The sequence below is a fragment of the Notechis scutatus genome, unplaced genomic scaffold (assembly GCF_049901735.1).
Source record: "Notechis scutatus isolate UNSWTSFEM ecotype Mainland unplaced genomic scaffold, rNotScu1.2 NSCUSCF19, whole genome shotgun sequence".
Lineage (NCBI taxonomy): Eukaryota > Metazoa > Chordata > Lepidosauria > Squamata > Elapidae > Notechis > Notechis scutatus.
In genome coordinates this window covers 546990-615980 of record NW_028263146.1, presented here as the reverse complement: position 1 = coordinate 615980, position 68991 = coordinate 546990, and the positions used below count along the sequence as shown (strand labels likewise).

The window sequence follows — 68991 nt, the reverse complement described above, 5'->3', positions numbered from 1 at the left end:
TCCTTCCTCTCCTTCCTTTCCTCCCTTCCCTCCCTTTTCCTTCCTCTCTCCTTCTCTCCTCCCTTCCTTCCCTCCTCCCTTTTCATTCTCTCCTTCTTCCCTTCCCTCCTCCTTTCCTCCCTTTTCTTTCCTTCCTCTCCTTCTCTCCTTCCTTTCCTCCCTTCCCTCCCTCCTCCCTTTTTCTTCCTTCCTCTCCTTCTCTCCTTCCTTTCCTCCCTTCCCTCCCTCCTCCTTCCTTTTCCTCCCTTCCCTCCCTTCCTTTTCCTCCCTTTGTTCCCCTTTCCTTGCTTCCCCTCTCCTTCCTCCCCTTGGCTCCTCGTTTTACCCAAGGGTGGAAGGCCGAGGCGACCTGGAGCCCGTGGAGGTTCAAAGGAAGGGAGGGAGGCCTGGATGGACGGACGGCCCGGGCGGGAGGGGAGCGGCGCTCCTGGGAGAGAAGCGCGTGCCGGGCCGATTGCATCAGGCGGGAGCGAGGCCCTCCCCCCGTCCTCCCCCGCCTCGGTCCGGCTTTCGAAGGGTCGTCCGCCTCCCCCTCCTCTTCCTCCCCCCTCGAATAGCAGAGAAGGAAGGAGACCATCCCCCGAGGCCATTCCTCCACCCAATCAATCCGAATAGAGCCAGAAGGGACCCTAGAGGTCTTCTAGTCCAGCCTCCTTGCTCAGGCAGGAGACCCGAGACCATTTCAGACAAGGGCCTGTCCAGTCTCTTCTGCTTAAACCCCTCCAGTGACGGAGCAGCCACAACGTCTGGTGGCCAGCAGTTCCCCTGCTTCATTGTCTTCACTGTCAGCAAATTCCTCCTCCATTCCTGCCCTCCGGTGATCGCTTGACCCCCCTCCTCTTCTTTGGGGCAGCCCCTCAAATACCGGAATATCTGCTGTCACCTCTCTCTCCCCTCATCCTTCTCTCCTCCAGACTGGCCAAGCCCAGTTCCTGCAACCATTCTTCATATGTTTTACTCTCCAGCCCCTTCCTCACCTTACTTTGCACTTTTTCCAAAGTCTCAATGTCTGTTTTGTAACGTGGTGACCAAACTGGACGCAGAGTATTCCAGGTGTAGCCTTACTAAGGCTTTACAAAGTGGTACTAATAATACTCCACCTGATTTTGATGCCGTGCCTGTTTTTACAACCCAGGATTAGGATCCTGTGAGTGGATCCCTCCCCCCACCCCCCAGGGAAGGGAAGGCTGGCATGGGTTGGGTGGCCAGTGGGCAAAAGGGGGGGGGGGCAGTGGCAGAAGGACAAAACCACCCCCCTCCCCATCTTTTTGGCTTTCTGCCACCATGTAGACCCCCTCCTTCCCACCCAACACACTTTCCAGGTAAGAACTGAAGGGTCAACAATACATGGATTTTTACTTGCACAACATTGGAAGAGTGAAGAGATACCTAAAGAGGGGAATGTGATTTGGAAAATTACTAGAATGTCCAGAAAAGAACAGATTAACATTGGCAATTAAGGAGAAAGAGCAAACTGAATATTATATGACATTATTTTATCGATGGTTAGAGATGAAAAAGGGAAATTAGAAATGGGGAAATAAAATAAAGATGATGTGTTAAAAGGGATCAGTTAATACGATGATGAACAGGTTGAATATTATGACGTTGATATTGTATAATCAATCAGTATAATCAATAGGTGGTAATTACTATGTTAAATATTGCAAATTAATATGTAATGAAGGATGTTGTAACTTTGACGATTGTTTAACAAAGATGTTTGTACCCAGACAACACACTGTTCAACTGTACCTGTTTCAACTCCTTCCCTCAAAACAACCATATAGAGCCCTGCACACCAGAACAACTAGACACAAGGAGTTTTTCCCCAAACGCCATCACTCTGCTAAACAAATAATTCCCTCCACACTGTCAACTTATTTACTAAGACTGTATTACTATTATTCCTCTACTACTAGATTATAATAACACTTCCTAGTACCTGTCTCTTCCCACTTATGACTGTAACTGTGTTGCTTGTATCTTTACCATTTATATTGTTTTATTTGTTTCCTAGTATGATTTGATTGCTTATTGGTAACCTAGGACTATCACTAAGGGTTGATAATCTTATGATTCTTGAGGAATGTGTTTTTTCCTTTATGCACACTGAGAGCATTTGCGCCAAAGACAAATTCCTTGTGTGTCCAATCACACTTGGCCAATAAAGAGATTCTGTTCTGTTCTGTTCTGTTCTATTGATGTACGGATGGACTGACTGATTGATTGACAGCTTCTGACATTTCTAAACTGAAAAGGTAAGTTATAGAAAGGGAAGTTTGGAGAAGGTCTCCTGATAAGAGAAAGCTCATTAGTGCTAGTTGGCCTCTCTTTTGTCCCTTCCAGAACTCCAAACCAGCCTTTTCCTCATTACCACCTTACATTTTGTGCCCCCTTCTGTGGTCAGACCTCATTTAAGTGGACATGCATGTAACATATTTGACGTGTAGCTGGTATCCTATCTGTGCAACCTCTGTCCTGCCCAGTCACCTTTTCCCTTGCATTTTCTTGGATGCCTTAACTATAAAGGGAATGTCAGGTGCCCCCTTTGAAGAAGAGGAATATCAGAATATTCTGAATAAATTGGAAACACCCGCCTCGTTGGGAAATATTCACGCCAAGGCAGCTTAGAAAGCGCAACTCCCAGAATTTGGCAGCCTGCCTTGCAAGTCGACCCACTTTAAAGTGAGACCTGGGTTGAGGAATGCGGCTTTGGAGTACCACTCCCAGTGAAGATTTCAAATAATCCCATGTCCTCGTTAGGTCACCCTCTTGACTTAAAGGATCTCTCTCAGGTCGGTGGATTGGGCTCCGCCCTAAAAAAACCCCATTTTATCAATGAATATATTTGTAGCTCAAGGTTAATCGGTGGGGCCGTGGGGGCTGGGTGCGTTTGTTGCAGATGTTTCATGACCCAACTAGGTAATGTCATCAGTACTAGGAGGAGGAGGAGGAGGAAAGTGGAGTCCTGAGTGATCAATGAGCTTGGTGGGTTTGTTGCAGATGTTTCATGACCCAACTAGGTAATGTCATCAGTACTAGGAGGAGGAGGAGGAGGAAAGTGGAGTCCTGAGTGATCAATGAGCTTGGTGGGTTTGTTGCAGATGTTTCATGACCCAACTAGGTAACATCATCAGTACTAGAAGGGAGGAGGGATTGGCAGAGAGGCTCTGTCTGTCTGTCTGTCTGTCTTCCCTACCTCAAAATCCTGGACGCCAATTCAGCTGCTGGGTTCTCCTGTGCCTGTGTATACATATAAAAGTTTTAATAAAAAAGAAAGAAAAGAAATTATAAGCAGACAAAAGAGAAGCCGTGACGGATTAGGAGCTAATCATGGCAAGTAAATCTGATGAAATTCAGATTGAGAACAGCTGTTGGATTTCCCCACCAGAAAATACCACTGTGAGCGCCAAGGAAGACGTCAACAGGACAGGGCTAAATTCACCTTTTCGTCTTCCTGCTCACGTAGGAAAACCTTATTTGTCGATCTGTTTTCTTACAAGCGCACAGGACCTGCTCCCATATAAGAGAATAAACACAGGAAAAACCTGCCTTTATGGGAGCCACGTGATCCTTTACAACAGCCTTAAAAACCCGATTGTTTCCCCAAGCCTCGGGGCTGATATTAAAATAGATTTTATTAGTTTTAGTTAATAAATAAACCCTCAGGGGCTACGGACGGGGAGCCGTTACTCTGTTTTTAATTGACGTCCTCTTGACCGGTTCTGAGAGTCGCATTGTTCAATCTGGGCAACCGTATGGATCGTTTCAAGTAAATGAAATCAATGCAAATAAAAATAAAGTAAAAAAAGAAAAAAGAAACACCAACAACTTCTCAACGCTTGGGTTTTTAAAAAAACCATTTTATTTATACATGGAATCTTTCCTTGATCATCAGCTTCCATCCGCTCTTCCTTGCCTGGGGGGCTTCGGGGGCTTTGGAGAAGAGGCTGAATCTAAATAAGAAAATATATATATATATATATATATATATATATATATATATATATATATATATATATATATATATATATATATATACTTTTAAAAAAGAAACACCATTATATATATATATATATATATATGTTTTCTGAGGTTCTGGGGTATTTGTATGTGGATCTTTGGTTATTCGGGTTTTCTCCGCGTAAGATTCAAAGTATCTAGGCAACGTTTCGATGAAGTCTCATTCATCATCTTCAGGCTTCTGTCTTCAGCTCTGTGCTTCTCAGTGATGTGATACTTTGAGTGATTAGATACTTTGAATCTTACGCGGGAGAAAACCCGAATAACAAAAGATCCATATATATATATATATATATATATATATATATATATATATATATATATATATATATATATATATATATATATATATATATTTAAAAGTCTGACTCACAGACGAACACAATACAGAAGCCTGATGATGGCAGATGAGATTCTGCTGAAACGTTGCTACAACTTTAAAAGCACAACTATAATGACGTGGGAAAATACCCGAACAAACTTAAGAATATATATATACACACACACACACACACACACACACACAAGAAGCAGGCACGGAGACCGGGGGAGGGGAATCCTCGTCTGATAAGAACGGCTGGCAGCTGCTCCAGGAAAACGGGCAGGTCAACTCTCCAAGCCCTGCAACGTGTTGGGAGCCTCTCCCCCTGGGGGGCACCTTGAATTCCCCCCCCCCAGAAGCAAACTGGCAGTCAGTGAGGCTTGTGGAGCTTGAGCCCATCGCTGCCCACCTGGCTGTGTTCTGGAGCAGCTGGAGCCTTTGAGGGCAGCCCCACGCTGACCAGATTGCAGTAGTCAAGCAGAGGTGACCTCCTCCCTTCTCCTCTGCCTTCCTTCCTTCCTTTCTTCTTTCCCAGTCTTCCCTCCCTCCCCTTCCTTCTTTCCTTTTCCTTCTTCCTCTATTTCTCCTTCTCACTCCTCCCTCCCACTGTCCTTTTCTCCCCTTCCTTCCTTCCTCCTCGCTTTTTCTGCCTTTTTCCCTTCTTCCTCTTTCTTTCCTCCTCTCCTTCTCACTCCCTCCCTCTCCTTCCCCTCTTCCTTTATTCCTATTTCTCCTCCCCCCTTCTCCCTCCCTTTCATTCCTTCTTTCCTGCCTTCCCTTCCCCTCCAACCATTCCCTCTCCCTTTTCTTCCCCCTTCCCTCTCCTTCCTTCCTCCGTTCCCAGTCTTCCCTCCCTCCCCTTCCTTCTTTCCTTTTCCCTCTTCCTCTATTTCTCCTTCTCACTCCTCCCTCCCACTGTCCTTTCCTCCCCTTCCTTCCTCGCTTTTTCTGCCTTTTTCCCTTCTTCCTTTCTTTCCTCCTCTCCTTCTCACTCCCTCCTTTCCTCCCTCCCTCTCCTTCCCCTCTTCCTTTATTCCTATTTCTCCTCCCCCTTCTCCCTCCCCTTCATTCCTTCTTTCCTGCCTTCCCTTCCCCTCCACCCATTCCCTCTCCCCCTTTTCTTCCCCCTCCCCTCCTCCCCACTTTCCTTCCCTCCTCCTTTCCCTTCTCCCTCCTTTCTGTCCTTCCCTCCCTCTCTCATCCTCCTACCCCCTCCCTCCCGGCACAGAGGGGCCCATGGGGCCCAGCAGGCTCCCTCCCCCCGCCTTCCTCCATGCCACCTGAGCATGGAGCCCCTGAGACGGACGTGCCACCAGGTCTCCTCCTGCTGCAGCCAAAGCTGCCTGGCATGGCCCGTCTGGGCAGAGCCTGACCGTCCACTGCCCTCCACAGGCAGCGCCTTGGGCCCTGGAAGAGCAGCTGTGAGGGAGACTTTGGAGCTGGGCCTCCCCACATGGAGGACAGGAGCCCCAAAGTGCCCCGGGGGTGTGTGCGTGAAAAAGAGCCCTGGGAGTTAAGATGGAGACCCCTCCCTCCCTCTCACCTGCCCCGCTCTTAGGGAAAAGACCCATCCCTCCCTTCCAGGTGGGCAAGGGAGGCCTCACCTCTTGGGCTCTCTTCTTATTAACCCTACAGGGAATGGGGGAGGGGAAGACCCAGAGGAGCCCCTCCCAAATGTCCACACCTGACAGGCAAGTTTGCAGAACAAGCCCCGTCTGGATGCAAAAGCCCCCAAAAAGAGAGAGAACGAACAAAAGACATCAACCCCGTCCGATTGCGACTTTCACCTTTTATTTCAGGTTTCTCTCTCTTTTTTTTTAAAATCTTTTTTTCCTATAAAACTCCTCCATAAATTTCCACAAATGTAACAAAAAAGCTTAAAAGTCAGGAACCCCCCCTGCCCCCCCCCAAAATAATGACCACAACCCCATAACTTATTACAAACGTTTCCCTCCCAACCCCTGACTTTTTTTTTTTTCCTTTTTCTCTCTCCAAAAGGTCTCTTTCGGATTCTCACGGCTGGACAGGTGAGTCCCCAACACGTGACCGACCCCCCACCCCTTGCCTTAAAACAAATTTTTAACACGCCTGGGGTGGATTTAATACCTTTGCTCCGGAGGGAGAGAGAGAGAGACCGAAGCTTTCCAATACTTTTGCCCTTGAAGGACTTGTTCGCTTTGAAGGGTGCAAAATCCTCCCAGCCCCAACCCTTTTTGTTCTCACCCCCAGGTGGGACAGGTGAGGGTATGGATGCCCTTGGCCAGGAAAAGGGAAAAGAAAACAATAATAATGGGAGGCTTAATTGTGGTTACCTACCATTGTGGTGCATCTGGGTCAAAGCAAGGAGCGGGGGGAGAAAGGCCCAAGGGACTCCGGATCTCACCTGGCTGGGAGGTTAGGAATCACCTTAACCCCTCCCCACAAAAAGGACCCCCAAGGAAGCAAACTGCAAAAACTGCCTGGGAACGGTCGGTTCTGGGAGACTGTTCTCCAAAATACTTATTATTATTATTTTACACTTTTAAAATACCGAAGAACGGATGCGAAGGAGAGGAAAAATCCCTGAAATTGGCACCTCTTGACCCCCAAAATGGGAAAACGAAGGACGATCTTTTCGACCTACTGCAGGGGTGTCCAACTTTGGCCGCCTGAAGATCTGTGGACTTCAACTCCCAGAATTCAGCCTGGCTGGTTGGGGGGAATTCTGGGAGTGAGAAGTCCACAGGTTTTAAAGTTGGGAGAAGTTGGACACGTCTGACTTTTAACACTTCCTGCTCTGCGAAAATAGGCTGCGAAAGGGAGGGACAGGCGGGGAAGGACCCTCGTGTTTGGGGAGAGAGTTTGGGGGTGTGTGTCAAATAATGGGGAGGGGGGAAAATAAGGGGGTGGGGCTTTGGAGACAAGCCCCTTCCATGGAGGGGGTCCCACAAGAACTGCCCGTGGGCAAAATAAGACCCCTTTCTTTTCCCCAAGGTGAAACGGCTCTGAATTGGGGAAACCTTCACTCGTGAGCGCAAACGGCAGCCGTTTCTGGAGACAGCGTGTGTGTGGGTGTGTGTCTCTCTCTCTCTCTTTGTGTGTGTGTGTATGTGTGTGTTTCTACCTGCAAAAAAAACCCCCAAAAACAAAAACCAGGGACTGAAAGGGAAACGGAGGAAGAAAAGCCCAGCACTCTTTGCAAAACACTGTGTTCTGGCACATCGACAAGCTTCTAAGCGGCCGTCAGAAAGAGAGACGCTCAGCTAAAAAAATAAAAATAATAGAGGTTTGTGCCCCAGGTCAAGTTGTCCGTGGAAATCAGCGAGCCTGTCAATTATTTATTTCGGCCGCGGGCCAAAAAAAAAGAAGAAGAAGAAGAGACGAAGGCCGGCCAAGCCCACGTTCGTAAAGCCGATCGCCGAGGTCGGCCGAGCCAAAGCAGAGAAGCCCACCTGCCCCCCCCCCCAATGAAATATGCCCCCGATGTGTTCGGGGGATGGCCCACCCCTCGCACTAAGTCCCTGGAAGCACTGAGAAGTCCCCCTCCCCCTCCCCCCCCAGATTCTGGCATGGCTTCGCTTAATGGCCTCCAGACCAGCCAAAAAAAGGCAGGGGAAGTGAACGGCCTGGGTCAGGGATGCCCCGGACACGGCAAACTTTTAAGGCAGGTGAACTTCCAACTCCCCCCGATTCCCCAGCCAGTACGGGAGTTGGAAGTCCCACCCGCCTTAAAAGTCAAAATTAAAAAGGTTGGGAAGGTGGCTGGTTGCCCCGCTCTCCACGCTCAACCCAACCGGGAAGGAATATCTGAAATTTCCTTCTGAAAACAAAAAACGAGGAAAGCCAAACGGGAACCAGAGGGGAGGGAGGAAAAATAAAATAAAAATAACACAGCGGTTGTTTTTTTCCAAAACTTTCGCGCCTTACTCGGAGGCCGCCTCCTTCCCAGAAACTGTCCAAGATCTCACCAAAATTGTCACCTTTGGGGGAGGACTGGACAAACTTCCCTTCCACGCCTTTCCATGGTTTCGTTTTCTTTTTATCCTTCCAGAAGCTAAACTAACCTCCTGTAAACCCGAACTCTCTCGAATTTTCGAATTTTCCCACGCCCGAGCGTCGGACACACGGGAGGAAGCTGGTGCTAAAAGCAGGGCAAAGCCCCCAAAAGGGGGCAGAGGAGACGATGCACGAGACAATCACATCACACCCCACAAACACAGCCCTGCCCAAGGAGAGAATCACCTCCTAACGGGGGGATGAGGGGGAGAGGAAGGAAGAGACGGTCCTCTGGCCAGCCAGCCAGCCAATCTTGGGGGCAGCGAAGTGGTGGGATAGAGAGACTAATTTGGGGAGCGGAAGGACACTCCCTACAAATACCAACGCTGCCCCCTCCCCGAGGCCTTTGGGGAGGTGGGCGTCTTCTCCAAAGGGGTCCCTTCCAGTGGAAGAGACCCCCTCCCCCTTCACAGCAGGGAGGTCAAGAGCATTAATTCAAGAGGGCCCCCTCCCTCTTCCCCCACCCCAGCCAAGGGCCTCTGGAAGCCCAGGGAGTCCTTTCCAAGCAGCTTCAAAGCCACAAGGGGGATCGTGACCCATTGGCAAGGAGGGGTGGGTGGGTGAAATCAGCCCTTGCTTTGGGGAGGGGCCCGTTTTTACAGGGGGCATGCGCAGATCTGCCCAGGGAGGAGGCTTGCTCAGACAAGCAGAGCGTAGCAACCGCATGGGATGCCCCGAGAAAGCGGTGTGGGGCCTCTGCTTGGGTTTGGTTTCTTTGCCGTTTGGCCCGGCAGCATTTGTACCCCTGGCCAACGATTGGGAAACAAAACCCCCCACGGGGCTTCAGGCATTGCCAAAAGTCAGGGCGCCTCCTCCCGCAACCTGACATCTCGAAAGCATTTGCAAACAGCGGATGTGTGTACACAGAAGGACGGCCAAACAAAATAAACCCCATACACGCAGGCACAAACACAAAAAGGGGTCACCTCGGAACGGGGTTCAGGGTCAACATGACCTCACTCGGATCGGGTTATTGCCACGTCAAAAGACTTTTGGGGGAAGCGACGGGAGAAAGGGCGAAATATAAAATATTAGCCTCGTTTTCCTGCCCTGGGGCCCAGGCAGGTAGCCTTTGGCAGAAGGTGGGCGTTCCTGCACCCCCTGCCCCCCCCTCCGGGGTCCCCAACAGCTGACTCAGGAGGGAAAAAGGGGAGGGGGCTTAATTCCCACCAGGCAGGTACAGGATCACACAAAACGTCCCGGCATCTCTAATGCTAAATAGGGGAGAGGAGGAGGGACCCCTGTCTCTCTCTCTCTTTCTATATATATATATATTCATGATTTAAGGGCATGCCTTGCCTGAAAACGCTCCGTATGTCCCGCCGAGGCTAGCCGAGCGAGGAATATTTACAAATATTCCCAAAGGTAGTCCAAGAAGACCAGAGTCCGTTTTCACAAACTTTCGGGAATCGCAAAAGGAGCTCTTTCAAAAGGAAGGAAGGGAAAGGGAGAAAGAAATATACGTTTCCACAACCGGCCGCCTCTTTCGCTCCAAACTGGTCGCGCAAACCCGGAGCAGACGAGGTTCCTCTCAACCAACACGCGCAGGGCAGGAGGGCAAGTTTGGCCAAAAATAATAATAATAATAATAATAAATTCCGTTCCTTGAACACTGATGGCGAATGGAAAAACGAACAAACCAACAAACACAGCGCGGAGCGGGAGTCTGTTGCTCAGCACAAAATGGCCGCCGCAGGCACCCTTGGCCCAAACTCCCCCCCCGCTTCTACAACGCTAAAAGTATCGCCCCCTTTCGAACAAACCGACGGATCGCACAAAACCCTATTTTCACCTTTTCCTCTTTTTTTTCTCATTTTTTTTAAAAAAAGAAATCTTAAAAAAGCCTTAAACGTGCCCCCCAAAAAACCCTCTTTTGAGACCTTAAAGGCCCGATGAGGCCCTCCTCCCGCCCTTATTTTTTTACACCGTAAATACATATAGGTACATACGCACAGATAGCGACCATGTTATCTGTAGGTATGTGTGGAAAACAAGACAGCATACGATGAAGGTCAGTCCTTGTGGTCCGAGCCGATCGGAAAAATGGAACGGGCCTGGAATCAAGAACCGCGGCGCCCCAAAGACTTCCGAGGGAAGCGTCTTCGGCCACCCAAGGGCCGGGAATCTTTTGCCGGAGAGCCTCAGTACGCCAGACTGTGCCTGGTCCGAGCACACCGCACTGGACACATCCAGCGGAGTCGCCAGCCTGCAGCACCAAGCTGCCCTCATGACCCACAGCCAGCTGGCAGGGCGGAAGTCTCCGGCCGCCGAGAACGGAGGAAGGCTGGGGGTGGCCGTGGAGGGCAGGTGCCGTCCCAGTCTCAGACCCACACCCACAAATCCACACACAACCCCCCTTGGGGGAAGTGGCTGCAGGTCCAACGGAAATAAGAGCTGCGTCCATTCCAGGCCAAAGGGGATGACCCCCCAAGTGTGTGTGTGTGTATATGTATATATATATATTTATATATCTATCTATCTATCTATATATATATATATCTTAAAATGACACACCCCACCCCAAAGTGTCTTGCTCTAAAATGGCCAGGCTGGAACTTGAAGACGACAGAGACCAATTGGGATCAAATCCAAGATGACGGAGACCAGCTGGGATCAAATCCTGCTTCCGCTCGAAATGGTTCCATGCAGGCATTGGAGCAAAGCGGGTGGGGGTGGGAGGTGTGGGGGGCTGGCCGAGGCAAGAGGAGGGTGGCCAGAGGCAGACGCTCAGCTGAAGCCCGAAAGGGGAAGCGGCAGGGCCTTCCTAGTGCGTGGCTGATCCCTAAGGCAGTGCTTCGGGTGGGGGGAGAAAGGAGAGAGTAAGGCAGCGGCCGTAGTCCGGGGAGGGGGGTCCCCTTTTCCTCATCCCAGAGAGACCGAAGAGAAGCGGGTGGGTCCGGCTCCCGAGGCCGAGGGTCACGTGGCTACCGCCTCCAGGTAGCTCTGCAGCTTGCGGACGGTGGTCTCGTCCAAGGAGAAGAGGTCGAAGTCGAAGGTGGTGTTTGTGACGTTGAAGTGGCCCGTCTCTTCAATGAGGTTCACGATCTGGGAGGGAGGAAGGAGGAGGGCACCGCGTGTTAAGACTCTCTCCCCTCCCCCCCCCTCACGGACACATCCAGAGGTGGCCCTGGCTTGGCCCCACCTGTTCGTTTAGCGACCGTCCCAAGTGATATAAAGCTGACTCGAGAAGGATTTGTCCGCGCTTAAGGAGGATGGGGAGGGATGCTCGGCGCTCTCGGAGCTTGGCGGTTTTCTTGCCAACGTTTCGTGACCCGACTAGGGAACATCATTACGGAGCCCCTGTGGCGCAGGGCTTAAGAGTGCAGTCCTGCAGGCTACTTCTGCTGCAGCCAGCTGCCTACAATTTGGCAGTTCAAATCCCACCAGGCTCCGGGTGGACTCAGCCTTCCCTCCTTCCGAGGTGGGTAAAATGAGGACCCAAATTGTTGGGGGGCAAGAGGCTGACTCTAATCAACTGCTTAGAGAGGGCTGGAAAGCACCGTGAAGCGGTATATAAGTCTAAGGGCTAAGAAGGGAGGGAGGGAGGGAGGAAGGGGCAAGAGGCTGACTCCGTAAACTGCTTAGACAGGATTGTAAAGGACTATAAAGCAGTATACAAGTCTAAGGGCTATTGCTATCATCAGTACTGGGAGGGAGCGGGGTTTGGAGGGTGGTGGTGGTGGTGGTGGAGGACTATGGGGTCCTTGGTGATCTCTTGAGCTCGGTGATTTTCTTGCAGACATTTTATGACCTGACTAGTAACATCATCAGTAGTATGAGGGAGCATGATTTGGGAGGAAGAGGAGGAGGACTGTAGGGCCTATGATGCTTGTTGAGCTGGCTTGTTTTCCTGCAGACGTTTCATGACCCAACTAGGGAATATCATCAGTACTAGGAGGGAGCAGGGTTTGAGGAGGAGAACTGAGGGCTCCTCTATGAGCTTGGCTGTTCTCTTTCAGACGTTTCATGACCCAACTAGGGAACGTCATCCCTGCTAGAAGAGAACAGGGTCTGTGGAGAGGAGGAGGGAGGGCGGGATCATCATCATTAGCACCGATGAGGTTCCCTACCTAGTCAGGTCATGAAATGTCTGCAGGAAAACAAGCAAGCTCAGAGCGCAACCAGGGCCCCCACTGTGTCCTCCTCCTCCTCCTCTCCACAAACCCCCCTCCCTTCTAGCACTGATGATGTTCCCTAGTTTGAGTCATGAGATGTCTGCAGGAGAACAGCCCAGCTCAACCCTGAGCTACAAATAATCTCCTTATATTTGTATTTAGGATTGCCGCAGCATCCCCCGTTCTGATCACGCGATCCAAATTCGGGCGCTTTTCGGCAACTGGCGGATATTTATGACGGTCGCGGCGTGGGGGCCCCAGCCTGCAACCCCTGGGCCAGGCAACCCTTTCCAATGTAGTTTCCCCCCGCCATCCCTCTGATTGACAGGGCTGGCTCACATCCAGACCGCCAGTTTGGCGAGAAAAGGCTTCCTGCCTTCCTCATGTTGGCCGCAAACCCTGCTCACCTGCTGCAGCACGTTGCGCTCTCGTAACGCCATCAGCCGCCGATGGAGCTCCACCAACTCGTCCGTGTAGGCCTGGGCGGGCGGGGAGGAGGAGGGGGGGGGCAAAGAAGACCAGGTTACCGTGTTTCTCCAACAATACGGCCTCCATCAATAGGAAGCCCCAGCATGATTTATTCCCATAAAATCAAATTAAGCCCCTCCCCCCAAATTAAGGCCCATATTAAACATGCGAAATGGGGGAAATGGCGAGGGGGGCTTGCCGTTAGGAAGTACTTTGTTGCATGCCCGGATATGGTGCTGCCTGCGTTGGTGGAGCACTTCATATCGGGAGACCTTCCGCCACCGTTGCTTTCCCTTCTCCCTTGCTCCCAACCGTAGCCCTGCCGGGGCTTTTCCTTGCTTGAGAATTACTCCGTCATCCCATCAGGGTCGCTGCTGAGCCGTGGCGAGCTGGGCAGAGCCGGGAAAGCAAGCCGCGGGTGTTTCCTGAGCTCTGCCCAGCCCGCACGGCTCTGCCGCCCTGGCGGGATGAGCGGAGGTTTTTAAAATAATTCACTTTACCTTCAAAGGCAAAGGGAAGGCGCCGACAGGCTCTTTCTCAGCCGAGGCTGACATCTGACTGAATCTCTATCCCGCCTTTATCCTCACGACGGGTCGGCAGCGATGCTCTCCTGGTGCGGCCACCTCAGCTTGGCAGCCTTGCCCCGCTATGAGACGACATTGTGACAGCTGCTGCTGCCGCACTCCTTCTTCTTCCTCGCTCCTCCCTTTGCCGGCAGGAGGTGTGCGCCTGCTGCCACTGCCGCCGCTCCTGAGGCCGCCTGGGGCGGGCAGGTGGAAAGGGCAAGGTGGCTGCACTGTCTCTTTTCCTCAGCGAAGCAGCCGGCTTAAGCTGTCGGGCGCCACAGCCACCTGCCATGGGCGAGGAGGCGGCGGAGGCACCCAAATGTCACCAGCGGCAGCGAGTGCCTCCCAGCCGGGCCCCTCCGCTCATCCCGCCAGGGCTGTGGCAGAGCCGTGCGGGCTGGGCAGAACCAGGAAACACCGCATGGGCTTGCTTTCCCGGCTCTGCCCAGCCTGCACGGCTCTGCCACGGCCCTGAGGCACTTCCTGTCAGCCTCGCTGAGAAAGAGCCAGCCTCGCACGCGCGCTCTCTCTCTCTCTCTCTCTATGTATGAAAGAGCTCGCCGCCGGAGCGTTTGGCGAAGCACACGAGTTTCGCAGTCGGAGAGGAGGCGGCGGCGAAAAGCAGGATGCTGCAAGTCAGGACCTTGCATTGAAGCAGCCCGGGGGCACGTAGCCACCTCCTCCAGCCCACCTTGAGGATTTGCCTTTTGTTGTTGGTATACTTGCAGGCTCAGGCGCCTTCCCTTTGCCTTCGAACGTAAAGTGAATTATTTAAAACCTCCGCTCATCCCGCCAGGGCCGCAGAGCCGTACGGGCTGGGCAGAACCAGGAAACACCCGCGGCTTGCTTTCCTGGCTCTGCCCAGCTCGCACGGCTCCAGCGCGGCCCTGATGGGATGAGCGGAGGTTTTTAAAATAATTCGCTTACTTCGAAGGCAAAGGGAAGGCGGCTACAGGAGCGCCTGAAGCTGGTGTCTCCTCAGGGCTCCGGTTGCAGGAGGAGCCCTGACTTGGCTGCACGTGGCTGCGCCAAACGCTGCGGCGTTACTGTAACACCACGGCAGCAAGGGAGAAGGAAAAGCAACGGTGGCGGAAGGTCTCCCGAACATCCAAGCTGTCGCCGCCCGCCCACCCGAGGATGCAAGGGGGGATTAGTCACCCCGAAAAGACGGCCTAGCCGGTTTTTCGGGGTCAAAAAAAAAATAAGGCCCGGCCTTATTATGTGAGAAACACGGTAGTTAGGAAAGGGAATTATGACCAGGCCTCTCATTTACGACCACTGCAGGACTTCCTGAGGTCATGGGATCAAAATTCGGGCCCCGGCAACCAGCATGCACTTAAGATGGATGCAGTGGGGTGTGTGTGTGTGTGTGTGTTTGTGTGCATGTGTGTGTGCTTGTGTGTGTGACACAATGGCCATGTACATTCGACAAGCAAAATGAATATTGGGGGGTGGAGGGGGGGAGAGTCATATTCATTTAACGACTGCACGGTTCGCTTAATGACTGCACGGTTCGCTTAACGACCGTGCCGTTTGCTGAACCGCCGTGAGGGATTTGAAGGTTGGGAAATCGGGCCCCGGCTCACCCAATGATTGCACCCGCTTAGCAACGCTGTCGTTAAGCCGAGGACCGCCCTGTTATTGCTTTGGCTCACCCCACCCGGTTTCCCTGTCAACTCGTAAGATATTCCTCTGGTCCTTTTAGAGTTGCCAACAGAAAGGGAGGGGGGAGCAGTGCGGCAGTTTGGAAATCAAAAGTGCATTCCATACGTTTCCAAAGATAGTAACTGGGTGACCGAAGTTTCTGCCACTGAAAAATTCTAATTGGAGAGCCTGATGGATGACTCTGGGCTATGGAGGTGTCCCATTGGAGAATATGAATTATGAGACATGTTAGGAATATAAGTCACCTAACAGGTATTTGGGTTGGACAATATATAAACCAGGATAAACATTTTAATACTGTATCTTTAAGAGCATGCTAAAAACTGCAATTGGGTGTGGTTTCTCAAACGGCCATAAGATGGAGCCAGAAACCTGGGTTGTTTAGTTTTAGTCTTAGTCTCAGAAGAGAGTGTGAGTCAGTCTCTGTTTCCTTCTGTTGGAGAATATTGCCGTTCCTCATAATTGACTGGTATTCATGGATTTGGTGTAAGTCTGATACTGAACTGTTTTGGACACTGGACTTTGTTATTGGATTATCCCTGGATTGAAAACTGACTGATTTACCTGTGAATGATTTTGGACTGTATTTGAACTTTGCTTAAACCTTTCTGGAAGTAAAACCCTACATTTACTGTACAGTGTATCTGTGTACAGTGTGTGTATTATTCAAACGCTACTCTCAAATACGTCTCCCTGTATGCGCTCATTCTCCTAACGGGGAATTACCTCAACAATACACCCAGGGAGTGCGGGGGGAAAACCAGGACAAGGGTGACAGGGAATGAAGTTTCAGAGTCGGCCACACCCAGGCAGTGCCGGACATGTTAACTCCCAAGAAATCTTTTTTTAAGTTTTGGAAGTTTGTCTCGAGATTTAAATGGGGGGGAACTGCCGGAATCCTGACATTCCCCTTTTCCCACAGGCTGCATCGGGCTGCTTCTGCGTTGCGGCGAAAGGGGGAGACACCCCACCCTCAGGTCGGACACCCCGCCAACCCTGCTTTGCTTGGAGATTGACTGGCATGGTCATCAGCCAATCAGCAACAAGCAGGTAGGACCGCCTCCGGGAAGAAGCTGCCAGGGTGAAGAGCCCCCCCCCCCGTGCCCAGAGCGGCCCGTCCAAGACAGGTGAGCCGCAAAGGAGACCACCTGTCTCTGATCCCCCTCCTTGACTCCACAGAAACCCCGCCCTCCCCAACCCATCAGAGGGATGTACCTTGTCGTAAGTCCCTTTCTTCAAGATCTTCTCAGGTTTATTGCAGGATTCTGGACTTTTTCTGCCAGATACCTGAGTAGGAAAGCGGAAAAGGAGCAGGTGAAGAATTGGGAAAAAAATTATAATATTATCTATCTATCTATCTATCTATCTATCTATCTATCTATCTATCTATCTATCTTTGGTTATTCAGGTTCTCCAGAAGATTGGAAGTATTTAGGCACGTTTGATGAAGTCTCATTCATCATCTTCAGGCTTGTGTCTTCTGCTCTGTGCTTCTCAGTAAGCACAGAGCAGAAGACACAAGCCTGAAGATGATGAATGAGACTTCATCAAAACATTGCCTAGATACTTCCAATCTTACGCGGGAGAAAACCCAATAACCAAAGATCCACATACAAATACCCAACGAGAACCTCAGAAAACACACACACACACACACACACACAGAGAGAGAGAGAGAGAGAGAGAGAGATAGAGAGAGATGATAGAGATATAGATATAAATTATATGACAAGGGAGGAACCAACAACAAGAGATAAGCCTCCTTTGACTAACCTGACTGAAGCAAAAAAGTTAAATACAGGTGGGAGGCATTTGGAAGGACCTATTAAGTGTGCAAGGGCTAAATTGATTAATGATATATAAAGGCAGAGATCTCTGTAATGGTAGCTTAATACTCTGAGGATGTCAGCAGAGGCTGACGAAAGCTTAGTCAGTACAATAAATATAATTTTGAGTTCCAGAGATCGCAGGATGTCTGTTTCTTCTTCTACATACATGTGTGTGTGTGTGTATGAATATAAAATAAGATTCACATATTTAATCATACTTACAATAACTGCAGCTAGGATCTTATATGCACAAAACTGTAAAAGTGAAAGGACTCCAACGGAGGAGGAGGAGGTAATAAAAAAAAACAACCACATTCGAATGTGCCGAACTGGACAGACCTACAATGGAGCCCAAGGACCAAGTGGAATCAAGGGGGCTACCTAACATGGGACATATTGGATAATTGGATAAATAACAGATGCAGAGATCGGGGTTGCACAATGAAAGAAGATCAACGAAATAAAAATAAATACCGAGATAGGGAAGTACGTCAGGATAAACAACGTTAAGAAATATTATGATTGAATTGCACGTGAACGTAGTGCGAAATGAGATGAGAACTGTTTAACGGAATGTATTATGGTAGAATTAAGCAAAAGGAGCCGTTATATAATCCGGATGCCTAACACGATGTAGCCAAAAGAGATGGGACTGTATGACAGTTGTAACTAGGATGTATAATAGGATCGGGGAGAAAAAAGGGGATTTTTTTTTTTTTATAACCAGTACACAAGGACGTTGTATAATTAGAACTGTTATGCCTATCAAGGACAAATGTACAAAATAAATATATAAAAAAATAGAATCGGAGAAAAAAAAAGAAAAAGGAAAGTTTGGTCCCCCAACCGCCGTGCACCAAACGCAGCGAGGTCCTCGCGTTAGTGACTGCCTGAAGTGGCCACGGCGTTGGGGAAAAAAAAAAAGGGACTTGTGACCGCTAATCACCCTTATGACCGCAGTTGTGGCATTCCCGGGGTGTGTGTGTGTGTGTGTGTGTCACGTGATCATATTTCAACTGGCTTGTGTTTCGGACGGTTGCAGAGTTGTGTGTGTGTGTGTGTATGTGTGTGAGAGGGAGAGAGATGATTCCCTTTTGCAAACTTCTGATGGGGGAAGAAGCCACATTCACTTAACAACCAGACTTAATGGATCAACTGCGGCAATTCGCTTAGCAACCACAGCATAAGAACGGTCGTAAAACGAGGCAAAGCTCGCTCAGCAACTGTTTGGCTTGGCAGCGGAAATTTTGGGGCTTCATTCTGGTCGTTAAGTCGAGGACTACCACCTGTACAGGTAAGTCCTCGGCTGAATGACCGCAACGGAGTCCAGAGTTTCTACCGCTAAGCCGAGGACGTTTTGCTACACGAGTCCTCTCCCGTTTTACGACCTTCTTTGGTGGCGGTGAGGCGAATCCCTGAGGGGTGAGGGTGGGAGGGCGTTTAAGGGAATCCGGCTTCCCATTGGCTAGGCTCATCGGGGGTTGCAAAAGGGGGGGTCACACGGCAGCCATCGTAAACGCGAACCCCTTGCCAAGCGATCCGATTTCAATCATGTGGCCGTGTGGGGGTCGTAAGTGTGAAAACCGCTCATAAGTCACTTGTGACGTCAAGCGGTCGTTAAACAAGCAGTTGTAATTCAAGGCCTGAAAGCCAACCACGTCCAGCTGTTCCGCTCCCCTGGCAAAGGGGGGGGGAATTGGGGAAAAAAATAATTGGAATCAAGACCCCCCCCCTCAGCCCATAAAAACTGCTGCAGGAAGTCCTCGACTTACGACGGCTCATTTAGTGACTGTTCAAAGTTACAACGGGCACTGGGAAAAGGGGACCGAGGACCGTTTTTCACACTTATGACCGTTGTTGCAGCATCCCCGTGGCTGTCCAATCAACATTCAGATGCTTGGGAACTGACCCGTATTTATGACGGCTGTGATTCACGTCCATCTGACGAGCCAAATCAATGGGGAAGGCGGATTCGCCTCACAACCGTGTTGCTAAGTTAACCACGGCAAAGATCCGCTTAACAACCGTGACGAGATGGAGGTTGTAAGATGGGGCAAAAAACCCATCGAGCGAATTTCTCACTTGGCGAGGTAAATCCTGGGGTCCCTTGGGGTCGTTATGTCGAGGACTACCCCGCACGGCGGAAAGCCGAGGCAGGGTCCTCTCCTGGGAGGCTGCCCACCCTCCTTGAATTTTGCTGCGGCCAATCCTTCGTCCTTGGGCACAGCCGTAGCCCTGGCCCGTTCCACGGGGGGTCTGCAAAGCTGACCCCTTTTGCGGGGCCTCCAGGGGGTCAAGGACAACTCACTGTGGGCAACCTGGCAGGACAACCCACCTGAGACAACTCAGCCCCATAAATGTTCCCCTGCCCCCACCTGAGCTTCATTTTTTACCTGTGCACTCTGGAGTGGGTGGGATCTTAATTAGGGGGGTAGGGCTTGCATCCTTACGATTTATACGGACTGTTTCCTAGGATGAGTTGACGGCTTCTTGTACCCTCTGACTATCGTTAAGTGTTGGACCTGATGATTCTTGACTCTTGAATCTTTTCTTTTATGTACACTGAGACAATTTGCACCAAGACAAATTCCTTGTGGGTCCAATCATACTTGGCCAAGAAAGAATTCCATTCTATTCTGTTCTATTCTATACTCTGAAATTCTATTCTATTCTAATTTCTATTCTATTCTATTGTTCATTCCAATATTCTACTCTATTCTATTCTATCTATTCTATTCCATTCCTTATTCTATTCTATATTCTGTTCTATTCTCCATCATTCTATTCTATTCTATTCTATTCTATTCTATTCTATTCTAGTCATTCTACTCTACTCTTCTAAATTCTGTTCTGTTCTTTCTATTCCATTCCTTATTCTATTCTATTCTATTCTATTCTATTCTATTCTATTCCTTATTCTATTCTATATTCTATATTCTGTTCTATTCTATTCTATTCTATTCTATTGTCATTCTTTTGTCTATTGTCACTCTACTCTTCTAAATTCTGTTCTGTTCTTTCTATTCCATTCCTTATTCTATTCTATTTTCTATATTCTATTCTGTAATTCTATTCTATTCTATTCTTATTCTATTCTAGTCATTCTACTCTACTCTTCTAAATTCTATTCTTTCTATTCCATTCCTTATTCTATTCTATTTTCTATTCTATATTCTATTCTATATTCTGTAATTCTATTCTATTCCTTATTCTGTTCCATTCCTTATTCTCTTCTCTTCTCCATTCTACTTTTCTCTTCTCTTCTCTTCTAAATTCTGTTCTGTTCTATTCTATTCCTATTTTTATTCTATTGGGTGCACATTCTATTGGACTTTCTCTCAGGGTAGGTTGCATTTTCGGGTAATCTGCCACCATCTCTGGATGCTTTTTTTTTTTTTTTTTTTAAAGAGGCAACTGGACTTTTTCCTTTGAAGAGGTTTCGCTTCTCATCCAAGGAGCTTCTTTGGCTCTGACTGGATGGTGGGGAAGGGAAGGTGCCAACCCCTGAAGCCATTTTGGAGCATCTTCAGGGCTGCCACAGCAGAGCTGGTTGGAGCTGTGGGAGCGGGAAGGGGGAGATAGCTGGGGATGGGTAGCCAAAATAATATCCTTTCTCCTGGGAACCAAGGACGTTCTCACCAGGTGCCAGGGAGGCCTGGACTGAAACCAACCGGAGTGTGGATGGAGACCGGGTTGGACCACGTGACAGACATGTGGACTGGGGGAAGAACTGTGACTTTTAATTTGGGTGGGGAAAACAGAGTCAGGTTTTCACGAGACGTGCCAATGTGATGTGCCTAATAAATTTGGACTTTGAGGAACAGCTTGGCCAGAGTTCTGCGTGCGTTGGGTCTGTTACTTGGAACCATGACAGAAGGATTTATACCCCTTGTAGAATAAAGCTGGTCGTTTGCATCCTTTGAGAGTGGTTGAGGCCACTTGGAGGTTTTTCCCGTGTCCTCGGGGTCACCTGAGCGGTGCAATTGGGGGGTGGAGCCTTCTAGGAACTGTTGATGACATCACCTGTCTCCGGTCTACAACACGGTTTGTTCAGCAGTTCCCCCAAAGCACCACCATTAGCACCAATCAGGTGACCCTGAGGACACCGATAAACCTCCAGGTGGCCTCAACGACCCGCTACAAAGGATGCAAATGACCAGCTTCCTTCAAGGAATATAAAGTCAGAGTTGAAGAAGCAGCTTCTTGGAGAAGCGAAACGTCTTCAAAGAAAAAAAAACTAGACAGTCCAGCGGCCTCTTGGGGAAAAAAAAGGCTTGGGTGATCATCTGCCACTGTTCCTTTGACCTTATTTCCATTTTAGTCAACGGGAATCATATGTGAAAGAAAACAGGGACAGGTAGCATTTATCGCGTTGAGTTCTCCCATGTCTGGAGTGGTCCAGCGGCGAGTCGACCACAGCCAAGATGGCCACGGCGAGATGGACGGACCGGGTTAGCCACGGCAAGATGGCCACGGCGAGTTGGCTGCGGTGAGTTGTCCAATTCCATTTCTCGCTGGGGAAGAGCCCCCCAAATCTTTGGGCTGGATAGCTTTTCTCTGACCCGGGTTCCAGGGAGTAACAGAGTGGATTCCAACACCCACTCTTCCCAAATTAATTCAGTTCTGGAAACGTGTGTGTGTGTGTGTGTGTGTGCGCGCCCTCCACCCCCTCCCTGTGGCTCCAGCAGAGGGGCCCAGTACGGCTGAGCTGGTTCACGGGGCTGGAGGCTGACGGTCTCTGTAGCGGAAGGATGCTGACCTTATTGTTAGCGGAGGGCCCTTTCTGCCTGGGTGGCGTATCTCGACTCGGCAGGCAGGAGTCAGCGCTGTTGTCCGTGTCGCTGTCGCTGTGGCTGAGCCTGAAAAAGGGACGGTTGGGAATTAGAGGAGAAGGTGGGGTAGAGGTGGGGGGGAGGTAGGGCCCCGTACCAAGTAGGAGAGAAAGGCAGAGGCAGAGGTCGTCTCTCTAATATAGGCTCTCCTGCTTGAGCAGAGGGCTGGACTAGAAGACCTCTAAGGTCCCATTCTATTTCTGTTCGGTTTTTGTATTTTATTCTGTCCTGTCCCATTTTCGAATTTTGATTTGATTCCATATTCTATTCTATTCTGCATTCTATTCTATATTCCAATATTCTATTCTATTTTCTATTCTATTCTAATTTTCTATTCTACTTTCTATTCTATATTTCTCTTCTATTCTATTTCTATATTCTATTCTATTTTTGTATTCTATATTTCTATATTATTCTCTTCTATATTTCTCTTCTCTTCTCTCCTCTTCTAATTTCCTGTTCTATTCTGTTCTGCCCTGTTCTTATTATTTCTGTTTTATTCTTTTCTTCATTCCAGTATTATATAATTTCTACTCTATTCTGTCCTGCTCTGTTCTATTCTTCTATTCTATTCTATATTTCCATTCTATTCTATTCCTTATTCTATTCTATTCCTTATTCTATTCTATTCTATCCTATCCTATCCTATCCTATCCTATCCTATCCTATCCTATTCCTTATTTTGTTCTATTCTATTCCATCCCATTTCCCATTTCCCACTTTCCCTTCCACCTTCCCCACTCTCACCTGGCCTCTCTGCCGATGGGGGTGGACTTCACCGCCACCTCTTCCCCGGAGGAGCTGTCGTCGTCATCCGATTCTTCCGACTGCAGGTCCTCCACCATGGAACGCAGCGGCCCTGTGAGGAGAAAGCCCAGACGTTGGGGGGAAAAAAGCAAAGGGGGGAGAAGGAGCAGGGGGCTTGGGGGCTGGGAGGAAACCAAGGCAGGCCCAGGGTAGCCCGAGTGGGGTCCTTTCCAGGGCTTGGGCGCAGGTGTCCCGGCTGCCTTTGCGTCCTCACGCCCGCTGGCGAGGCGGCCTGGCGCAATGCTCCACCTGGGCCCACCCTTGAAGCCTGTTCGGAACCACAGCGCGGCCTCCTCTTTGGGGAGGGGGCCCTGGGGGTGGGGGTTAAACACCCCTACGCTGCCACTGTGCACCAGTCCGCTTCCGAGGGCGGTCCGAGCAACTGATTCACACGTTTGGCAACCGACTCGCCTTTATGACGTTTGCAGTGTCCCGGGGCTCACGACCTTCTGACGACCGGGACAGGCAGATTCGCTAAACGACTGTGTGACCGACTGAACAACGGCTGCGATTTCTCTCTTAACAACTAATGGCAAGGAGGGTGGTAAAACCAGGGAGGAAAGCCCTTAACCAACGTCTCCGTTTAGCGAAAGACATTTTGGGCTCCATGGCGGCCGTAAGTTGAGGGCGGCCTGGGTATTATTGGAAGGCTGGGCCCTTTTGCCCTGGCATCTGGGGGAAAGCCTGCCAAGGATGATCAAGTCAGTGCTGTGAAGTCTCCCCCTTTGCCAGGTTTACCGATCCCCCCGGTTGGGTATGGCAAAGATTTGGCAAACCTGCCTCTTCCACCCGGCATGGAAAAGCCACCCCGCTTGTTAGCCTTCTCTGCAAATCTTTTTCCTGGGGAGAAAAATTCTGGTATTCTCGGTCTCTGGAGGCAGCAAAGATCCAACCCTCTGCAGGTTTCTTTCTTTCTTTCTTTCTTTCTTTCTTTCTTTCTTTCTTTCTTTCTTTCTTTCTTTCTTTTCTTTCTTTCTTCTTTCTTTCTTTCTTTCTTTCTTTTTCTTCCTTTCCTTTCTCCTCTTCTTTTCCTTTTTCCGTCTTCTGATCCTTCTCCACCTCATCCTATTCTTTTTATTTTTATTTTCTTTCTCTCTTTTCCTCCTCCTTCCACTTCTTCTCCTGCTGTATATATCATCGGATGTTGGCAATCATGTTGGCGATTCTATTTTCATCAACAGTCGCACACACACACAAAAAAGGGGCTGCTGAGTTTTGTCTACACCAGACAAAAATTAGATTTTGAAGCCGTGATATTCTTCTTCTGCTTGGAGCTTGTTTGCCTTCACTTTTTCCCTGGAGGAGGAAGTGAAGGGTGCCGTATTTTTTCCAGGGGTCGCATCCCATGTCTGAAATATTCTAACTTTTCGCTTTTTGGTGGTTTTGATGATTTTCCCTTGGCTTTCCCAGGCGGCTCATCACCTCCTCGTTTCTTGCTTTTGCCAACCCAACTTATACGTAGCACCCGCCTGTCCATCCACATTTAAAAATGCTTGTAGTCTCTTCCAGTGGCTTTCTCTCAAAGAGTCCCACTCTCTGCTCCGTAGAGCATCTGTAGATCATCTGTAGAGATCCGTAGAGCATCTGGCAAGCCTGGGTTTCAATCTTAGGCTTATGGCGTGACTGCAGGAGGCCCTTTTTCATTCTGAAGAACGCCGTTCGGGCTTCCCCTATCCTTGCCTTTACTTCAGGGGTCATGTCCCAGTTGGCTTTGGAAAAAAAAGCACCTTTGGAACCCAGGCCTGCCAAAACAACTGGTGCTCCTTAACATCAAACTCCTTTGTGATTTCCTAAATCCTTTGGGACATCCTAACTCCCGGGCTGCAGCTTGGTGCTGGGCTACGGCCCGTCAGGAACCAGGCTGCGGAAGTGGTGGGTGGGCGGGCGAGCACGAAGCTGCACCTGTGAAAGTGATGTGCCCGCACGAAACTGTTCCCTCTCGCTGCTCCTGCCATCTCCCCCCCCCCCCCATCCCACTGCTCTAGAGCACAGGTCTCCAACCTTGGCCACTTTTAAGACTTGTGGACTTCAACTCCCAGAATTCTCCAAGTTTGGGGACCCCTGCTCCAGAGCAAGGTCTGCCCCCCAGCCTCCTATTGTAGAACACAGAATAACAAGACTTGGAAGGGACCTTGGAGGTCTTCTAGTCCAGCCCTGCTCCTCAGGCAGGAGACCCTATACCGTTTCAGACAAATGTCTTCTTAGAAAACTCCCAACGTTGGAGCATTCAGAACTTCTGGAGTCGTCCCGCTGGTTCATTGTTCTCACTGTCAGCCATCCCAAAGGGACGAGAAGGGAAACGTCTTCGAAAGAAAAAAAACAGAAGGTCCAGTTGCTTCTTGAAAAAAAAAAAGCATCTTTGGGACAAGTGACTTTAGCAAATGAATGAATGAATGAATGAATGAATGAATGAAAGAATGCCCCTTTGCAGGAAATCACAGAAGACTTTGACATTAAGGAGCGCTGGCACTTTTGGCAGAACTGGATTCCAATGGGGCCTGGCTCACAAAGAGAAATTAACCTCCCAAAGGCCCCTTTTCCTTGGAAGACCTGAACAAATCCAGCAAAACGTTTACTGCCTCTCACAGCAGAGCATTAAGACTCCTTTTCACAAGGACAGAAACAAAGTGAAGTCCCAAAGGGGCTGCTTTTTTTAAAAAAACAAACAAACAAGAGGCAACTGGACTTTCTTTGTTTTTGCTTGATGATATTTCTCTTCTCATCCAAGAAGCTTCTTCGGTTCTGACTGGATGGTGGGGAAGGGAAGGGGATATATACTCCTTGCAGACACAGCTGGTCATTTGCATCCTGTTTTGGAGAGCCGTTGGGTTTTTCACCTGCGTCCTCGGGGTCACCGGAGTGGTGCAAATGGGGGCGGGGCCTTCTTGCAACTGCTGAAGGGGCGGTGGAGTTGTCTGGAGGTGGGCGGTGCTGCATTCCCTCCCCTTCTGTTCATTCTTAAAGTAGACGGACTCTTTGAACCCTCTTTGAACCCCACAAGAAACAACTGCGCAGGGCTGATCATTGTTACTTCTGGAGGCCACGAATGACAGAAATTTTCTCCCCGGCACAGATCTGTAGAGAAGGCCAACAAGAGGGTGGCTTTCTTGAAGCTGGGGCAAACTCTGGCCAGAATCCTGGGAGCTGAAGTCCACTGACCTAAGAGATCCGGGTGCCGAATCGCCCTGCGGGAGGACCAGGCTCTCAGGGGCCAGACAGGGGCTGTGACGCCCCCACCCCCACTGGACAAGGCAGGGGCTTTAAGGGCCCCTTTCAGCATTCAGAGCCGGCCGGGCTGTGGGGGGAGGAAGGCTGCTTCAGCTGACAGAGGCCTGCCACTCAGGCTTCATCCAAGGCTGGAGTCGGGGGAAGGAGCAAGCGACCAAAGGCCACGCACCTTGAGTGTGGTTCTGAGAGGGCTCGAAGTCCGAGTCGGAGCTGGAGTCGGAGCTGGAACTGGAGTTGGAAGGACTGGATGCGGCAGACTTTGCCGCCCCCAGAAAAGGGAGAAGGAGAGAGAAGAATGTCAATAAAACAGAGAGCGCCCTGCCTCTTCCCTTCCTTCTCAGATCATCCACTCATCCACCCATCCATCCATCCACTCATCCATCCATCCACTCATCCATCCATCCATCCATCCATCCATCCATCCATCCATCCATCCATCCATCCATCCATCCATTCACTCATCCATCCATCCATCCATCCATCCACTCATCCATCCATCCATCCATTCATTCACTCATCCATCCATCCATCATCCATCCATTCACTCATCCATCCATCCATCCATCCATCACTCATCCATCCATCCATCCACTCATCCATCCATTCACTCATCCATCCATCCATCCATCCATCCATCCACTCATCCATCCATCAACTCATCCATCCATCCATCCATTCACTCATCCATCCATTCACTCATCCATCCATCCATCCATCCATCCATCCATCCATCCATCCATCCATCCATCCATCCATCCATCCATCCATCCATCCATCCATCCATCCATCCATCCATCCATCCATTCACTCACATCCATCACTCATCCATCCATCCATTCACTCATCCATCCATCCACCCACTCATCCATCCATTCACTCATCCATCCATCCATCCACTCATCCATCCATCCATCCACTCATCCATCCATTCACTCATCCATCCATTCACTCATCCATCCATTCACTTATCCATCCATCCAATCAACCACTCATCCACCCACCCACCCATCCATTCACTCATCTATCCATCCATCCATCTACTCATCCATCCATCCACTCATCCATCCATCCATTCACTCATCCATCCATCCATTCACTCATCCACCATCCATCCATCCATCCATCCATCCATCCATTCACTCATCCATCCATCCATCCATCCATTCACTCATCCATCCATCCATCCATCCATCCACTCATCCATCCATCCATCCACTCATCCATCCATCCATTCACTCATCCATCCATCCATCCATCATCACCAAACCATCCATCCATTCACCATCCATCCATTCATCCATTCAAACCATCCATCCATTCACTAAACCATCCATCCATTCACTCCATCCATCCATTCACTCCATCCATCCATCCACCACCCATCCATCCATTCACTCCATCCATCCATTCACTCAACCATCCATCCATCATCATCCATCCATTCACTAACCATCCATCCATTCATCCATCCATCCATTCACTCATCCATCCATTCACTCCATCCATCCATCCATCCATTCACCCATCCATCCATCCATCCATCCATCCATCCATCATCCATCCATCCACTCATCCATCCATCCATTCACTCATCCATCCATCCATCCATCCACTCATCCATCCATCCATCCATCCATCCATCCATCCATCCATCCATCCATCCATCCATCCATCCATCCATCCACCCATCATCCATCCATCCATCATCCATCCATCCATCCATCCATCATCCATCCATCCATCCACTCATCCATCCATTCACTAAACCATCCATCCATCCATCCATCCATCCATCCATTCATCCATCCATCCATCCATCCATCCATCCATCCATTCACTAATCCATCCATCCATCCATTCACTCATCCATCCATTCACTAAACCATCCATCCATTCACTCATCCATCCATCCATTCACTCATCCATCCATTCACTAAACCATCCATCCATTCACTAAACCATCCATCCATTCATCCATCCATCCATTCACTCATCCATCCATTCACTAAACCATCCATCCATTCACTAAACCATCCATCCATTCACTCATCCATCCATCTACTCATCCATCCATCCGTTCACTCATCATCCAAGTCCCGCTCACTCATCCAGTCAATTTCTATCGCCGACCATCTCGGTCAGGGACTCTGGGCAGCATACACTTCAAAACATATATTACAGGTAGTCCTCGACTTACAGCCAGAACCAAGCCCCAAATTTATGTCGCTAAGTGCATCTGGCCCCAGGTTTACGGAACTTCCCTCACCGCCTTTGTTCTGAGGGTCCCTGGAATTGCAGGGGAAGGGAAGGGAAGCTGGCTCCCCCTCCCCCTCATGGACTTTGCTGGCCAGGAGGTGGCCGAACAGCCCCGGGGGACACCGGCCACCGTCCTAAACGTGGGTCTGCGGATGCTGCAAACAGTCGCTAAGTATGAAAAATGAAACCACTGCTCTCAGCCCCGCTGCTGTCCTTTCGGTCACTAAAGGAACTGTTGTTAAGTCGAGAACTACCTGTACGCCCCGGGCAAACCCCTCCCCCCCAAATGAATGGCCAGGAGGGGGGGGGGCTTTCCTGGCCAGAGGAGGGAGCGGGCAGCCGGGGCCGTCCCTCACCTCGGACTTGAGCGAGGCCTCATCCTCCGAGTTGGATTCCTCGGCCAGGGCCACCTCCACGGGCTTCTTGGCGGCCTTGGCTTCGCTCTCCGGCTTGGGCTTCTCGGCTTTGGCGCTGGGCCCCTTCTCCTTGGGCAGCTTCTTCTCCGCGTAGGAGGAGGAGGAGGAGGGAGGTGGGGGGGGCGGGGCGGGGGGTTGGGGGCCCGGTGGGTGTTGGTGGGGAGGGTCTTGGCCCCCTTCGAGCTGTTCTTCTTCAGCTTCTTGGCCATGGGCTTGGGCGACTCCACCGCCAGGGGCCGCTTGGCCGAGGCAGGCTTCCCTTCGGGGGCCGGGGGCGCCCCCTTGGGCGAGGCGTTCTCCACCTTGTGCTCCTTCAGGGCAGCCTTGGGCAGGGGCTTCTCCTCCTTCGGCCCCTTGTTCTCGGTGGCGTGCTTCTTGGAGGGCTCCTTGGCGGCCTTGCCGGCTTCTCGTTCCGGGTCCCGGGAGGAGGCTTTGCTCTCCGAGTCCTTCCGGGGCCGCTCCCGATGCTCCCGGGTGACCTTGTGGGGCTTGGAGAGTTTGCCCCCCTCTTTGTTCACCTCCTAGACACCAGGGGGGGGGGGAGAAATAAAAGAATAACATTGTTGGAAGGTCATCTAGTCCAACCCCTCCTCCCCCCCCAAGTAGGAGACCCGACGCCTTTTAACAGATTAGCAGAGTCGGGGGGCGGGACCTTGTGGGTCATCTAGTCCAACCCCCTGCCCAAGCAAGAGACCCTACGCCATTTCTGACAGAGGGCAGTCCAGTCTCTTCTTGGAAGCCTCCAGGGATGAAGCTCCCACCACTTCTGTTCCACTGGTTGACTGTTCTCACGGTCAGAAGCATTTCTCCTTATTTCCAGGTTGAATCTCTCCTTGGCCAGTTTCCATCCATTGTTCCTTGTCTGGCCTTTGGGTGCTTTGGAGAATAGCTTGACCCCCTTCCTCCCTGTGGCAGCCCCTCAAATATTGGAAGATGGCTATCATGTCTCCCCTGGCCCTTCCCTTCCCTCGACTAGCCAGGCCCAGTTCCTGAAACCATTCATCGTATGTTTTAGCCTCCAGTCCTCTCATCATCCTGGTTGCTCTTCCTTGTACATTTTCTAGAATCTCAACATCTTTTTTATTATGTGGTGACCAAAACTGGGTGCAGGACTCTAGGTGTGGCCTTACTAAGGCTTTATAGAGAGGTATTAGTCCCTCCCTTGATCTCGATTGCATCCTTCTGTTTATGCAACTTAGGATTGCATTGGCTTTTTTGGCTGCTGCTGCACACTGCTGGCTCATATTTAGCTGGTTGTCCACTAAGAGTCCAAGATCCCTTTCCCAGTTACTGCTATTGAGCCTGGTTTCACCCAGTCTACAATCTATGGATTAATTTCCATCCATTGCTTCTTGTCCTGCCTTCAGGTCGACCCCCTCCTCTTCTTTGGGGGCAGCCCCTGAGATATTGGAATCCTGCCATCCTGTCCCCCCCTAGTCCCCTCTTTCCATCAAACTAAAGCTAAAGGTTCCCCCTTGCACATCCGTGCTAGTCGTTTCTGGCTCTGGGGGGGCGCTGGTGCTCATCTCCGTTACAAAGCGGAAGAGCCAGCGCCGTCTGAAGACGTCTCTGGGGTCATGTGGGCCAGGATGCTGAAGGCGCACGGAATGCCGTTCCCTTCCCGCCAAAGGGGGGTCCCTATTTTTCTACTCGCGTTTTTTTTTTTAAACGGGCTTTCGAACTGCTCGGGTGGCAGAAGCTGGGACAAGGAACGGGAGCTCGCTCCGTTATGCGGCGCTAGGGATTTGAACCGCCGAACTGCCCAGCTTTCTGATCGACAAGCTCCGTGTCTTAGTCCCCGAACCACCGCGTGCATTAAAACTAGACAACCCACATTCCGGAAAGGGCACAACATTTGCATCAACGGCGGTTAACTTTGGGGACAAAACCAAGACTTTGTACTGTGTCCCTGGGTGGGCTGAGAAAGACCGAATCATTACTTACAGAATCGCCTTGGCGTAGCTCAGGGGTCCCCAAACTTGGGCACTTTAAGACTTGTGGACTTCAACTCCCAGAATTCTCCAGCCAGCTCTGCTGGCTGGAGAATTCTGGGAGTTGAAGTCCACAAGTCTTAAAGTGGCCAAGTTTGGGGGACTCCTGGCGAGATGATGCTGGTTTTGATGGGTAGCCAACTAAAACACCCGATTAGTCCACCGGGAAACGTAGCACGCACCTTGAATTGCCTCGTAAAGGAGCCGCCCGCCTAAGCAGTCCTCAACTTACACCCCCCGCCCACTGAACCCAAAACCTCTTGTCACTAATTTAAGCGAAACCCGGCAGGTAGTAAGCCACGTAACATGGCTGTGAAGGGGGAAATCTGGCTTCCCCCGTGGACTCGGCTTGCCGGAAGGTTGCTAAAGTGGAGCATGCGACACACACACACACACGACACTGTGATTGTCGTAAATGTGATCCAGTTTGGCCCCACCGTCGGAAATTTCGGGCCACGTGACCGGGGGGGAATGCCGCAACGGCCGTTGAGTGTGGAAAAAAGCGGTCGTTAAGTCACGCTTCGCAGCGCTGATACCACTCAATGAAATAAGAGGCGGAAAAGCTAACGGGTGCTTCTGTTTTAATCATGGATTTTTGCTTTTGAAAACCTGCTGTCAGCTAAAAAATTATCTAGACTCCTTTGGTCCTTTTAGTTGCAGCAGAAAGGGAGTGGGGGGAAAGCAGCGCATTCCTTAAATGCTTCAGATAATCGCCTCGGCAGCCAAAGCTGTTGGCGCACAAGAATATTAGTGGAGAGCACGATTGATGGCTCTTGGCTAGGGATGTGTCTGTTGTGGTTCGCTGGCAGCAGGTGCAGATAGCTGAGCTCTCGGAGAGCGAGGACTCGGATGAGGGGCCTGCGTGGGATGCAGGGATGGGGCCAGGACCATCAGGGGGTGGAGTGCTGCCTTCGGAGACGGTGGAGGCTGGCAGGAGTGAGGAAGAAGACCCCAAGGAGCCTGTGCCCAGGGCGTGAGCGCGCAGGGCTGCTCGAAGGAAAGAGCAGATGCAGCAGCATGGGTGACTCGAGAGTTAAGGGTGCAAGGTAATGGCCCCTCCCTTAAGAGATAAAAGCCAGTGGAGAAACCAGAGCTCTTTGCAGGAAGCAAAGAAGTTCTTGCACTCAAAACCTTTTGGACGTTTGGAATATCTTGGTTGGTGTTTGGAGACTCTTTGTCAACTTTTATCTAGTGTTCTTGGCAGCTTTGCACCATCTTGGCAAGGCTCGTTCTTATCAGAGACCATTAGTTCGAAACAGACCAGGGTCAAGGGGAAAATGGTGTATTTTAGCGTGCCAACATGGCCATTCCTAATAAATCATTTTTTTTTTTTAACTCGAGAGAAGCAGCTAGAGACTTATAATTTTAATGGGGGTGGATCTGTTGGGAGCCCTGACGTGTGCTTTTGCCAAAACTGCCACCAGGTCAAGGCAAGAAAAGCACCCAAGCAATACGACTTGCAGAAGAAAATACTGTATCACCTGCATAAAATGGTGTGTGAATCCGCTCACCCTGTGGCCAAACTGTGGCTTGTATAAACCAAGCCCTCCTTTCACACTCAAGGTAACTCAACACCCTTTCTGAACAGCTCCAGCTACTAAGAAATATGGGCCGACGGCTTCATCCTGCCCTTTGGAACGAGAGTAAAAAAGCTGGATCTGGTTTTTTTTCCCGCGTCGGGACTTTTTAACTGCAAGAAAACAGCCACACTCCGCTTTTCTATTTTCTATTGCCCACTCTCTCTTTCTCCATTAATGAAGCCGTTTTCAGGACTCTTATTATGTTACTAATTAAATGGACGTTTAAGGATTCATTAGAACAGGGTCACCAACCTTTTGGACCTCAGGGACCACCAAACGCATAGCTTTAAATCCCGCGGACCACGAAAATGAATTCTGACTTGACGGGGGCTTGCTGACGTCAGAGGGAAAGTCGGTCCCGTGTTCCAGAGCTGCAAGGAGTCACAGGACTGGCCCTTTGGTCACCCCGGAGCAGCTACGACACCCGGGTGCACCGGCCTGCCATGGAGCGGAAGAGCAGCTGCTCCAGGGTGACCAAAGGGCCAGTCCTGTGACTCCTTGCAGCTCTGGAATACAGGACCGACTTTCCCTTCGACGCCACCCTGGGGCGGATTTGCCTCCCTGGTCTTACCTTCCAGTTCCAGCTCACGTGGCTCTACTCCAGGTAAGGTTTGCGCTCGGCCGAAGGGTGGCCTTGTATTCCTGTGCAGCCTGGATTAATTGCTTGGGGTGGGGGGGGGGCTTTCTCTGCGGACCACCGAAGTTTTCTCACGGACCAGCAACGGTCCCCGGCCCACCAGTTGGCGACCACTGCATTAGAAGCTGTTTCCAAGAATTAACCGTTCCAAGCGCCAAGGGTGCTTTTTTCTCTTTTTCTTTTCCCAAGAGGCTTTTCTTGCAAGACGTTTCGCTCGGAAGGTCCTTGGGCGAGAAGCAAAAAAAGTCTTCCAAGAAAAGTCCAGTTGCTTCTTGAAAAGAAAACTTTGGAACCACCGTGACCTGGATGACTTGAGATTCTCCACAGCCACTATATTTTTATTTTATGGATGTTGTTAGGAATATGAGTCACCTAACAGCTATTTGGGTTAGAAATATATAAACCAGGATAAACATTTTAGTACTATATCTTTAAAGGAATGCAAGACCATGCAATTGGGTGTGGTTACTCAAACAGCCATAAGATGGAGCCAGAAACCTGGGTTGTTTCAGTCTTAGTCTCAGAAGAGAGTGTGTGTGTGAGTGTATCTCTGTTTCCTTCTGTTGGAAAGTATTGCCGTTGCTCCATTTCTTCTAATTGACTGATATTACTGGATTTAATGTAACTCTGATACTGAACTGTTTCTGACACTGGAATTTGATATTTGGATTATCCCTGGATTGAAAACTGACTGATTTACCTGTGAATGACTTTGGACTGCCTATTTTGGACTTTGCTTAAACCTTTCTGGAAGTAAAAACCTACATTTACTGTACAGTGTATCTGTGTGCTGTGTGTGTGTATTATTCAAACATTCTCTCAAATACGTCTCCCTGTATGCACTCATTCTCCTAACGGGGAATTACCTCAACTGATATGTTTTATGTTTTAGGATCATAATTTCCAATTTTCCTTTTTTTAAAAAAAAAATTGAGTGACCGAAGTTACAACGGATTGAAGCAAGTGACTTATGACGGTTTCCCCACACTTATGACCATTGCGGCGTCCCTGGACTCGTATTTATGATGGTTGCAGTGTCCTGGGGCCACGGGATCCCCTTTTGCGACCTTCTGACCAGCAACACCTCAACAGGGAAGCCGCTGAACAGCCGTGTGACTCGCCGAACAACTTCAGTGATTCACTTAATGACGGCGGAAAAGAAAATTCGTGAAACAGGGACAAAAGCTCGCTTAACGACAGACCTTTCGGGCTCAATGACGGCCATACGCTGAGGGCCGCCTGTGCTCCAAAGCGACTCACCTTTGAGCCATGGGATGGTTTGGACTTCTTCGGGTCGGAGAAGGCCGAGAGAGGGATGGTAGGAAGCATGGGGTAGTCAGGACTCGGCCTGGAGACGGTTTCGGCACCTTCCGGCATGACCATCACCTGGGAAGAAACCAACCAACGGTCAGGTTCTGCTTCTCGTCAGGCAAGACTTTTAGATCGGGCCTCTCTCCAACCTTGGCAACTTCAACTCCCAGAATTCCCCAGCCGGCCAAAAGCGACCCAGGGAATTACCTCAGAATAGTTTCTTTCGCTACTTGCGATTGGGGAGCACAGCACAAAACATGGCGGACACCCTGACACCACTAGATGACCTCGCTAGGGCTCGCTGCCTTAGAAGAGTGAGGATAATCCTCAGGGAAGACTCACACCCCGGTCAGCACTTCTTCACTCTCCTACCATTGGGTGGGAGATAGAGAAGCATAGCCAGCCATACCAGCAGGCTGAAGAACAGTTTCTACCCGTGGCTGTCAGACTCCGGAACGGAAAATACCTTCATGTCGACGTAGTAGGATAGACTTGTGGGGCCGGTGTGTTGTGCAACAAGGTCATATAGGGTAATAAGACTGGGTCTGAGTTAGGGACTTCTGTCCTCACTGTGAGTTGTGTTGGTGTGTGTGTGTGTGTGTGTGTGTGCGCGCGCACAGAGGGAGGCTCAGCCAATCTCATTGTACACATCTTGTACTCTGACAATAAAACTATATGATAAGATTCTTCGCCTACAGACAGAATCTTGCCAGGCTAAACCAACCGCCTCTATAACGATAGATATACTCTGTGTACTTAAAAGGGAAAACAGTTGACCAGGAATCTAAGGTTTCTCTTGAAAGTCTTGAAGGGAGCACCTTGGGCCCATGTGACCGTTGACTCTGCAGGCCCTTCAAGGTCTTGGAAAGTTCACCCCAAGTTCCTGAGATGATGACACCCCATGTCCTTGGAGAACCTCCACAACCGCCGGTGGCTGTTTCTGCACTTCTTTATCTTAGCTAGAGTGTGTCACGCTAGGGTGCAGTGTGCCAGCACTTCTGGAGGAAGTAGACAGAGGCAAATGTGTAAACATGTGTCCCCAAGTGTGTTCGAGGCCCGTCTTTACTCAGCTCAATCAACACGGAGAATACCTGGACTCTTTTTGTCTTTTCTGTATATCAAGACACACCTGAAACAGGTCAAACGAAACGTATCCTCTCATGGGCATTGCCCCACTTAAGGTCGGGAGAGAAGCAGCAGCAGCAGCAGAGGCCGAGAGAACGGAGGGAGGGGACGACGCTCGCCGTCCTCTGAATGGACAGGTACCCAAGCCTGCTGACTCAGACCGAGGAATGGAGGTGATGGCAAGAACGAAGACTCTTGTTCGGACCCACGCCCTTTCCCAACAAATCAAACACAAATCCAAAAGGAACAGAAACCTTGTAATGCTTTTTGCAAAATAATTAGCCGGGATAAGCACAAGCCTTGCCAAACTGTGCGAGACTCGCTAAAAGAGGACAAGAAATAATTTGCAAAATAAGAATCTTCAAATACAAACTCAGGATACTGGAATGTCCATGAGGCTGGAGTTCCAAAATGTCTTTGCCTTCTGCAAAGTCTGTTCATTTCACAGCTGCCTTTTATCTTCTTGAAGGAGGGGCCGTTGCCTTGCAGCCTTCCTCCCAAGTCGCCTGTGCTGTTGTAGCTGCTCTTTCCTGCGAGCAATCCTGCGCTTATGTCCACTTGGCACAGGCGCCTCGGGAACTTCCTCATCGCTGCTGCCAGCCCCCACAATCTCTGAAGGCAGCAGTCCACTCCCTGATGGTCCTGGCCCCTCACCTGAGTCCTCGCTCTCCTCCGCCGGCCGCACCTGCACGCCGGCTAACCACAACAACTCTTGAGAATACACAAGAACAAGATGAAAAGGAGGAGGAAGGAGACTGACCGGCCAGGAACGACACGGAAAGAGGACCTGACCTCCCTTTCCACTACACCTGGAGGACCCCGACTAAGCTGAGAGTTGGCCTAAATAAAAAAAACCAATACGCTCCCGTGGAAGCTCTGAGTGGATAACGGATACAAGTGAATGGGGAGAGATGCACAGCCCGGCACATCTGCCGGTATGTCGGCGACTACCAGGGAACGGAACGAGCAGAACACTTTACCGGCCAAGTGTGATTGGACCCACAAGGAATTTGTCCCCGGTGTGCACACCAACAGCAAGTTGGTCATAGTTACGAATCGTTAATCGGTAAGATACAAATGTCAACTCATAAAACATTTTGTATGGGCATTTTAGAGTTGCCAACAGAAAGGGGGGAGGAGAAGGGGTTTGAAAGAACAGTGTGACAGCTTGCAAACCGAAAGTGCATTCCATAAATGTTTTCAAAGATTGTAACTAGGTGACTGAAGTTTCTGCCGTGCAAAATTCTAACTGGAGAGCCTGATTGATGACTCTGAGCTATGGAGGTGTCCCATTGGAGGATATGAATTACGATACACCCTGAGGGGTGGAGGGAAAACCAGGGTCAAGGATGACAATGAATCATGTGTCTCAGAATCGGCTGCGCCCAGGCAGCGCCGGACATGTTAACTCCCAATAAATCCTGTTTACTTTTGGAAGTTTGGCTCGAGACTCATGATTTAATTGCTGGAATCCCGACAACAAACATGTACAGATCATGGCTTATTTTTGGCCACGACGACAAAGCCAAGAAGGTGGCTTCGTTCTGGCCGCTTAATCTTGACACGGAAGAGGGCGACTGGGTGAGGTGCAAGAGATGGTCCGTCCCGGCTGCCTCTTTGCCCTCAGAGAAGCAGCCCTCCAGACTACATTCCACCACACAGACAAAGTGCCACCAGTGGTCCCAAAGGTGCTTTTTCCCCCTCCCCCCAAGAGGCCACTGGAATTCCCCATTTCTCTTTTGAAGATGTTTCGCTTCTGGTCCAAGAAGCTTCTTCAGCTCTGCCTGGAAGGTGGGGATTGGAAGAAAAAAATGCAACAGGGAAGTGGCAAAAAGGATGCAAACGACCAGCTTTGTCTGCCGGGAGTGTAAATCCTTCCACTCCCGGCCACCCAGTCAGAGCTGAAGAAGCTTCTTGGAGGAGAAGCGAAGCGTCTTCAAGGCAAACCCAGAAGATCCAGTTGCCCCCTTGGAAAAGCACCTTTGGGACAACCGTGACCTACCTGGGTGATGGAGAACCTCCACAGACATTTAGCCCCCAGTGGGCTGGGGGGGGGGGATTAGGTTGACCTTCTGCACATTCTGGAGGAGTTTAGAGTGAAGGGTCCTTGCGGGGTCTCTGAGCTGGGTGGTTTCCTTGCAGACGTCTCATGACCCAACTAGGTAACATCTGTGGTACTAGGAAGGGAGTGGGGTTTGCTCTCTGCTTGTATACAACTGGTCTGCCCTGTGGTGGAGGGTGTTTCTTGGGAGATCCTTGGAGCCCTCTAAGCTTGGTGGCTTCCTTGCAGATGTTTCATTACATGACTACCCAACAACTTCAGTGCTGAAGGGAGTGACAGCACTGATGATGTTACCTTGTTGGGTCATGAAATGTCTGCAAGGAAACCACCCAGCTCAGAGACCCCCAAGGACCCCACAGTCCTCCTCCTTCCCTCCCTCTCCCTCTGTCTTCCTCCTCCTCCTCCTTCCTGCTACCTCACTCCCTTCTAGCACTGATGACGTTACCTAGTTGGGTCACGAAATGTCTGTGAGGAAACTGCCAATCTCAGAGACCCCCCAAGGACCCGACAGTCCTCCCCCACTTCCTCCTCCCTGCAAACTCCACTCCCTTCTACCACTGATGACATTACCTAGTTGGGTAATGAAATGTCTGCAAGGAAACAACTATGGTCATGTTCTATTTTCTATTCTATTCTAATTTCTATGCTATTCTAATTTTTATTCTATTCTCTATCCCATCCATCCCATCCCATTCTATTAAATTCTATTCCTATATCCTTCTATTCTATTCTATTCTATTGTACCCTATGACTATTATTAAGTGTTGTACCTGATGATTCTTGACTTTTGACGAATGTATCTTTTCTTTGATGTATACTGAGAGTGTATTTGCACCAAGACAAATTCCTTGTGTGTCCAATCACGCTTGGCCAATAAAGAATTCTATCTATTCTATGTATCTAATTGGCCTTACTCAGACTGAACCAAATTTAAAACGTCCACAGTTCCTTTAAGCCAGGGGTCTCCAACCTGGGCCACTTTTTAAGACTTGTGGATTTCAACTTAGCTGGCTGAGGAATTCTGGGAGTCGAAGTCCACAAGTCTTCAAAAGTGGCCAAGGTTGGAGACCCCTGCTTTAAGCTGTCTGGAACGGAAGCAACCCTTTCCTCTCCTGTAGGAAAAAAAGGCAAGATTTAGAATCAAAACGTGTCTCCCAGATCCCGTGGCCAGACAAAGGACACCTCTTTTGAAGATGGACAACGCAATAAAAACACAATTTCCGTTCGCCTAGCCCCTAGGAAGGACTGCCTCCCTTAACTACTCACCCCTCCGGCTTTGATGAGCTTGTGGCGGAATTCCTTGGTGGGGTTATTGAAGGTGAGCTTCTCGCAGCGCAAATGATTAACCGGTGGGTTTCCTTCCAGGTTTAGGAAGAGGTCGTAGGTAAAGCACACTTTCTTCGGTTCCTCCTGAAAGCAGGGGAAGAAAAAGAAAAAAGAAAATATCTCAAGAGATTGCCACCGATGAACGCAGAGTCCCTGTCCTGCAATTTGGAGAGTCCTCGGCCTCCATGTCTGCGTGGCTAAAACAGCCAAGTGAGAAGAACAGGAGCATTCAAACGGGGAGGAAAGATTCACTCCAAAAACTCAAACCACATCATTGGCAAATCTTTCCGTGGCGTAAACATTAAAAGCAGGGTCGAAGTACAGGATAGGAGCATTCAGAGTTATCAACAAAATCTTGGCTAGAATATGGCAAAAAAAAAAAAAAAAAATCCTTTGTGGGCCGATTTGTACAGGAGCAGACCTGGCATCACCTTAGCTGTCACCGGTCTTCAAAAGCTTTTTTTTTTTTTAAATAATAATAATTTGCCCAAAGCATTTTGGACGTGAGCTTCGAGGTTAAGAATGTGAAGGATGGGTGTTTGTGCTTTATTTTCATAGTCGTAAATTGTACACTTTGGTTTAAGTTACACGGTGAAGATGGTGGTTGATTTCATCCAGAAGGAAGGTAAGGGGCCTAAACTCTACGGTTTCCCTAAAATGAGGTTCACGGGGGCTTATTTAGGTAGGTCTTATTTGGGGAAACAAGCATTATGGGTTTTTTTGGGGGGGGAGTGTGGGGGTGGTTTTTTTGGGGGGGGTGTGTTTATCTACTTTAAATCCATTGCTTGGGCTTCTTTTCTGGTTGTGGTCTTATTTTTGGGAAAAAACGGTACTTATTAGGGTTTTAGGAAAAGACCAAAAGTTTTCTGTTCGTCCGTATATGGACTCGTAAGGTGAAATTGGTTCCCGGGGTTGTCCGGAAGGAAATGAAAAGCGGGGAGAAAACAGAAGGTAATGAATTTGGGGTGAGAAAGAACACAGGATCCTATCTCCTTCCAGAACGATCTGCACACGGGGAATGAGGTGGGGGGATGGGGTGGGGGTAGATCAGAGCTGGAATGCCTAAAACATATATACTCACTGGGGTCTTAGGAAAAGAGCCAGTTTTCTGTTGATCTGTATCATGCCTTGGATTTAGAGGGCCGAAAACAGGAAGGTGAAATTGCTCCAGGGCCAGAAGGAAATGAAAAGCGGGGAGAAAGGTAGAAGGAGAAGAGGAGGAGGGGGGTGAAGAAGAGAAGGAGGAGGAAAGGAAAAGAAAGAGGAGGAGAAGGAGGAAAGGAGGAGGAAGAGAAGAGGAAGAGGAAGAGGGTGAGAAGAAGAGGCGGACAAGAAAAGAAAGAAGAGGAGAAGGAAGAGGAGAAAGAAGAGGAGAAGGAAGGTGAGAAGAGGAGGAGGAGGGTGAGGAGGAGGAAAAGAGGAGAAAGAGGAGAGAAGAGGATGATGATGATGATGGTACCTTATTCTTGAAGTAGACCTCAATGGGCATAATGAACCCCGCGTAGCCAGACTCCTCCACTTTGTATGGGGGCTCTTTGCAAACTGTGGGGAGCAAAAAGGAGCGTTAGAAAATCTCAACTTCACGTACTGACCGCTCAAAGTTACAATGACTCAGGGCCCTTTTCCCCACTGACCACCCTTGGGGTATCCCTGGGGTCACGTGATGCAAATTCGGGCGCTCGGCAGCTGACTCGTATTTACGACGGTCACCGTGACCCAGGGTCGGGTGGTCATCTTTTGACAAGCCAAGTCAACGGAGAAGCCCGATTCCCTTAACCACTGGCTTACTGACTTAACCACTGCAATGCTTCGCTTAGCAACCGTGGCAGGCCAGGTCCTAAAATGGGACAAAGCTCAATGACCCCCAAAGAGCAACCGAAATGTCAGGCTCAACTGGAACCTCGTCCCTCCGGAGATTAGACTCTGACCTTATTTCGGAAGGCTCCGAAGACGCAGTTCTCTGCCAGCGGGCCTGGGGAACCCCCAGCGGGATGGAGCCCATGAAATGGCTGGCACAAAAGCACGTTGTGTGTGTGTGTGTGTAGGGTTATTATTTTATTTTTATTATTATTTTTCTGTTTATTTCTTTTATATGGTGCTTTTATGTCGCCATGAGTGAGTAGGCGGAAATATAAATTTTCTAAATCAATCAATCAACCACCCAACCAAATTCCTTGTGTGTCCAATCACACTTGGCCAATAAAGAATTCTGTTCCGTTCTCTCTTCTCTTCTCCTCTCTTCTTTTCCCTCCTCTCCCCATTTTCTTTTCTCTTCTCTTCCTTCTTCTCCTCTTCCCTCCTCCCTCTCCTCTCCTCTTCCCTTCTCTCCATTCCATTCAAGGCCCACCCCCGGGGCGTCTGAAACTATCAAAGGAATGCCTGGGAGGATGTTTAAAACTCCCTCCCTCAACAACAGTGGGAACCACACAGAGGGACGTGATGCGAGGACCTGGGGGGGGGGGAGGGGAGACAGAAGCTGCACCCCACAATTCCTGCCACCCATCTAGCCGAAATCTCCTCCTCTCGTTCCCCCTCCCCCCCCCCAGGCAATTCCTCCCGGTTGCTATTCAATTTCAGCCATGTGCCGGCACAGCTTACAGGCCGTCCTCAACCTACAACGGTTCTTCCAGCGGCTGGCCGAGGTCCTGATGGTGCTGGTGGTTTTGGCAGGGCTTTGGAGTTCCCAGCAATTCTGGCACCCCCTTGGGGATGGGGTGGGGGTCACCTGATTGCAAGCTGGATGCTTGTTAACCGGTTTGTAGCCCTGACCGGCTGCAGCGCCTTTGCGATCAAGCGATTAGCCACTGGCAACCTTCCCCGCGGGCCTCCCCAGAAAGCCAATGGGGAAGCCTGCAGGAAACGCCACACGGGTCGTTCTCTCCCACCCGTCCGCCCCAGTCCCTCTGTGCCGGTGTCACGCTGCCCACTCACACACATTGGCACTCCCCCTTCCTAAACTGTACCCCTCACACACACACCTTTTCCCCGACCCACACCTCTTGTTACACCCCTTTGTAGCGTCTGGAAGCAGGCCTTTCACTCACCACCTGGGGCACCTTCTCCAATCACAGCCTCTGCACCATCTCTAACCCGGGTCCCCTCTTGCTGATCCACACAAACCTCCCAGCCTTGTCTCTTGGGCAGCCCCTCCTACCCCCAGGTCCCCTCCCTGACCTGAGCTGCGTCTCTCTTGCACCTTCCCAACCTGTCGGAACCTATCCTGGCACCCCCCCATCATCCAGGCACAACCAAGGAAGGTTCTTGGATGAGAAGCAACATTTCTTCTCCTTTTTCTTCCTCAAGAGGGGGGAAAAAAACAACAACAGTCCGGCTGCCTTTTGAAAACACCCCTTTGAGATACCTGGCACCTTCCTGCTGGCTTCTCCGCTGACTTTGGCAGCTCACCTAACCACCCTGGGGTTCAGTCAACCATGGCAACCGGGGCCACAAGGACAGCCGCCGCTAAGTGATACGGTTGTGCTTTACAAAAGCATCCCTTAGCAATGAAATTCCCGCCCCAGTGGCTATGGTAAGTCAAGGTATGAAGTGTTCAATTTCAAAATTTCAGGATCCCAGGCTTCTAAATGACCCAGTGTTTTGTTGGGGAGGGTGGCTGGCGCAAAAGAGAAACCCCGCCAGAGACGTAAAACAGGAGTGTCGGATGCCAGCGTTGGGCTGCTTCCCACCAAGAGCCAGAGAGGAACCTGGAACCTGGCCGTGAGAACAATTAACCAGGGGAACGTCTTGCCGACATCAGGTGTTTTTAAGACGAAGACTGGACAGTCACATGTCTGAAGTGACATATAGGGCTTCCTGCCTGAGCAGGGGGGGTTAGACTAGACCACCTCCAAGGTCCCTTCCAACTCTGTGATTCTAATTGTGACACACACACACACACACCCAGACGCTGCAACCATCATAAATACAAAGCACTTGCCAAGGATCTGAATTGTATGGCCATGGGAAGCCCGCAGCCGTCGTAAGTGTGAAAAGCGACCTAAGTCACTTTTTCAAAGCAGTTTCCTTGACAGGACATTCCGGCTTGCATCCTTGGGTGGGTGGGTGTCATTTGGGCCCTTCCAATGGACGTGTGCAGGTAGTCCTAGCCTTACGACGGTTCATTTATGGACCACTCAAAGTTCCAACAGACCCTGGAAAAAGGGACTTAGGGTCGCTTTTCACACTTACGACCGCTGCAGGCTTCCCATGGCCATACAATTCAGATCCTTGGCAAGTGCTTTGTATTGATGACAGTTGCAGCGTCTGGGTGTGTGTGTGTGTGTGTGTGTGTGTGTGTGTGTGTGTCACAGGAGTGGCCAATGGATCGGTGCTGCCATTCTTAACCGAATCCCGTGTGCAAGCAAAGTCCACGGGGAAGTCAAAGTTCGTTTAACGACGATGTTATTAACTGAACAGCGGCAACGATTCCCTTAATAAATGTAGCAAGGAAGGTCAGACAATGGGGCAAAACTCACTTAAAAGAAGTTTCACTTAGCAACGTACGTTTTGGGCTCAACTGGGGTCGTAAGCCGAGGGCTGCTTATATTTGGTTAGAACATTATAGGAGCCTGAAAACCAAGGCAAGGGAGTCGACTTCCCTGCATGTCGAAATCTAGCATTTCAGGGAGAACTCAGGCTGCTTCTGGGAGCTACAAATCCTTGAGGTTTTTTTTTTTCTCAATTGGGAGAACCAACTTCCTAAATAAGTTCCTAACAGATACTCTTAACAGAATAGCAGAGTCGGAAGGGACCTTGTGGGTCATCTAGTCCAACCCGCTCACCCAAGCAGGAGACCCTATGCCATTTAAGACAGAGGGCAGCCCAATCTCTTCTTCAAAGCCTCCAGGGATGAAGCTCCCACAACATGTACCTTTCTCTTTCTTTTTTCTTTACCTACCTACCTACCAACCAACCTATTAACAGAGTCGGAAAGGATCTTGTAGGTCATCTAGTCCAACCTCCCCTGCCCAAGCAGGAGACCCTACGCCATTTCTGACAGAGGGCAGGCCAGTCTCTTCTTGAAAGCCTCCAGGGATGAAGCTCCACAACATCCATCTATCTATCTATCTATCTTTTTCTTTCTTTCTTTCTTTCTTTCTCTCTCTCTCTCTCTCTTTCTTTCTTTCTTTCTTTTTCTTTCCTTCCTTCCTTCCTTCCTTCCTTCCTTCCTTCCTTCCTTCTTTCTTTTCTTTTCTTTTCTTTTCTTTTCTTTCTTTCCCTACCTACCTAACCTACCAACCAACCGATTTAACAGAGTCGGAAGGGATCTTGTAGGTCATCTAGTCCAACCCCCTGCCCAAGCAGGAAACCCTATGCTATTTCTGACAGATGGCAGTCCAGTCTCTTCTTGAAAGCCTCCAGGGATGAAACTCCCACAACTTCTGAAGGCAACTCCTGTTCCATGGGTTGATTGCTCTCACGGTCAGAAGTCTTTCTCCTGACTTCCAGGTTGCCCCTTGGGACATGCCCCGCATGCTTGCCCACTCACCACGTTTCGGTTTCGGGAAGCTCTGATGGAGACGGAAGACCACCCTCTCCACGAAGTGCTGAATCTCAAACTGCTCCGGGCCTCGTACAAACACCATCCAGTCGTGGGTGAACCCCTCAGTGGTGGGCTTCTTGCGCAGCTGGGCACGGTGTCCGAGCTCCAACTTCACCTGGACTGTACACTAGGAAGGGGAGGGGAAGGGCAAAGGAAGAGAGGGAGGGAGGGAAAAACACCTTGATTGTTAGAACTAGCTGGAGAACTACAATGGTGTCTTCCTAAGGAAAAAAGAAAGTTATACCAATTGTTTAGAGTTCAGGAAAGAAACAATTTAATTCCTTTGTTTAAAACCAGCTTTTCCCATGGAGTTAGGACCTAGCAGTCAGCATCTGCGCCCCACTCAACTATTGGAAACATAAAAGCATACCGCACATTCATTTCTCACGCACGAACTACAGATCAAGCTTCAAGCCAACGGCTCCATCCAGATGAGAGATCCAATGTCTGTAGGTTACCCTCTCCCAACTGTGAATGAGGACTCAGCATAGAAAGAAAGGGTGATATTTACAAACTTTACACAACACACACACACACACACACACCTGCTTTGGAGGCAAAGGTGTTCTTTGGATTATCTTAGCTGTTCCAGCAGAAAGGGGGTGAAAAAATAGACTGGTTGAAACCAGGCTCAATGGCAGGAACTGGGAGAGGGATCTTGGAGTCTTAGTGCAGTGATCCCCAACCTTTTTATGCCGCGGCCCGGTACCGGCATCAACTGGGCGCCGCCATCTTTTTGATGAAAAGTGCTTCCGGTGAGCTTTCTACCGGAAAAGCTCACCGGAAGCACTTTATCAAAAGATGGCGGCGCTCAGCAACCAGCGGCCCGGTAAGACTTGTTCCGCGGACTGGTACCGGTCCGCGGACCGGCGGTTGGGGACCCCTGTCTTAGTGGACAACCAGCTAAATAGGAGCCAGCCGTGTGCAGCAGCAGCAGCCAAAAAAGCCAATGCAATCCCAGATTACACTAACAGAGGGATACAATCGAGATCAAGTGAGGTACTCATACTACTCTATAAAGCCTTAGTAAGGCTACACTTAGAGTAATGCATCCAGTTTTGGTCACCACATTATAAAAAAGAATTTGAGACTCTAGAAAGAGTGCAGAGAAGAGCAACCAGGATGATGAGGGGATTGGAGGCTGAAACATACGATGAATGGTTGCAGGAACTGGGCCTGACTAGTCTAGGGAAGAGAAGGACCAGGGGAGACAGGAGAGCAGTGATCCAATATTTGAAGGGAAAGGGAGAGAAAGAAAAGGAAAGAACAAGAGGAAGGAAGGGAGGAAGGAAGGAAGGAAGGAAGGAAGGAAGGAAGGAAGGAAGGAAGGAAGGAAGGAAGGAAGAGAAAGAAAAAAGAGAAAGAGAGAAAAAGGAAGGAAGGAAGGAGAGAAAGAAAGAAAGAAGGAAAGAGAGGGAAAGAGAGCAAGAGAGAGTGACTGGAGGCTAAAACATACAATGAACTGGGCCTGGCTAGTCCAGTGAAGAGAAGGACCAGGGGAGACAGGAGAACATCTTCCAATATTGGAGGGGCTGCCCCAGAGAGGAAGCTATTTTCCAAGGCACCCGAAGGCCACACAAGGAACAATGGATGGAAACTGAACAAGGAGAGATTCACCTGGAATTGAGAAATAACTTCCTAACACTGAGGATTAGTTAACCAATGGAACTGTTTGTCATCAGAAGTTGTGGGAGCTTCATCCCTGGAGGCTTTCAAGAAGAGACTGGACAGCCACCTGTCAGAAATGGTGTAGGCTCTCCTGCTTGAGGACGGGGTTGGACTAGAAGACCTCCAAGGTCCCTTCCTTTATTCTGTTATTCTGCTAACCTCTTCTCCAAAGCACGTGAAGGCTAGACAAGGAAGCAATGGACGGAACCTGATCAAGGAAGAGATTCAACCTAGAAATAAGGAGAAATTTTCTGACAGTGAAAGCAATCGACCGGTGGAACAGCTTGCCACCAGTTGTTGTGGTTGCTTCACCACTGGAGCTTTTCAAGAAGAGACTGGACAACCACTTGTCTGAAATGGTAAGAGGGTTTCCTCCTTCAGCAGCGGGTTGGACTAGATGACCTGCAAGGTCCCTTCCAACTCCGTTATCCTAACTTCTAAGGTTCCTGCAATACGCGAACCTGATTTCTTACTATAGGTGAAGTCGGGGCTGCTTACAAGCTATTATTTGCAGCTGACCCAATTGGCACAACTTGCAATTATATAGAGATTATATGTCTAGAGATTATAAGTCTCCGGCTCCCCATCTTTGCTCTACAGGCTGTCCTTGTGTGAGGACCCCTTCTTTAGTGATCCTTTGAAGGTATACAGCACTGAACGGGGAACGACTTGTAGTTGCGGCCGTTGTAGCGTTCCCCAGCAATATGGGCTTGGCAACCAGCTTGCCATGACAACCTGTCCCCCAAGGAACAATGGGGAAGCCAGCAGGAGATCGCAAACGGCAATCGCACGAGTCTGGGCGGCTGCAACCACACGGGGCTCACGCCAACGACGACAACCGCGGCAGCAAGTCAGCATGGTCCGACGACAGGAAGTCCTCGACAGTGTAGTGACCGTTCCAATGTTACGATGGCACTGAAAAAGGCGACTTAAGGACCGTTTCCTACTGCTACGACCATCGCAGCTTCCCCCGTGGTTCACATGATCAAACTTCAGACGCTTGGCCACAGGTTCATGTTTAGGACCTTTGCTCCGTCCCGAGGTCACCTTGGGGAAGCCAGATCCACTTAACGACCAGGCTGCTCAATAATCCACTGTAGGGGATTGACTGTGTGTGGCAAGAGAGGTCTTAAAATGGGACAAAACTCACTTAACAAATGTCCCACTTAACAACAGAAATTTGGGGCTCCATTGTGGTGGTTAAGTCGAGGACTACCTGTTTCATCAATCAATCAGAATAGAGCTGGAAGGGACCCCAGAGGTCCTCTAGTCCAGCCTCCTGCTCATGCAGGAGAACCTATACCAATCCAGACAAGCGGTTGTCCGATCTCTTCTTAAAAACTTCCAGTGTTGGAGCATCTACAATGTCTGGTGGCAAGCAGTTCCACTGGTTAATTGTCCTGTTTGGAAATTTCTCCTTAATTCCAGGTTGCTTCTCTCCTTCATTGATTTCCATCCATTGCTTCTTGTCTTCTGGTGCTTTGGAGAATTATTTGACACCCCCACCCCCTGATTTGGAGCAGCTCCTCAAACATTGGAAGACTGCTCTCATGTCTCCCCTGGTCCTTCTTTTCTCCAGAGCAGTGGCCCTCAACCTTTTGGGCACCAGGAACTGGTTCCATGGAGAAAAGTTTTTCCACAGACTGGGAGGTTGGGTCCACAAGGAGAGGCGGTTTTGCATGCTGCCTGCATCCCACGGGGGTTGGCTTATTTGCGTGGACTCGTTGGTAACATGCCACGGACTGGTGCCAGTACCAGTGGGTTGGGGACCCCTGCTCTAGATTGGCCATCCCCAATTCCTGCCACCGTCGTTCTTCATAGGTTTGCATCTCTGGGACTTTTTAATCATCCTAGTTGCTCTCCTCTGCACTTTTTCCAAACTCTCCACATCACAAAACACTCAAGTGCCTCCGAGACAAAGAAAAACAAAAACAAAACACCCCCCCTTCTCATCAGACACAGCTACTCTCACCTTGCACACAGTTGCAAGGCTACATCAGGACTGGCCTAGGGTGTCCTTACAGCTGGCCGCAGATGCCAGATGTGGCATGCAGGTGGGGGTGACCTCCAAATGCAACGGGAAGGAGGGGGGGGAATGTGGGGGTAGAACGGCCTCTGCTTCCCATCATCCCCTTGAGCAGGGGGCTGGACTAGACGACCTCCAAGGTCCCTTCCAACTCTGCTGTTCTATTCTGTTCTGCACCCCAATATTCTATTTTATTCCATCAATTCGATAGTATTCTCTATTCTATCGTTATTCCAATTCTCTTCTATCCATGCTTTCCCTGCCTTGTTGAAGCCACGCCCCTTCAGGTGAGCTGGCTCCTCCCCTCCCTCCCTCTGGGGCAGGTTTCCCCCTTCCCCTCCCCGTTCAAAGGGAAAGGCACCCCCATCAATCTCACCCCCCTCCGCAAACAAAAGGCAGGCAGGGGAAGGGGAGGGGGTTGCATGAGGACCTTGGTGGGCGTGGCCAGCCTCGTGGCTTGCTGCCCAGACCCCGCCCCCTTCCACAGGGTGTGGGCGTGGCCGCCGCCCGCCCAATGAAGGCCAGCCCCGCCCACTCCTGGGAGGGAGGGGCGAAAGGAGGGCCTCCTTCTCCTCCTCACCTGGTTGTCCATGGTTGGGCCGGCTCCCCCCCACCTTCCCCGGCGGGTTGGGGCCTACGGGGCTCGGCTGCCTTCAGGCCTGGAGGTGCGGCTGCTGCTGCTCCCCCCGCCGCCGCCTCCTCATGGCTCGGCGCCGGGCGGGCGGGAGTCGGCCTGGCGTGTTGTCCTCGCCGCGATGGGCCCGGCCCCCTCCGACGCTCGCTTGGCCGCCAGCGCTGCTTCTGCTGCTGCTGCCGCCGCCGCCTCCACACCGGAACCGGAACCCCCTCCTCTCTTGCAACTCCCCCCCCCACGGGAGACGAGCAGCCCTCCCGGCCAATGGGAACGCCCGCTTCGGCGCCTCTGCGTCCCCGCCAATAGGAGCGGCGCGGAGAGGGCGGGAATAGCGGAGTCCGCCAGTGGGCCAATGGGAGCGCGCGCGCGGACGGGCGGCTGCGGGGAGGGGCGCGCGTTGCCAGGGAGACGGCGGAGCGCTGCGAGAGAGCCAGGAAGGGAGAGAAGGTACCGAAAACGGCTAGTCCTCATTGAGGCGCCGTGAGTCGCTGATGCGTGGAGACCCTCGCAGGCTCGCTGGGCCCTCCTCTCTCCTCCTCTCTTCCTCCTCCTCTTCTCTCTCCTCCTCCTCTCTCTCCTCCTCTTCTTCTCCTCCTCCTCTCTTCCTCTCCTCCGCCTCCCCCTCTTCTCTCCTCCTCCTCCTCTTCTCCTCTCCTCCTCTCCTCCTCCCTCTCCTCCTCCTCCTCTCTCTCCTCCTCCTCCTCTCCTCCTCTCCTCTCTCTCTTCTCCTCCTCCTCTCCTCCTCCTCCCTCTCTCTCCTCCCTCTCCTCCTCCTCCCTCTTCTCTCCTCCTCCTCCTCTTCTCTCTCTCCTCCTCCTCTTCTCCCCTCTCCTCTCCTCTCTTCCTCTCCTCCTCCTCCCTCTTCTCTCCTCCTCCTCCTCTTCTCCTCCTCCTCTCTTCTCTCTCCCCTCCTCCGCCTCCCCCTTCTCTCCTCCTCCTCCTCCTCTCTCTCTCCCCTCCTCCTCTCTTCTCCTCTCCTCCTCCTCCTCTTCTCTCCTCTCCTCCTCTTCCTCCTCCTCCCTCCCTCTCCTCCTCCTCTCCTCTCCTCCTCTTCCTCTCCTCCGCCTCTCTCTCTCTCCTCTCCTCCTCTCTCCTCGTCTTTGCAAACCCCACTCCCTTCTAGCACTGATTATGTTACCTAGTTCAGTTATGAAACGTCTGCAAGTAAACCACCAAGCTCAATTACCCCCCCCAAAACTTTAATCATGTGGGGTGGGGGCTTTGATTGGGCAACGAGGAGGGTGGGCCTCAAGCTGACTAGCAGCCCAGCCCACCTCACAGGGTTGTCGTGTGGGAAACACTACCAGGGAGTGCTCGAGTTACGACCACAATGGACCACAATAGAATCTACGCTGCTAAGGGAGGTGTTTCTTCAGTGATGTTTGCTCCCTTTTGTGACCTTTCTCACTGCCGCCATTAAGTTAATCGCTGCAGTCTTTAAACCAGTAACCTGGTTGTTAAGTGAATCTTCCTCCCCCCGTTTGCTCATCAGGTTGCAAAAGTGGAATCATATCACACACACACACAAGCTACGACCGTCGTAAATACGAGCCATTGGCCAAGCTTCTGAATTATGCAAGGGGGGGGGATGTTGCAATGGTCATAAGTGTGAAAAACGGTCCCATTTTTCAGTGCCGTTGTAACCTTGGAGGGCCACTAAAATGAACTCTAGCAAGTTGGGGATGACGTAGACTAAGGTGTTTTTCCTGCCTTGAATTATTTATCAAATAATTTAAATTAAAATAATAATAATAAAAGGTGGTACATCAATAAATACAGGTAACCCCTTGAACTTACGACTGGTTCTCACCGCTTAACGGCCGTTGCAGCATCACCCGCATGGTCAAGTGGTCAGAATTCTTGGCAACGGACTCGTATTTATGACGGTCGCAGCGTCCTGGTGTGTGTGTGTGTGTGTGTGCCATGCGATCCACAAGCAAAGTCTTGAGAAAAGGCCTGCAGGGATTCACTTCACAGCCGTGGCAAGAGAGGTTGTAAAATGGGTCAGAGCTCACTTAGCAACCGTCTCACTGACCAGCTTTGTGGTCGTAAACCAAGGAGTACCTGCAAATCTGGAGTGGGGGCTCCCCAAGAAGAGGCCAGGCAAGAGAGCGGAGTCCTTCGAGAGGCTGGGCTGAGCCACCCACCCAAACACACCCAGGTCCTGGGGAGGGTGGGGGCTGGACTAGAAGACCTCCAGGGTTCCTTCCAGCTCTATTCTGATGGATTGAAGGGGAACAGATTGGGGAAGCCAAGGAACGTAGTAAGCCAGCAGTCAGGTGATTTTTAAAAATAAAAAGGAGATTTCTTTTAATGATTCAAATAAGACACGCAGGTAGCAGGCGGGCGATGTGGGCGCTTCAGCCACCCTATTTGTAAGAGTTCGCTTTGTGCTTCGGCAGGAAGGAGAAGTTGGCAGGAACGCGGCCCAGCAGCATCTCGCTGGGGAAAGAAAAAAAGAAGAAGAAGAAGAAGAAGAGAAACTTGGATTATTGAGGATGGGAGGCATTCAAAAGGGAGCAGCAAGGCGAGGTGATGCTCCTCTCGGACCTGATCTTTTCATTATATTTCAGTACGTTTTTATTTTATTTTATAGCATTCGAAAATTCCAACTTCAATTGGACAGTGGGTTGTCTGGATGCAAATCGCTTTCAGGAAGTCATCATCATACTATTTACAACAATATTATATTGCATTAATATCAACGGTTGTCAACGGAAAGGGAGGGGGCGGGAAAGGGGTTTGAAAGAGCATTGCAGCAGCTCGGAAACCGAAAGTGCATTCCATGCAGTTTTTCAGAGATTGTAACTAGGTGACTGAAGGTTCTGCTGTGCACAATTCTAACTGGAGAATGTGATCGATGACTCTTGGCTAATGGATGTGTCCCATTGGAGAATGAGACCCATCCTTACAATTTTTATTGACTGTTTCCTAGTATGATTTGATTGCTTATTGTACCCTATGACTATTATTGCTGTATCTTATGATTCTTGACTCTTGGCGGATGTATCTTTTCTTTTATGTACACTGAGAGCATTTGCACCAAGACAAATTCATTGTGGGTCCAAGCACACTTGGCCAATAAAGAATTCTATTTCTATTTCTATTTCTATTTCTATTTCTACTCTATTCTACTCTACTCTACTCTATTCCACTCTACTCCACTCCACTCCACTCCACTCCACTCTATTCTTATTGTACCCTCTGACTATCATTAAGTGTTGTACCTGATGATTCTTGACTCTTGACGAATGTATCTTTTCTTTTATGTACACTGAGAGCATTTGCACCAAGACAAATTCATTGTGGGTCCAAGCACACTCGGCCAATAAAGAATTCTATTCTATTCTATTCTAATCCTATATTCTATTCTATTCTCGGGGGGTGGGGGGTGGAGGGGAAAACCAGGGTCAAGGGTGACAATGAATTCTGTGCCCCAGAAGCACCCAGGCAGTGCCGGACATGTTAACTCCCCATAAATCCTTTTGAAGTTTTGGAAGTTTGGCTCGAGACTCCTGATTTAAATGAGGGTAACTGCCGGAATCCTGACACCATATTAACAACAATAGTAATTATACTATTTGGTTAACCCAAGTTAATGAATCTTCTTGATATCACTAATCCTTTCATATATTTCCCTGTCTCCAGCTCCTGTTTTTGTCAGCTAACAATTGATAAAACAAGTCCCAAGTCAAAAACTATTCAGTTTCTTCCTTTCCTTTCATCGTCTCGTACCTGATCTTAATCCAGTCATCCACGTTCTGGCTGGCCATTAAGGTCTCCAAGTAGTCTCGGCCCAGGTAGTAAGGGGGCCTTTCGTTGATTCGCTGTGGGGGGCACTCCAGCAAGCCCACGGGGATGTACCTGAGCAGTGCCCGAAAAAGGAAAATGAGATGCCCGTGGAGACTCTCAGCCATCCTGGTCATGGTTGTCCCAAAGGTGCTTTTTCAAGAGGCCGCTGGACTTTCTGGTTTTGTTTTTTGGAAGATGTTTTGCTTCTCATTCAAGAAGCTTCTTCAGCTCTGGTTGGATGATGGGGAACGGAAATCTGTAGACATGCTCAGCCATCCCGGTCACGGTTGTCCCCACCATCTAGTCAGAGCGGAAGAAGCTTCTTGGAGGAGAAGTGAAACATCTTCAAAGAAAAAAAAACAAGGAGGTCCAGTTTGCCTCCTCAAAAAAGCACCTTTGAGGAATGGAAGGATTTATACTCCTTGCAGACGGCTGGTCATTTGCATTCTTTTTAAAGAGTCGTTGAGGCCACTTGGAGGTTTGTCTGTATCCTCAGACTTGCCTTGGGGTTGCTGAAATGTGTTGTAGACCAGGGGTGGATGATGTCCTCCGCCATTATAAGAAGGCTCCACCCCCATCTGCACCACTCGGGTGACCCTGAGGACACAGACAAACCTCCAAGTGGCCTCAAAAAAGCTCTAAAAGGATGCAAATGGTCAGCTGTCTGCAAAGGAATATATAAATCCATTCCCCTCCAACCTGTCAGAACGGAAGAAGCTTCTTGGATGAGAAGTGAAGTGTATTCAAAAAACCCAGAAAGTCCAGTTGCCTCTGGAAAAAGCACGTTTGAGTCCCTAACTAGCTAATTCCAGTTCTCTCCTGCAAAAAGGGCCGTCCTGCCCACCACAATCATCTGTGTCAGAGTGTTTGCAGCGTGACTACTATTGTGAGACAACCCAGGAGCGAAACACAGCACAACAGAGGCTTTGTCTTTTAACAGTGGTTGTTAGGAATGATAGTCACCTAACAGTTGGGTTGGCAATATATAAACCAGGATAGTCATTTAATACTGTATCTTTAAGAGAATACTGCAATTGTGATTAGCTGAAGTTGATATACAAGACTGCTATATACATACATGCGTTAGGTAAATACCAGGCAAGCAATCAATCTTCATTACTCTGCACAGAGAACTACAATGGAGACAGAACACGAGGAGAGAGAGAGAGAGGCCCTCTCATGGCCTCCCTTATATAGACAGCTTCTTAAAGCGGCAGTACCCTGCTGACTTATCATCTTGGCTTACAGCCTTGGAGCAGCTGGTCAGCTATTAAATCTTCATTAGCTTAACAATCTGGAAAAATGTACAGGAGCCACGAAGGAGCCTCCCTTCCCCCCCCCCAAAGAAAGTGGTTGCTCACCTGCAGAGGAAGGAAAGCCACTCCAGCAAGAACTTCCTGGTCTTCTCCACACCTTGGGTGTCCGAGCCCCAGTGTTCCAGGCCGTAGTTTGTGTAATCTTGGAGGATGTCCAGCCTCTCTCTGGAAGAGATGTCCCAGTGCCGCTGTTCCTTGATTTCAGTGAAGATCCAAGGTTTGATGAGCGCTCCCCTGTGTGACCAAGAAGAACAGTCATGGCGGCATTCAGAATCTGGGGAGCGTGTTACAAATGGGAGGGGGTCATTCCAGGAGGAACTCGGGTGTGGGCTGGTAGCATTTCTACACGGGCTGTAGACAGGGGTCTTTCCCAGCCCCAGATGATGGATGTATGTGAGGGAGGAGATCATCTGGTGATCTTCTGGCGGGAAGCAAGGGAGCCATTCTGAATTCTCCCTTAAGCAATGTAAGTTTTACATACATACATACATACATACATACATACATACATACATACATACATACATATTAGAGGAGGGAAGAAGAGAAGCTGTTTACCGTGCAATCATGATTCCCGAAACTCCGCTCTGCATGGCTCGGTTAGCGTCTTCGAAAGAAAAAATATCGCCGTTTCCTGTGCCGCAAGAATAATTATAAAAATTAGATAGGTAGATACGGTAGATAGATAAATAAGACAGACAGACAGACAGGGTGAAGATGTGGAGTAATTCAAGGGGAGCAAGCAAAGCCATTCTGAAAACCATGCATGTTTAACTATCCTGCAAGGTAGATATTGATGGATGGATGGATGGATGTTAGATAGATAGATATTGATAGATGGATGGATGGATGGATGGATGGATGGATGGACGCGATAGATATTGACGGATAGGTAGATATTGATGCATGCATGGATGGATGGATGGACAGATGAGATAGATATTGATGGCTAGATGGTAGACGACAGACAGACAGACAAAGATGTCTTGCTGACTAATGCAAGGGAAGCAAGCAAAGCCATGCTGAAAACAAGGCATGTTTTCAGTATCCTGCAAGGTAGATATTGATGGATGGATGTTAGATAGATGGATATTGATAGATAGATGAGATAAAGATGGAGGGATGGATGGATGGATGGATGGATGAGATAGATATTGATGGATAGGTAGATATTGATGCATGGATGGATGGACAGATGAGATAGATATTGATGGATAGATGGATAGATGGTAGACAGACACAGACAAAGATGTCTTGCTGACTAATGCAAGGGAAGCAAGCAAAGCCATGCTGAAAACAAGGCATGTTTTCCGTATCCTGCAAGGTAGATATTGATGGATGGATGTTAGATAGATGGATATTGATAGATGAGATAAAGATGGAGGGATGGATGGATGGATGGATGGATGAGATAGATATTGATGGATAGGTAGATATTGATGCATGGATGGATGGACAGATGAGATAGATATTGATGGATAGATGGATAGATGGTAGACAGACACAGACAAAGATGTCTTGCTGACTAATGCAAGGGAAGCAAGCAAAGCCATGCTGAAAACAAGCCATGTTTTCCGTATCCTGCAAGGGCTGTCCCAGGAGGACTAGGGAAAGGCCAGAATTGGCCGCCACTCACCGAAGAGGGGCATGGGGCTGGCCACTTGGACACACTCCGCGATGTAGCCCCAGTCGGCCATCTTTGTGTACCTCTGCTCCCTCGATCGGCCGTGGAGCTGACAAGGGGCAGAGAAAGGTGCCGTTGGCATGGATGAAATCAACACAGCCAGGCTTGGCTGCCTTCCAGAGTGCCTGGCTGGGGAATTCTGGGAATCTGAAGCCCCCCAAGTCTTAAAAGTTGCCAAGCTGGGAGACTCCCTGCTCTCAACGAAAGAAGCAAGGCGGGAGGGAGCTTCCACTTCTCCCTCTCTCTCCGAAGCTTTGCTAGAGAAACCCCCAGGAAGAGGAAGGACGGGACAGGAATGCTACCCCACTCTTCCTCTCTTGAGCAGCTCTCCACCCCCACCCCCCAACCCCCTGACAGGGAGCAGCCGAGGACGAGTTAGCATTCGGATTTGCCAAGTGGAGCAAGTGGCCAGTTTTATGTCTCTGGGTGTTACCCTAAAAGAGGGCCTGACCTGGGGGTGCTCACATTGCAGCCCTGGTCAAAAGGGCCCAGCAGAGATTATACTACCTGAGGCTTCTCAGGAAACAACCACTGAACGGAAAACCGCTGGGGACCTTCTACCGCTGCACCATAGAGAGCATCTGAACTTACTGCACTTCTGTATGGTTTGCCAATTGCACAGGGGCAGATAGGAAAGCACTCCAGAGGGTGAATGTCATTGCCCAGAGGATCCTGGGTTGCCCTCTCCCCTCTTTGGAAGAGCTTTATAGCTCCCGCTGCCTTAAGAAAGTTCAAAACATCCTCAAAGATCCATCTCATCCTGGGCACCCTTTTTTTTTTGAACTATGACCATCTGCAAGACGGTCCAGGAGAATAATAAAAACAAGGACAAACAGGCTGAAAAACAGCTTCTATCCCAGGGCAGGAGCTCTGTTGAATTCTGCTTTATAGTGCAATATTAATGCAATGTCAGGGGCTTTCAATTCAATTGCATGGAATGCGGAGGATGTGCATTTATGTTTTGTTTTTATAGTTATAATATAACGTGCACTGAAGACGGCATTTTATTTCGTTGTACGGGGGTGCAAGGACAATAAAGGAGACTTAAGCTAAAACGAAAGACCTCCATCCCAACCGGAGTGGAGGGAAGCAGGCATCCTATACCGTGACCAACGAGGCTCCCCATTCTCGGAGGTTGGGGATCACTTTATGAGCCAGGTTCGTTTTCTCTTGCACGCCCGTCCTGATCTTAACCGTCAGGGGAACATCCAGGACCTGAGAGAGGGAGGGAGAGAGGGAAGGAGAGGAAGAGGGAGGGAGAGAGAGAGGGAGGGAGAGAAGAGAAGAGAAAGAAAATTGAGCCCATGTGTTGTCCCACTCACCCATGAACGGTGGCTCACGGGGCTTCTTAATGCTCCCCTGCCCCTCCCTCGGCCGCTGACTTACGGAGTTCATGCCTCGGACGATTTGCTCAAACTTATTGGTTCGGGTCATCAGCGCACATCCGCCCCCCTGGGAAGGAGAAAGGAGAAGAGGGCGGTCAGAGGTTATTCCTTTCATTTGACAGGCCGCCTTGTATTGTTTCAAAGCGGTGGACATAGTCAGTCTCCTCTCATTTCCCCCACAACCAGCCCCCGCTGGCTGGGGAATTCTGGGAGTTGAAGTCCACCAGGCTTAAAGTTGCCAAGGTTGGAGACCCCTGATCTAGTGCTCATTTGGAGTTTTTCAGCCCAAGTATGATATACCCAGGGTGCCCTCTTACTACAGTATTAGTTTCAACAGAATATTTATAGTTTTAACTGACCTGCTCATGTGTCTTTTGCTCATATCACTTTGAGAAACAATATTTAACTAGCAATCTTTTTACTTGCATGACAATCCTTCATTGGAGAGTGTGAATGGTGACACCCAGCCCTGAACCTGTGTCTTTGGAGAATCTGATTCATGACACACCCAGGGGGGTGGGGAACAGGGTCATAGGGGATAGTAAATTACACGTCTCAAAGTTGGCTTCATACAAGTTAGTGCCGGACTTGTTGCTCCTAATAAAGCCAAATCTGAGACACGTAATTTACTATCACCTGTGACTCTGTTTCCCCCCCCCCTCCGGCCACTCCCCCCTGGGTATCATAAATCAGATTCTCCAATGATGTTCATGGGCTGGGTGTCATCAATCACTCTCTCCAATGAAGGATTTTCATGGGCAGAAGATCCAGTTGCTCCTAACAAATCTTTTGGGTTCTTTCGAAACTTGGCTTGAGGCTCATCGCAGAATTTGGGCAATCGTCGGAACCCTGACAGCGTCGGCCCACTGGAGCGGGAGCTAACCTTTATTATTCTCAGCCAACAGAAGGCAGCCGTCCATCGGCCCCCAAAATTACACCGACTACCTTGTTGTAGACCAGATCAATCGGGCATCCCACGTTGATATCCACAAAGTCCACCTCGATGGTTTGGTTCAGAAGCTCGGCGCATTTCGTCATGGTGTCTGGAAAGGCTCCTTCCAGCTGCAAACAGAGGAGACGCCAAAAGTTAGCAAGGCACCAGGGAGCCCCTAAACAGAATTAACCGAGTTGGAAGGGACCCCAGAGGTCTTCTAGTCCAACCCTTTGCCTCAAGCAGGAGACCCTACGCCGTTTCAGGCCATTTAGAAAGTGTCAGCTCAGACAATTTCAGGCATGCCTCGTTCTACACCTGTAATGGTTTACCTAAAATTAATCTAAGAGGCAGCGGCATGGCTTTTCACACATTCTGGTTTGAACCTAGTGCTCGTACAGGGAGAAAAAAATTATGATCCCACCAAAAATCAATGGGAATCAGTTAAGAGGCCAAGTAGATACCAGGAGTAGGCAGAGTAACAGTTGGAAGGGCCTTGGAGGTCTTCTAGTCCAACCCCTGCTTAGGCAGGAAACCCTATACCGCTTCAGACAAATGGCGGCCCAATTTCTTATTTGAAGCACCAGTTATAAAGCATCTACAACTTCTGGTGGCAAGTAGTTCCCTGGTGAATTGTCCTCACCGTGAGGAAATTAACACTCCTTCATTCCAGGTTGCTTTTCTCCTTGATGAGTTTCCCACCCTTGTTTCTTGTCCTGCCTTTGGATGCTTTGGAGAAGGAGTTGATGCCTTTCAAATCCTGGAAGGCTGATATCCTGACATTCCTAGTCCTTCTTTTCATCACTCTAGACCAGGGGTGTCAAACTCGATTTATATGGAAGGCTGCATTAGGGCTGCGTTTGACCTCCCGGGGCTGGGTTGGGTGGGGCCAGCTGGATGTCACCCGTGGCTGCCGAGTTCCAAGCCTCCTGCAACCCTTTGCCAGTGAAAATGGAGTTGGGGAGGGCCTCCTGCAGCCCCCTCCCCAGCTCCATTTTGCTGGCAGAGGCACCGTAGGCCAGTCCTTTGCTGTTTCCTTTTAACTCGGGCGGCAGGCCCCAAGCTGCACGGTGGAGGGAAGCCCGGCGGGCGGGTGGGCGGACTGCTTGGAGGAGGCCCCCTCCGCCAGGCACGAGCGCCTGCGAGTTAAAAGGAAGCCGAAAGTTATTCCAGAAACTTTGCCCCAAAGGCAGGCTGGAGCGTCTTCCCGCCGAGGAGCAGGAAGGGCTCTGCCCGGCGGGTGGGCGGGCTGCTTAAACTAGACTTTAAAAGCCTGCTTCCCAGCACCGAGCATTCCTGCAACACCATCTCCTTTTAACTCGCGGGCGCTGCGCCTGGCCCCATTTCGCGCTGCTGGGCGGGCAGGCTGCTTGGAGGAGGCGACCCGGCGGTGCTCCGGCAGCAGCAAGAGGCAGTTTCGCCCGGCTCCGCTCAGGTGTCCGGCTGGGGCTGTCAGGAGTTGCTACCGCCGGCGCAGCTCCAGTGCGGCTCCAGTCCCAGCGTTGCCTTGGGAAGGAAAAGGCAAAACCAGGAGCCGCTGAGCCTGAGCCTCCGGTGCCGCTGCTCCGTTGCAAAGCACCGCCGTGGTTCTTCCTTTTGCCTTTCCTTCCCGAGGCAACGCGGGACTGGAGCCGCAGAGCCGCGCTGGCGGTAGCAACTCCTGACTCAGAGGGCATCCGAGGGGAGGGAGCCTCCGAGGGGAGGAAGGAGAGGAGGGGGAAAGGGGGCGATTCCCAAAAATCTTGTGCTGACCCGGCCCGTCTGTCAAATTTTAAAAGTCAATGCGGCCCCCAAGCCAAAAAGTTTGCCCACCCCTGCCCTACGCCGTTTCAGGCCATTTAGAAAGTGTCAGCTCAGACAATTTCAGGCATGCCTCGTTCTACACCTGTAATGGTTTACCTAAAATTAATCTAAGAGGCAGCGGCATGGCTTTTCACACATTCTGGTTTGAACCTAGTGCTCGTACAGGGAGAAAAAAATTATGATCCCACCAAAAATCAATGGGAATCAGTTAAGAGGCCAAGTAGATACCAGGAGTAGGCAGAGTAACAGTTGGAAGGGGCCTTGGAGGTCTTCTAGTCCAACCCCCTGCTTAGGCAGGAAACCCTATACCGCTTCAGACAAATGGCGGCCCAATCTCTTATTTCGAAGCACCAGTTATAAAGCATCTACAACTTCTGGTGGCAAGTAGTTCCCCTGGTGAATTGGCCTCACTGTGAGGAAATTAACACTCCTTCATTCCAGGTTGCTTTTCTCCTTGATGAGTTTCCCACCCCTTGTTTCTTGTCCTGCCTTTGGATGCTTTGGAGAAGGAGTTGATGCCTTTCAAATCCTGGAAGGCTGATATCCTGACATTCCTAGTCCTTCTTTTCATCGCACTAGACCAGGGGTGTCAAACTCGATTTATAGGGAAGGCTGCATTAGGGCTGCGTTTGACCTCCCGGGGCTGGGTTGGGTGGGGCCAGCTGGATGTCACCCGTGGCTCCCAAGTTCCAAGCCTCCTGCAACCCTTTGCCAGTGAAAATGGAGTTGGGGAGGGCCTCCTGCAGCCCCCTCCCCAGCTCCATTTTTGCTGGCAGAGGCACCGTAGGCCAGTCCTTTGCTGTTTCCAGGTGGCCCCGTGGGGTAGATCTATGAACCCCCCCAGGCTGGACACCCCTGCACTAGACAGACCCAATTCCTGCCACCATCTCCAAGGGAGGCCTCCATTTCTGCTGCTCTCCCTTTTCGGGGGAGGGGGCAAGGCGTCTTCTGCAAAGAAAGCCAAGCGGGTCTTCGCGGCTGAAGCTCGACCTGAGCCAACGGTCTCTCGGCCCTCGGGGGCCCGCGTTCCCGTTCTGCGCCGGGAAGCTACCTGAACCCCGAAGAGATCCTCGCTCTCGTGGCGCTTCAGCAGAGCCCATTCCGAAGACTGTCCCTGGAGGAGGTTGGTGCACACTGCCATCTCTCCGCAGGTGACGTCCGCCCCGTAACCTTTGCATATCCGCCGGAAGGGAAGGTTGCCGCACTGAAATGGCAGAGCAGAGGGCGGGAGGTTGAGGCAAGCCAGCATGGATTCACATGGCGGATGCCAAATAAAAGCTGAGCGCTTCTTTTGGAAAGGAGACGGGAAGGACTCTTCCAAGAAGAATTCCATGAAGACTGGAGTGACTCAAATTAATTAGGATGGATGCTTTTTTTTAAATGATAGCTTTTCCCTGAAAATACGATCTGCCCTGAAAGTAAGTCCTAGCCTGATTTTTACACATGCGCCCAATATAAGCCCTAATTAAGATCCCACCCATTGCAGAGTGGATGGGTAAAAATTAAGCTAGGTTGGGGATGGGGGGGGGGGAGGGAGTGGAGCTGCCCTACTACTTCCCTTTGGGCAGGTGTAGCCAGGCCTCGCACACCCCAACACCTGCCTGGCCAGCCCATTTCTTCTGCAGCCAGCAAGACTGGCAAGACTTTCCTGATGGCTTCTGTAGCTGAGAACAAAGCTCTGGATCGATCCTGAGCTCTGTTACGGGATGCAGGAAAGCCTTGCCAGCTGCAGAACACATTCCTGAAAGCCTCGGACAGCGAACAGGAGGCTGGGGGCGACGCACACAAGTGAGGTTAGTCAGTGGATGACAACCCCGCAAAATAAGATCTGGTGCCTTTTTTGGTGGCAAAAAAATATATATAAAACAGGGTCTTATTTTCAGGAAAACACAGTATGTATGTATGTATATGTATGTATGTATGTATGTATGTATGTATGTATGTATGCGTGTGTGTATATATGTATGTTTTCTGATTGTGGGTATTTGTATGTGGATCTTTGCTCATCGGCTTTGTCTTGTGTCCCTGCGAAATGAACACAAGACAGGTGATATTTCGATGAAGTCTCATTCATCATCTTCAGATGTGTCTGCGTCTACAACTTTGTGCTTCTCAGAGTAAATTTCTGAGAAGCACAGAGCCAGAATACCAGACATGTAAGTATGAATGAACTTAAAAATATATATATATATATATCATATATACACTTCATATATATATATATATATATATATATATATATATATATATATATATATATATATATAGTTATAAAACTTTTAGCTTTGCATGTATGAATTACGTATGTAAAGTATACGCAGATACGCTGGGTTTTTTAAAGTAATGCTGAGCAATATTTTAAAGTTGGTAAAATATTATGGGCTGGATTTGAAAATGTGAGGAGGAACGTTACGTATTGTTCCCCACAGCAAGGGAAGCAGAGGGGGTTTAAAATGTTTCCTTTATCCAGATAAAGAGATTATATTTCATTTTGTCTCTAGTTCGAAATTGCTTCCGGATTTCTGTGTTTGCAATGAGGAAAAATAACAATAAATGAAATAAATGAAACTTTGGTTCTGTTTTTGTAAATTAGACAGGCTTATTGTTGTAGAAATGGCTGGTGCATACGGCGGTGTAAAAGTTGTAGTCGTAATGTTTGACTGCGCCAAAGAGAGTCGGACGTTGGTGCCTTTTTCCTTTCCTTTTCCTTTCTTCCATTATACTCTGCCCCCTCTTTTCCCCTTCCCCTCTTCTTACTTTTCCATGTTGGTTTTTCCTCTCTGTGGCTCCCACCCTCTGGAACATTGTGCACCCCGAAATCTGCACCCATCCCTTTGGCCTTCCTGAAGGACCCCCAAAACCCAGCCCTGCAAATTTGGCCTGGGGCCCTGACGGAGACTAGTCATTCTGGGAGGTGGTTAGGGAATGAAATAAAAGACCCCCAAACTCCACCCCACCTTGTCTACTCCTGCCCCATCTTAGCTAGCTTTCTGTTAATCAAATGGTTGTGTTTACTTGCCTCGATCTTTTACAATATGGGTAGTCCTTGATTCATGACAATTGAGTCCAAAATTTCAATTTGGTTCAGGCCAATTATTTTGTAATGGCCGTTTTTGCAGCCTTTGATATGCTTGATTTTAATTCTCTTAAAAGTTCACACACTGGACTTGGGTTAACCTTGGTGGTAACAAAGCGATTGGAAAAAAAAACCAGTAAATCGAAAAGTGTACTCAGAAATGAGTGGGAAAGTGTTGTGATGGGTTGACCTTTGCTTTTTGATATTCTTGGAGACTTAAGAATCAGGCTAGAAAAGGTTTAACAGATTAACAGATAATCAGAGTTGGAAGGGACCTTGTAGGTCATCTAGTCCAACCCCCCCCCCCCCAAGGTGTGGGGAAAAACAACCTAAGTTCCTTTTGCTCTTTGTCACAGGACTAGAGCTAGGCAGTCCCTGACTTAATGACTGCAACTGAGCCCAAAATGTCTGTCGCTAAGTGAGCCTTGCCCCATTTTGCCACCTTTCTAGCCGCTGTTATTAAATGAATCTGTCAACTCATAAAACATTTTGTATACACATTTTATAGTTGACAACAGAAAGGGGGGGGGGGAGTTACAAAGAGCAGGCGGCAGCGTGGAATCGAAAGTACATTCCATTCATATTTTCTTCAAAGACTGATTAGATGGCTGAAGATTCTGCCGTGCAAAAAAATCTAATTGGAGAGCATGATTGATGACTCTTGGCTATGGACGTGTTTCATTGGATGATACACCCAGAAGGGTGGAGGGTGAAAGCAGGGTGACAGTGACTTACGTATCTCAGAGTTGGCTACTGCCGGACGTAGAATGTTACTTTCAAATAAATCCTCTTTAGTTTTGGGAGTGCGGCTCAAGGCTCATGATTTAATTGGAGTCATTGTCGGAATCCTGACAGAACCACTGCACTTGTGAAGTTAGGAACGCGGTTGTTAAGTGAAATCAGGGTTCCCCTTTGACTCTGCTTCTCAGAAGGTCACAAAAGGGGATCATGTGACCCCGGGACACGGCAACCGTCATAAATAGGAGCCAGTTGCCAAGGGTCTGAATTCGGATCACCTGACTCTGGGGATGCTACGATGGTCATTAAGGGCAAAAACGGTCATAAGTCGCTTTGTTTTCGGTGCCGTCGGAACTTTAGCCCCTAAATCAATGGTCGTTAAGCAAATGGGAAAAAAATTTTTTTTGGGGGGTGGGGCTCAATTATGGTCGTAAATCGAGGACTACCTGTCCGGCTAAGTATTTGCAAGATGGGGGTGGGGAAGACACCTTTCTCGTCCTCGAGAAACCCAAAGAAGCTGAAAAGCTTCTTGGATGAGAAGCGAAATGTCTTCAAAGGGGGAAAACAGAACACCTTTCGGGACACCTAAGATTGGGGGAGGGTGGGAATCCAGTGGGAGAGGGAGGAGCAGGGGAGGGATCCACGGATTAGGGAAGAGCCAGGAGAGGAGGGAAGCATTGTGAGGGGAAGGGGGAGATAAAAAGAGGTTCTCCATCCTACTCTGGAAGTAGGTCAACCAGCCAGAACTGCTCCGCTGGCCTCCTCCTTCCATCTCTACTCTACGGAGATTCGCCGTCATGCAAGTCCTGGTTGTCCCAAAGGTGGTTTTCTTCCCCCCAAGAGGCCACTGGACTTTCTGGGTCTTTTTTTCTTTGAAGACGTTTCACTTCTCATCCAGGGAGCTTCTTCAGCTCGGTCTGGATGGTGGGGAGTGGAAGGATTTAAAGCTGGTCATTTGCATCCTTTTTTTTTAAAGAGAGTTGCTGAGGCCGCTTGGAAGTTTGTCTGTCCCCCTCAGGTCACCTTGGAACTGCTGAAAGGACCCTGTTGTAGACCGGAGACAGGTGACGTGGTCAGCAGTTGCAAGAAGGCTCCACCCCCATTTGCACCACTCAGGTGACCCCGAGGACACAGACCAACCTCCAGGTGGCCTCAACGACCCTCTCAAAGGACGCAAATGACCAGCTCTGTCTGCAAGGAATATAAATCCATTCTCCACCATCCGGTCAGAGCTGAAGAAGCTTCTTGGACGAGAAGCGAAACCTCTTCAAAAGAAGAAGAAAAAAACCACCACTGGATAGTCCAGTTGCCTCTTGGGGGAGAAAAAAAAAAGCACTTTGGGGTCTCCTGCTTCCTCCTTTCTCCTGGCTTCCCCATAAACATGTTAACTTGATCTCACATCCCGAGCTTTCTAGGGTTTGTGTTGGCAAACTGCCCACTAGAAGGACGCCTCCTTACCGTGGTCAGAGGGGCCAGATAGAGCTTGCCACGCAGATCCAGCTGGAAGAGAAAGACAGGAAGAGAGAAACGTGTGAAGGCTGGAGAATCACGGAGAATCTGCTTCCTACCCAACGAAGCCCTGCAGGCAGAAACTCTGCCATTTGTTACTGGGAAGGGATGCAGGGGTGCGTACTGGGGCAGGGGTGTGTGTGTGCTTTGAGCCATGCAAAACTCAGCAGCCCCTGAAGGGCACCCCTCGCCCGAGTCCCTTCTCTGCCTGAAAGGAGATGCCAGCTGAGGAAGGGGGAGCCAACTGGGGAGAGTCTCTGGCTCCCATTTCTTCCTTTCCTTTAGGCAAAGTCTTAAATGTAATTTGGGAAGAGCGGGGAGACGATTAGAACTCTCTGTGAGGGAGGTGGGCGGTTTCTAAATTAATTAGACAGACAGACAGACAGACACATATAGATACATAGACAGTCAAATAAGTAAAAGTTAGATAATAAAGATGACATAGAGATATAGATAATAAGTTAAATAATAGAGATAAAGTTAGATAATAGATAACAGAGACAGACAGACAGATCTCCATCATCTATCAACTTATCTAACTTTTGTCTGTCATCTAAGTTAGAGAGATAGTAGAGAGATGGGACAATCAGACAGATAAGTTAGACGATAGATGACAGATAGCTAGAAGTGGATACATAAATGTTAGATAATAGAGACAATATAGACAAACGGATGATAGCTAAGTTATAGATGATAGAGACAGAGAAAAGTTAAATAGACGATAGAGATGATAGACAGTGATAAAGTTAGATAATAGATGATAGACAGATAGAAGATAGATGTTAGATAATAGATAGAGAGACAATATAGATGGACAGAATAGACAGGTGATAGATAGTAAATAAATGGATTAGCTAAATAAATAGCAGACAGACAAGACAGATCCATCTCCCTCTTTCAGTCTAATTCACAGCCTCTTCCTGGTGTCGGGGGAAAACCAAATCAGAAGCTTAGCTGTACTTCATAAAAATTGAAGAGAGAGAACCCCACAAAGGTCTCCCTTTTTTGATGAATGTATTTCAGTTTTTCTTTATGTACACTGAGAGCATTTACACCAAGACAAATTCCTTGTGGGTCCAATCACACTTGTCCAATAAAGAATTCTATTCTATTCTATTCTATTCCTATATTCTATTCTATTCTATTCTATTCTATTCTATTCTATCCTATCCTATTCCTATATTCTATTCTATTCTATTCCTATATTCTATTCCTATTCCCTATTCTTTCCAATATTCTATTCTATATTCTATTCTATTTCTATTCTCTATTCATTGCAATCTTCTCTTCTCTTCTCATTCTGTTTTATTCTTTAGGATTCTGAGGTTTATCAGCATTGAAAGCCTAAACAACCAGAACCTGGGCTCACCTTGGGTTTCTCAGAGGGCCTCAGCTTCGCCGTGTCTGCATCCGTCACCGTGCCCACCCTTTTCAGAGTGGGTTCTGCTGCAGGAAGGGGACTCCCCGCGGTCCCCAAGGCAGAACCGACTCCTTCGGATGGGCTAGAGCTGTTTGGTGCCTCCAACCTGGCCATTCCAGGCTCCTTTGTCCCTTCAGAAGCGGGGCAGTCCGACACCCCCGTCTCCGGCACCGCAGCCTGGGTGCCAGGCCTCCTTGCCGGGTGGGCCTTGCCCAGAGAACGCAGGTACTCGCCCGCTCTGGCAAAGGGCATTTTCTTCTTCCGCAGCTGCTGCTGGACGTCCTTGCTGAGGCTGTTCCGCACCGCCAGCCTCCCTTCCCACTGTTTCAGGAGGTCGGCATTCACCAGGTTCTTGTAGCCCTCTCCCAGGTGAGCCCCTGCGAACCGGCAGGTGGCCCCATAGGTGCACCTGCCGAAGGTCTCGAACAGCAGGCAGCGCCCCCCGAGGTCTGGGGGCTTGGCCGCCATGTACTCCTTGAGGTCGTGCAGGAAGCGGCAGCTGGAGCCGTAGAAGCATTTTTCCAGGCGTTCCTTGGGCGAGAGAAAAGAATGGGTGATGGGGGAAAACTGGCAGATTATTTTTTTTTTTAATAAAATGTTAATAGTCCCAAAGCTGGGTTTTTTTTTTTTTTTCAGGAGGCAACTGGGCTTTTCTTGTTTTTCCTTTTGAAGACATTTCGCTTCTCCTCTTAGAAGCTTCTTCAGCTCTGACTGGATGGTGGGGAAGGGAAGGGATTGATACCCCTTGCAGACAAAGCTGGTCATTTGCATCCTTTCGGAGGGTCGCTGAGGCCACTTGGAGGCTCATCTGTGTCCTCAGGGTCACAGGACTACAGGAACCAGGAGCACCACTCAGGTGACCCTGAGGACACACAGGTAAACCTCCAAGCAGCCTCAACAATGCTCTAAAAGGATGCAAATGACCAGATGTCTGCAAGGGGGATAAATCCTTCCTATCAGAGCTGAAGAAGCTTCTTGGATGAGAAGTGAAACGTCTTCCAAAGAAAAACACAAGAAAAGTCCAGTTGCCTCCCGAAAAAGCACCTTTGGGGCAACCAGGACCAGGATGACTGAGAATCTCTACAGACTTTTAAATTTTTATCTTTTGCACAGATGATTTTAAATTTGATTCCCCCACAATCTAAAGGCCTCTGCCTCACCGACCCCCTGGCCATCTGTCACCCTCACCTAATACGGTCTTCTGCATTTTGGACTGACCCCTTGCCAATTTGTTCTGAGCGTCTCCCAGCTATAGTGAAATCCTTTCAGCCTTTTGGGAATCTCTGGGCTGCCTCCTGTTCACAGAACTAGCAGTGACATGGTAGCAACCTTACAATATCTGAGGGGCTGCCACAAAGAAGAGGGGGTCAACCGATTCTGCAAAGCTCCTGAAGGCAGGACAAGAAGCAACGGATAGAAACGAAACCAGTTCTGTTCTGTTCTATTCTTTTATTCTCTTCTATTCTTCATTACAATATTCTATTCTATTCTCAATTCTATTCTGTTCTATTCTACTCTGCTCTGCTCTCTACATTCTATTCTATTCTGTTCATTAAAAAAAATCTATTCTATTTTATTCTATTCATTCCAATATTCTATTCTACTCTTCATTCCAATATTCTATTCTATTCATCTTGTTCTATTCTATTCTATATTCTATTCCTACTCTACTCTTCATTCCAATATTCCGTTCATTCTAATCCACTCCTGTCCTGTCCTTCCAGTATTTGAGGGGCTGCCACAGAGAGGAGGAAGGGGTCAAGCTATTTTCTAAAGCACCTGTAGGCCAGACAAGGAATAATAATGGATGGAAACTGAACAAGGAGAGATTCAACCTGGAAATAAGGAGAAACTTTCTGACTGTGAGAACAATCAACCAATGGAACAGAAGTTGCCTTCAGAAGTTGTGGGAGCGCCATCACTTGAGACTTTCAAGAGGAGATTGGACTACCATCTGTCAGAAATGGTGTAGGGTCTCCTGCTTGGGCGGGGGGTTGGACTAGATGACCTATAATTTCCCTTCCAACTCTGATTATCTGTTATCTGACTCGTCTCCAAGCGTGGGCCACCCATAGACAAATTTACCTGAACTACGGAGGGGCACAAGCGCTGCTTTTCGTAATGAGTCGGCTTCATGCAATGGCGGTTCTTGTTCTGCCCCCGCAGCCTCTTCCGTCCCGGAGGCTCTGGGGCGCTCTCACCGGCCAAGGCAACTTCCGCAGGCTTCTCTTCTCCAGACCCATCACGTTCCAGCTTCTGCAGCTTGGCGGGAGGCTCGTCTGGCTGGGCGGCCTGAAGATAGTTGTTTGCCCCGTCTGAATCTTTCCTCGGCTTCTCTTCCTTCTCAAGGTAGGCGTGGAAGTCCTCTTTCGTGCAGCGGTATCTCAAGGGAGAAAGATTGCAAACCCTCTGTTAATTCGGGGGGTTTTAAATCCCTTTTGCCAGTTTCTATCCCATCTGATCACTCGCCCCCCCTCCCAAAATCTATTCATCAAGTGGGCAATTCCCAAGCATGTTTAATTTTTTATTTGTAAGGTTGGAGGGCGACTGTCCCAAAGGTGCTTTTCCGGAAGGCACCTGGACTTTGCTTTTCCTTGTAGATGTTTCGCTTCTCATCCAAGCTTTCCTTGGCTCTGAAAATTGAACTAAAGACATTTCTTGGATGAGAAGGGAAATTTTGGTCGCCATACCTACAAAAAAAAAAGAGGTTGAGACTTTGGAAATAGTGCAGAGAAGAGCAACTAAGATGATCAAAGGCCTGGAGACTAAAACACATGAAGAAGAGCTGCAAAATTGGGGCTTGACTAGTCTAAAGAAAAGAAGAATTAGGGGGGACATGATAGCAACATTCCAGTATTTGAGAGGCTGCC

At 49.5% G+C, this 68991-nt stretch overlaps 2 protein-coding genes across 2 annotated transcripts in view; both read right to left on the bottom strand.

Moving 5' to 3' along the window:
- Positions 1 to 10184: 10184 nt before the first annotated feature.
- On the bottom strand, positions 10185 to 48688 carry MLLT1 (MLLT1 super elongation complex subunit). The gene is made up of 13 exons (XM_087948765.1): positions 48414 to 48688; positions 44086 to 44266; positions 40057 to 40139; positions 38538 to 38681; positions 34034 to 34159; positions 28720 to 29086; positions 28506 to 28687; positions 26063 to 26150; positions 22606 to 22717; positions 21786 to 21885; positions 16413 to 16484; positions 12906 to 12977; positions 10185 to 11428 (listed from the first exon to the last, which is right to left on the bottom strand). Exons 1-13 carry the CDS (start codon positions 48423 to 48425, stop codon positions 11300 to 11302), a joined length of 1668 nt encoding a protein of 555 aa, XP_087804891.1. The 5' UTR covers positions 48426 to 48688; the 3' UTR covers positions 10185 to 11299.
- Positions 48689 to 50750: 2062 nt separating this feature from the next.
- The window catches only part of DUS3L (dihydrouridine synthase 3 like), a 19999-nt gene continuing 1758 nt past the window's right edge, over positions 50751 to 68991 (bottom strand). Inside the window, exons 2-13 of the mRNA XM_087948775.1 lie at positions 68207 to 68504; positions 66071 to 66652; positions 64651 to 64692; positions 60430 to 60582; positions 57590 to 57706; positions 56646 to 56711; positions 56364 to 56474; positions 55212 to 55308; positions 54134 to 54209; positions 53621 to 53809; positions 52203 to 52331; positions 50751 to 50909 (exon numbers count right to left, since the gene is read on the bottom strand). Coding sequence (XP_087804901.1) covers positions 50837 to 50909; positions 52203 to 52331; positions 53621 to 53809; positions 54134 to 54209; positions 55212 to 55308; positions 56364 to 56474; positions 56646 to 56711; positions 57590 to 57706; positions 60430 to 60582; positions 64651 to 64692; positions 66071 to 66652; positions 68207 to 68504 — 1933 coding nt within the window. The 3' untranslated portion in view covers positions 50751 to 50836. The remainder of the gene's footprint in view (positions 50910 to 52202; positions 52332 to 53620; positions 53810 to 54133; positions 54210 to 55211; positions 55309 to 56363; positions 56475 to 56645; positions 56712 to 57589; positions 57707 to 60429; positions 60583 to 64650; positions 64693 to 66070; positions 66653 to 68206; positions 68505 to 68991) is intronic.

Bases quoted from the DNA above. Each gene is read 5' to 3' on its own strand.
- MLLT1 (XM_087948765.1), bottom strand. The intron at 38,682-40,056 runs GTACCATCATCA...CCCTGCTTTCAG, and splicing joins AGGTCTACTTCAAGAATAAG to GAGGAACCGAAGAAAGTGTG. The intron at 29,087-34,033 runs GTGAGTCGCTTT...CCTGGTGTCTAG, and splicing joins AACCATCCCATGGCTCAAAG to GAGGTGAACAAAGAGGGGGG.